Source organism: Malania oleifera, chromosome 11, assembly GCF_029873635.1.
Source record: "Malania oleifera isolate guangnan ecotype guangnan chromosome 11, ASM2987363v1, whole genome shotgun sequence".
NCBI lineage: Eukaryota > Viridiplantae > Streptophyta > Magnoliopsida > Santalales > Ximeniaceae > Malania > Malania oleifera.
Genome location: NC_080427.1, coordinates 86476729 through 86548817, shown reverse-complemented (window position 1 = coordinate 86548817; position 72089 = coordinate 86476729). Strand labels below are relative to the sequence as shown.

Sequence of the window (72089 nt, the reverse complement as noted above, 5' to 3'; positions counted from 1 at the left end):
ATGGCAACCCACCAAAAATACAGTCCTAGCACTTACCCAAGCGCTAACGCAGTACACCGGCCACTATGCTACACTAGGACGCTGGTTCCAGTTACTCGAAGGACCTGTAAAAATGTACGTACAGTAGGGGTGAGACACCTCTCAATAAGGAAGAACACATGTTATATCGGTGTGTGGCATTTGAGTGTTATCATGATACAATATACACGCAGTTAAATGTAATCTAGTACTAGTTCACACAGTGCATACGCGCACACATACACATGATCAGAAATCTCGGTGTCGTCACACCCTTTGGCTCGAAGCCGGTCCGTGAAAATCCGGCGTTGACCCGTAGCCAACCCGCAAAGTACAGCGCCACCGGCACATGGCTAGTCCCCAACTTCCATGGCATTATACTGGGGCTAACTGGTGGATCCACACCCTTCGGCCTGATCTGCCGGTATAGGCTTACGCCCTCGGATATAGAGTTGGACACTCTTGCCTATGTGGCAGTCGATAAACACGCCCTCAGATATAGAGCCGGACACTCTCAGTACCTGGACAATTCGGAACCCCGTTCCTAATAGCCATTTAACATATTATACACACACATGCATGCTCATATAACCAAACAAACCACACCCATATGATAATCTAAATCATGGCTTTCCAAACAAATACAGTTTAAACAAAGTCAAGGCACGACCATCCCAATAATCAGTATAAATCACAATATACGCTTGATTTTCAACAAAACCAGGGATGCAGCCCGACGCCCCCTTTTTCCAAAAATTGTACTAATGAAAAACCTATAGTTTTCCCCATTAGATCCCCCCCAAATGAGTAGCCTGAACATACACAGGACCGTGAACCACAGTTCCACCGAGTCTGATTTCAAAAATAACCAATATAACACAGTTTCCCCTTACCTTTTCCCCAAATAGCAAATCCTAAACTCCAAGGCCCCTAAACAGCGAACCGAGTTCCAAAACCTACATATCATAGTACAGAATATACTCACAAGACAGTCACCTACAAAACTACCGGATCAAAAATAAAAATTGAGCCTTACCTCGATTTTTTGCCAAAACCCAAAAATCTCCGAAACGAGATTCCGATTTGTAGAAGTTGTAGAGAATCCTTCCACGATCCTCGTGGTAACTTCAGATTCCCGATTCCATCAACGATTGGCAAAGAAATCTAGAGAGAGAGAGAGTAGGGAGAGGTTTAGCGAGAGAGAGAGAGAGAGATATTTGAAGTTTCTTAATGAAGAAGTAATGAAATTTCCTATTTATAGCCCTTTGACCCGGCCCAATTCGTTGATGAAAAGGTGCCTTCGTCAACAAATCTTTTGCTAACTTCGTCGACGAATCGGTGGCCTCATCGACGAATCTGGCTTCTTCGGTTTTTCCAAGGCTCCTCGGTTTCTTCTCGTCGACGAGTCTTTGAATTTCGTTGACGAGAATTACATAGGCTTCGTCGACGAATTATGCCAAATTCCCATTTTGCCCCTTTCTTATTTATTTAAACCCAATTATCACGGTTCGGGTTCTTACAACTATACGCTGGGTTGTATTTTGTGGTCGAGGCTAGATTTTTGGAATAACAAGAAATATGAGTGATGATTTTCTGGGAAATTCAGTGTTTTACTAGGAATTTATATATATGTAATTGTAGGATTTTGAGGTTGGTACGCCGAGGGCGTGAGGGTTGAATTGGAGGCAAGCCACCCAGTCAGATAGGTAAGGGAAATATACTATGCTAGCTGATTTAAAAATATTTACCAGTAAAATATAATATATGATTATGAGTGTTTTCAGAGTTAGAAAAGTTATATAGTTTTATAGATTTCAGTATATGTGTATTATTTAATTAATTGTGTGGCATGAGAATTTATTAGTACAACACAAAATTTATGCAGTTTTCATGTTATCAGGATTTATGTAATTCTACCCAGTTAAAATGTTCAGTTTTCTTAATACCATGATTATACAGTTTATATAGAAAACACGATACGTAGTACTAGCCAAAATTATGAAATATGCAAATTTATGATTTTTTACAGCTTATACAAAAATATGGAATTTAGTTTCAGTAAACCATGATATACATATTCAGAACCATAACATACAGATATTTCAGTTTATTCATATCAGTTTATTACAGCGTTATGGTTATTTCAGTTAAACATAATCATGGTTAATCAATAATATGAATATATCAATTACATATTTATAGTATCAGACCTTGATGGACCAGATCAGTTTTCAGAGTATGGTAACGTAGCTAATTCAGTTTAGAGTGCAACCACATATCTCAGATAGTATGTGAATTTTCAACAGTCGATCATGTCTTGTTGTGGACAGGCTCCCCGTCAGTTAGGGTTGAGGTGGCCGATCTGACTATCGGAGTTCAGTTGACTTATCCTGGTCAGCCAACCAGTGTTAAGTCCCGCCTACAGGCCGCACAACCCTATCATGAGGGGTTAATTCATGACTTTCAGTTATCCATCGAGGGAAGTTTTCTTGGATATTATTATATATCTTGATTTACAGAAACCGCAGTCATACCTATAGATATTAAAAGTATTTTGAATAGAATGTTCAGGAAAACAATTTATGTTAAGCAACATAGGTGTGAGTTATATGGTGCTTTATTTATATGTGTTTTCTCAGACTTAGTTGTTTACAGCATACAATACTTTTAAATTAGATATTACAGTTATGCAAACTCATCTGCCACACACTGGTAATAGCATATTTCGTCTTACTGTGAGTTGTCTTATCCCAGTAATTTATCACTTTTTAGGTGAACTAGATAGATGAGCACATCAAGCTCAGAGGTAGAGGGGACTACAATACTACCCTGTCTCTAGGGTGAGTATTTTTTGGAAAGATGCATTTTTGAATGTTCTTAGGAGATCAAATGGATGATTTTTGGAAATATTCATGTTGTACGTATATTTTGGGAATACTGAAACTCTGGTATTGTAAATATGGATGTATGCCTTTTTGTTTACCGCTGCATAGGAAATTTTATGGATGTTTAGGCTTTCCAGTCCCCATTTGGATCGGGATGACGTTATAGATTTTATTCAAGGTATCAGAGTAGTATAATTTTACGATATATATATCTATATACATATAATGGCATGAAAATTTAGGTCGTTACAATTTGGTATCAGAGCCTAGGTTGTTAGGTTTTGCAGACTCTAGTAAACAACAAAATACAATACCAGAGTATAGGAATGAATTGTGAGGAGAATAAGAGATGGGTAGTGTGAGATATGAATCGTTATTGTTAGAGGATAAGATTGGGGATTTAGGATTTTATCTTGCGACCTTGAGGCAGGAGTTTCGTGCTATTTTCTGTGTTTTTCTTAGAGTGACGATTTCAGGAAAACCATGAATACTATTGCTGGTTCTTGTTTTTGAGTGGTAGGATTGAATCTTAAATTGGGACTGGGGATTTTATGATGAATGGTTATAAAATAATATATTATGGATTTTAGTGTAATGAGTATATTAGTTGGGAAATAATGATAGAGTCCTACAACTGTTTGGTTCCTTTTGAAGTATGGACCTTGGGGGTAGCAGTGCCCACGCCAGTGGTGATGATGGTGTAGGCCCCTCTGGTGCGGGTGGTGGTGATTCAGACGCGGTTCTGCGTAGTGTGGCTCGGCAGGTTATGACTAAGATTGGACGAAGCTCTAGGGAGTAGGGAGGATTAGCGGTAGACTAGGGCTGCACTCTAGAGAAGTTCGCTAAAATGAATCCTCTAGCGTTTTCAGGTGGAGCTAATCTTGCAGTTGAGGTATGACATCCATAGATAGGTAGTAGTCCTAAAGGTGCAGAATTTCTCTGAATTAGTGGATAGGGCCACAGTGGAAGAGGAGAGCAATCAGAGAGATGTGGAGACACTGAGTTAATGGAAGATGCCTACGCCTTCGGGATTCCTGGCAGGGTCCAGCCGAGGCCCTTGGAGGGGAGACAAATATGGCAGAGTCCAGAGGCAGGAGACTAAGAGCCAGGAGATTCGGGGTAAGCAGGCATTTCCAGTTTGTCTTACATGTGGAAAGAGACACGGGGGAGAATGCTGAGCAGGGAGGAATGTCTGCTATTGATGTGGTGGATCGGGTCATGTAGCACGAGACTGTTATATGCAGTATGTGACGACCTGCTTAATTTCCCCCATATATATATATATATATGTATATTACAAAATCACAAATCTTAACTCAGCAGATCATAATCCACCTGAACCGTGTGTACCAGGGATATATCAGAACACATAACGGAAACCTAAGCAGCAGGTAACATACAATCACAATATTATAAATACGAAAACATCCATCACATTACCATAAATACCAGAGTCACTATAACCATTGTATTTCAGTATATACATCCCAAAAACAAGATCTAGGGACATTTCCCACAAAATCCAAGTGTCCCTCCTAACACTTACCCTTCAAAGAGGGCAAACAAACAACACTAGATCAGCAAGGCTTTTCTCGCTCTCCTATCTGGGGCTCTTGAAAATTTTATAAAATTTTTGGGTGATACCTCTCAGTAAGGGAAATAAACTAATACCAGTGTGTGGTAATATGAGTATTCTGTGTTATACATATATCAAACAAAACATATTCAGTAACTGTTATGTCAAATATGGGAAAACATATATGTCATCAAACATGGCAGAACATACTGCATTATCGTAAACATATTTCATCTCATATAATAATAATACAAAAACATTCCGGGTAGGTTAGCTGGCTGTTGTCATGTATTACCCCCACATGATTGAGTTGTGTGGCCCGAAGGCTGGACCTGACAATGGTTGACCGACCACTGCCAAGTCAAAAGTATTGTCTGTAAGTCTGATGGGTCTGCTAAACTTAGGGCGCTCACACACTTCTTAAAAACCACATCTACCATCCAATCTCACACCACTCTGTACAGCGGCGTTAATACAGATATCATGATCATGATGACCATGGACACATAGCAACGGTACCGTGCAAGTGCTAACCTAGACCAAGCCAACCAGGTTCTGATATCATATAACATATACTGAAACTATGATACATGAATATTTCATATCATTAATTATCAAATCATTCATATCATTTTGCATATGTACGAATATCATGAAAATCATCGGCCCGTACGCCGGAAAATCATATCATAGCACAGTATATACGCTGGCAAATCACATCCATAACTTGGCCCGTACGCTGGAAAATCATATACAAAGCTCAGCCCGTACACTGGCAAATCACATCCATAACACGACCCTTACGCTGGCAAAATATATCCATAGCTTAGCCTGTATGCTGGTAAATCATACATATAGCACGGCCCGTACTTCGGCAAAACATATAAAAATCTTGGCCCATACGCCAATTTTCCATTATAAAAATCCGTATCATTAACACATTCCCAGAAAACAGTATTTCATAATAATTTCTACTCATGCCACACTAACAAGTTTTCCGCATATTTAACATACCATCATTTTTAACAGTATTTTCCCAAATATAAATCATATATAAATATATTTATTTTCCTGAAATCAAATGCTATAACAATATACATATTTTTCATAAAATACTAGTTTAGTTTATCCCCTTACCTGATTCTTGAAAAGCTCCTAAGAAAATCTGTCCTGCACCCGCAAGGTTCCCAACTCAACACCTTGGAAACAACATTCCCCAGAACTAAAGTTCAGTATTTATACGCATATAACACTTTCTACAACTGCCAAATAACCAAATACTGAGTAGAAAACCTTACCCTGGATTTGGGATGGTTTCCAACTCAGCCCCACCAACGATCCGCTCTGGCAGACTTGCGGAGAACTTTCCTAGGAGCGTCGTGATGGCTTCAGATCGTGGAATTGGCAGAAATCCGGCCCAAAATCTTAGTGAGAAGGAGGAGAAACCGTATGAGGAGAGAGAGAGAGAGAGATTCAGGGCAGGAAAATGACTAAAAATTCTCGTTTAACCCTATTTATACTGCGAGATTCATCGACGACACACGTCACCTCGTCGACGAGTCTTATAGAAAGTTCGTCGACAAACTACAACCTTCGTCGATTAATTTCGGGTTTCCACAAATTCTCTCTTAGTATCTTCACATCGACGAATCCTATGCTCATCGACAAGCTTCTTCTATACCCTCGTCGACGAGTCCCTGTGTTCGTCGACGAGGAGCTGGAAAATTTCTCGGAATTATGACATCCAAAATGCAATGTCGTCGACGAAGTCGACTGCCTCCTTCTGTTCCTGTTTCCATTTCCCTTTCGTTTATTATTTAAGTACTATTATCCTTCGGGTCGTTACATAGTATAGTACTGCTCCTACTCCCAGACCATTTGGAGGAAATATCCAGAGACCCAAGGGTGGCGGCCAGTAGAGGAACACAACTTCGGCGAGGGTCTATGTGTTGACATCGGGAGATGCTAAGGCTGTAGGTGACATCGTGACAGGTATGATTATTGTTTTATCATATAAAGTTATTGTTTTTTTTTTTTTTACTCAAGTGCTACCCATTAGTTTGTGTCATTGGGATATGTTAAGACGACTGGAGTTGAGACACAATTGTTAGATACTGATTTGTCAGTAGCGACGCCAACTGGATCAATAGTGAGATGGGTATTCAGGAGAAAATATTACCAGCCAATTTTGTAGTATTAGACATGTAAGGATTCGATATAATATTGAGTATGGACTAACTGGTAGTTAACTACACCAATATAGACTGTTATCAGAAAGAAGTAGTGTTCAGACCTTCAAGAGGACAGAGGTATAGATTTGTGGGGTCGTGGGTACGCACCCCACCACAGGTTTTATCCGCCATTCAGGCGAGGAGGTTGTTGTTAGAGGGTTGCCATGGATATTTGACTTGTGTGAAGGAAGTATCGAAAGGGGAAATTGAGGATATTCTAGTAGTGAGGGGTTTTTCTGATATAGTCCCCGAGGGTTTGTCGGGACTACCTCCTAAACATGAGGTAGAATTTGTTATTGATCTAATTCTGAGGACAACGCTGAATTCTAAAGCACCGTATAGAATGACCCCGCCAAAACTAAAAGAGTTGAAGGAACAGTTGCAGGAATTATTGGATAAGGGGTTTACCGAGCCCAGATTGTCACCCTGGGGAGCGTCGATATTGGTTGCAAAAAAGAAAGATGAGTTGATGAGAATGTGCATCGGCTACATATTTTCATATTTCCATAAGTTGGCCAAAATAGTGGGGACAATGTAAACCTACAATTAAAATGCTCATAAGAATGTAAGATACTAAGTGGGCAACAATTGGACTCCTATGTTCTATCGAAATTCTTTATTCCCTGCGAAGTAGGGTCATCACCATAACCTGAAACCAACCATGGGAACAAGATGTCATGGGCATTGCATTGTCAAGTCTTCTAAAGGATCCTGTGCATCAAATAACACCTAACAGAATCATCTTTATCAACTTACCTAAAGGAAAAATCATAATGATACTCGGATCTTTATCAATCTGCGATCTAGAAGGAAAACCATGTATGCTAGGAGCTGGAGTTTTATTTTTTTTGCTTTATCCGTGCGAATCCTACTTGGCAATGGGAAACCCATTTAACTGTTTAGACATCAACTTGGTCAGGATTTGATTTGTATATAGTTTAATGTGGAATCTTATATTATTGTTTGCAATTGATTGTGGCTTTTGAAGCCATCTACAGAATCTAATCCTTTTACCATTAGCAATTCTCTAGTACAAATAAATGTCACCTTTTTTGTAACGACCTCAAAATTATATCATGTTTTATATATATATATAATCATACTTATGTAGTGGAAACATAAGTCATACTATCATATTTACTGTACAATACCATCATTCAGTTCGTACAGACTATAGCCATAAAGCATTTCTTTCCAGTATCATCTGCCCAAAAGCACAAAACTCTGTCACAAACTCACCCCACAACCAGGGTAATCTAGAAATCTCTATCCGCGAGCATGATCTGCTCGCCTAACTGGCTCACCTAAAAAATGTAAGAATAATAGGGTGAGTCGACACTCAGTAAGTGAAAATATGCTATTACTAGTATGTGGCAACTAAGTTACATACAAACTTTAAATAACATCTGAGCTGAAATAAAATGATAAATCTATAAAGCGTATCTTACATTTTTTGCAGTTTAAAACATAACTATATCATCTAAGTTTTTTTCTACTTTTCATACTGCTAATATCATACTATATTCATTAAATACTGTAAAACTGTATACATATACATAACTGTGCTTGTATCCCTAGAACTCTGTATGTCATGATTTGACCCCTCATGATAGGGTTGTGCGGCCCGTAGGTGGGACTTAACCTGGTCGGCCCTCCAGGAGAGTCAGTATACTCTACACTACCTTAGATCGGCCAAACTGCATACTCTCCTAGGCGCGGGATTGGCTGCTACCTCGTCGAGCTGGCCCCCTTAATCCAGCGAACTGGGGAGCTGCATACTCTCCGAGTACAATTGACTGTACCCACACACTATCTGAGATATGTGGTTGCACTCTATCTGTATTAGCAACGGTACCGTACTCTATATTTTGTATCTGTATCTGTATTTGTCTATAATCTTTTCATAGGGATCTGATACTATATATATACATATATACTCTTTTACTATTTTCATCATGTTTCCAAAATAACCATAACACTATAACTTTGTAGTGTAAATACTGTAATATCTGTAGCATCTTGATGCTAAAATTGTATCATTTATCTATATACTCTGTCTGTATAAACTATTTGTATACTCTAAGTGTTATGGCATTTAGGAAAACATAGTTTTCTATATACTCTGTATATACTAATCTGAATAAACATCTGTATACTGATATATATATATATATATCTGTCTGTATAATCATAAAACTGTATATGTATACTTATTCTGTCCGTATAAAATCTAAAAATATCTAACTATATATGCATAACTTGATATACTAAAAACTGTATAAAAACTCCATATTAGATAATATCTACTTAGGCCACACATACTTTAAAAACTCATATTCTGTATAATAATTGGTATACATGCATATATATATATATAAAATATCTGCTGTAAATAATAATTTGGTAAAAGCATATAATTTATGTTGAAAACTTATTAGAACTGCCTAGCATAGCATATTTCTCTTACCTAGTTTATGAAAAGCCCTTACTGAACTCTAGCCCTACACCCGCAGAGTTCTCCACTCAACACCCTGAAAATGACATCTCCCAGAACAAAACATCAGTATTTTCTTTCATACAACATTTCCTATAATTGCAGGGAAAGCAGATTCTGAATAAAACACCTTACCCTGAATTTGGGATGAATTTCAAACCAACTTCTCCCACGATCAGCTCCAGCAGACTTGTAGAGAACTTCGCCAGGAGCGTCGTGGTGGCTTCAGATCTTCAATCTGGCGAGAAACGGAGTTGGGATCGAAGAGAGAAGGGGAGGGGTGCGTTTTAGAAAGAGAGAGAGAGAGAGAGATTTTGTGCCAGTTTTCTGCTGAAAAATCTAGGCTTTCACTATTTATAGCCTTGGATTCGTCGATGAGACACGTAATCTCGTCAACGAGTCCTTATGGAATTTCGTCGACGAACTTCCTCCCTCGTCGACAAATTTCAGACTGCCCCAAAACCTCTCTCGGTATTTTCTCATCGACAAAACCTGTACTCGTTGACGAGCTCCTCTCATATCCTCGTCGACGAATCCCCTGTGTTCATCAACAAGATGCTGAAAAATTCCTCGGGTTATTACATTCTTCCCTCCTTATAAAATTTCGTCCTCGAAATTTATTATCTGGGTTAAACACCATCTATACACTCCATCATCCCATAAAGGAAATCTACTCATTTTATTACTTACCCTCACTTATGGCGGAGGAATACTATGGTTACATACTATGTTCTAGGAGATTACACAAATAAAACTAAAACTACCTTCTAATTAATTCAATACATGTACCTGTAAAAGAAATTTTACCTAACTACTTATACTTTACCTGTTTACTGCTAATCCTCTTGGAACAACTGCGGGTATCTCTGCCTGATCTGTTCCTCGAGTTCCCAAGAAGCTTCCTCTATAGCGTGACTTTTCCAAAAAACTTTCACTAACTGAATTTCTTTTGTGCGCAGTACTTATGTCTTCTATCCAATATATGTACTGGTACTTCTTCGTAAACCAATGAATCTTTAAGCTCTATCTCTGCATAGTTGATAATGTGGGACGGGTCTGAGACGTATTTCCTTAACATAGCTACATGAAACATGCCATGAATTCTAGCTAGAGCTGGCGGCAAAGCTAGCCTATAGGCAACTAACCCTATTCTTTCCAATATCTCAAAAGGGCCAATATACCTAGGGCCCAACTTACCCTTCTTCTCAAATCTCATAACCCCTCTCAGAGGAGCCACTTTCAAGAAAACCCAATCTCCCACATCAAACTCTAGTTCTCAGCGGCGAGTGTCTGTGTAGCTTTTGTGTCGACTTTGCACAGTACTAATTCTTTCTTTAATTATTCGGACCTTGTCACAAGCCCGCTGTACTATTTTTGGACCCAAAACTCGCCTTTCGCCTACCTCGTCCCAGAAGAGAGGAGAACGACAACTCCTACCATACATTGCCTCGTATGAAGCAATGCTGATACTAGCCTGGTAGCTGTTATTATAAGCAAATTCAACTAGTGGTAGAAACTAAGTCCAGCTACCTCCGAAATCTAGCACGCATGCATGAAGTATATCTTCTAATGTCTGGATCGTCCTTTCAGTTTGTCTATCTATCTGGGGATGGAAAGCAGTACTAAATGCTAACTGTGTACCCATAGTCTCCTGAAAACTTTTCCATAATCGTGAAGTAAACCGAGGATATCAGTCAGATACTATGGATACCGACACACCATGAACACAAGCTATCTCGTGAATATATATTTCTGCCAATCTATCCATGGAATAATCAACTTTAATCGGAATGAAATGAGTGGTCTTCGTTAAACGATCAACAACCACCCAAATCGCATTCAACTTCTGTCACGCTGATGGTAATCCCATAACGAAATCCATCGAAACGTAATCCCATTTCCACTTTAGAATAAACAATGGCTGCAACTGCCTTGCCATTTTCTGGTGCTCAGTTTTAACCTGTTGGCACGTCAAGCACTGCTGTACAAATTCGGCTATTTCTCTCTTCATTCCACTCCACCAGAAGTACTCTCGCAAATCCCTGTACATTTTAGTGCTACCTGGATATATGGTGTATAGGGATCTGTGAGCCTCCTCCAGTATAGTTCTTCTGATCTCGGTATCCGCAGGAACATAGAGCCTATTATGGAATTGCAGGGCTCCGTCATCTGATATGCTGAAGTCCTCACCCTGACCATTTTACACCCTAGCCATTACCTCTGCCAACTCTGCATCATCACCCTAAGCTGCTTTAATCCTTTCATTTAGCGTAGGCTGAACCACTAAAGTGGTAATAACTTCCTGAGGACTCTCCTTTATCAATTCTATACTGAGCCTCTCCAAATCCATCAAAACTGAGTGCTGAATCTCCATAACTGCTAGTATGGGTCCCCTTGATTTCCTGCTCAGAGCATCTGCCACTACATTTGCCTTCTGTTGACCTTATTGGTCACACCCGATTTTGATTATGACAAATACTCATTATATTTAATGAGTGTTTGAGGTTTTGTGTAGGAACTAAAGGTGTTAAGATAAAGATGTGCACAAAGTTAAGAAAAGCCCGAAGACCAAAGCTTTATTTCATAATGTAATATATTTAATTGGTCTGTAATAGTAAGTAGGCACTTGGTTTGTAATAAGCACACACATCACATACATGATTTATTTTGCAAGCTCAAACCGAACCATGAATGAAAAAGGACTTTAGAAAGACCCTAGGGCGTACCCTTTGGTCGACCTTCGGTCGACCGACACCGAACTTTTTCGGTGTCTTCAAATTGGACCCCAAGTGACCTTAGGACACACACATATACACATATGTTTGTTAGGCACTTGAATAGGACTTGTTTGGGTCAATACGGGACCGAAATGCACACTTGGTGCACTTTCGGTCGACCGAAAAAATCAGTTCACTTTGGCCTGGTCGACCGAACCGGCCCTGGGTCAACAATTTGACCAAGGCCCGGTCGATCGAACTTCACAGTTCATTTCTTGCTGGTCAAACTGAACCACCTCAGAGTGAACCTTTTGACCTCCCGGTCGACCGACGACTTTTGTAATCCAACTACCTGGTTGACCGGAGGGTCCTCGAGAGAATTCCTAGCGGTCTGATCGACCGAACCATGCAGTTCAAAAAGGCCCGGTCGACCGAACCTCAGAAATTTGGAAAATCGCCTTACCCTGGTCAACCGACCATTCAGTTCAAAAGTCCCCTGGTCGACCGTACCACTTGAGTCCTGGTCGACCGAACCATTTTTGGTCGACCGGACCTCTCGGGTTGCCCTGATTTTTTAGCGCAGTTAATATTTTTTTAAACAGGGTTAAAATGCCTTAAACGTCGTTAAACTTTTCTAATAATACCCAATAGGTCCCCAACGGTCATATTTCCTTCCATGGCTATATATAGGTGATCATTTGCAAAGATTAAGACAGATTAGCCACCTTGATTAGGGAAAATTCTTTGAAAAATCAAAACCCTATAATACTCATATCCAATCCCCATTCACTCATGCTTACCTTCTTCGATCTCTTAAATCCTCTGTAAGTCGATTGAGTGTTTATAGTTAATAGGTTTGCTCTCCCATTCATATTTGATTGATTTATTTTCATTGAGAGCTAAACCTAAGTATTCTTAGGAGACTTAGTAAATAAGTCTATCCTAAGAAGACTTTGATAGATCTTCTAAGATTTGCACCTTCATTGCAACATCTTAAGAAGATTGTATTTGCTTTTGGTTGCAAAACATTTTCAAAATACTTTCAAATATCTAGTGTGCTTTATCTTGATAAATCTTTAAAGAGATATTTGTTTGTGTGAGAAAAGAAATCTTTGTTGCAATATTCATTGATTTATATCTATAGTTGAATACAAAGATTAAACTCTTTTTGCAAACCAAACTTATACATTGCTAGAGCTTCATATACATATATGTATTGAGAAAACTTGTTGATTGAAATATATGAAGTTTGGATAATATCTTTGTTTGAGCACTTAGATTGAATATCCTGTGATACAAAGATCATTTAGGTTTGCACTCTCACGCACTCATTACAACGATAGTAAATCTATTTGAGAGTTGACATCTTAGACCACATTGAGCTTACATATTGAATAATATTGTGGTGTATGTTATTACACGCATCCGGGTACATATCTGCTTTACACGAAAGCACAATCACTGTACCATTTGATTGTAATACACTTTGGTTGTATTTCCAGGCACGGGCTTGTAGAGGGAGACTAGCCCTGGAATAGTCCCGGATTGGCTTAGATCCGGTTAGGAAAGCTAGGTGCGTCGTCCTGTTAAGGCGTATAGGTTGAGGTCAGCCCCACTAATTGACCTGGTTAAGGTTGAGGTCAGCCTTGTGTTAATTTGACCTGATTGTAAACAGTGCCGCTCCACCCTTAAGTAAGCTATTAGTAGAATCCTCAAGCTTGCGAGCTTGAGGCGGGGACGTAGGCATAGTTGGCCGAACCCCGATAACATATCGTGTGTTTGCTTATATTTCTGCATTTTATATTTACTGCACGTGTATGTTATGGATGAATGATCCGTATGACTTAATTTCCACAGTATATTTATCTATGCGTTTGGAAATTGTATAGATTGATCCTAGGTTGTGTTCATTCCGTTGTTGCATAGATCAACCTAGGTGAAAAATTTTTAAAATTCCAATTCACCCCCCCTCTTGTGAACACACCAATTCTAACAATTGGTGTCAGAGCCTCGTTGCACTTGACTTAAACGTTTTTGTAAAAAGGTAGCAATGGCTCACATTGGTGTATCCCCATTCGTTGAGGGACAGTCACTTTCCAGTCCTCCAGTATTTTGTGGTGTCAACTACACCATGTGGAGAGTTAGAATGACCATATTCTTGAAATCTATGGACTGGAGGGTCTGGTTTGTGACTGCCAAAGGAATATGTGCACAAATAAATGAAAATGATTTTGATATGATTAATTCAAATGCCATGAACATGTTATATCTTGCGTTAGATTTTGTTATCTTTGTTGAGTTTGTGGCATATCAGAATGCATAGGAAATCTGGGATGAATTAGAAAAACAATATGGAAAATCCCAAGAAACGGAGATGGTAACTCCTCTAAATGATCAAGAGGAGGTAATTCTTGAGCTAGACATCAACGACGAGGTATATGATTCTCACTCTAGCCCAATTGATGATGAATGCTGGATTGGGTCATATACTGAATCATCTGCTGATAATGCTGTAAATGGTTCATGCGATGTTTATTATGAAAAATCTTGTGATGAATCATATGTTTGTTTTTGTAACATATCAAATGCTGGACCATCTCTTGGATATCATAATAGTTTTGATAGTGATGTTTGTGATGATTCATATATTGAATGTTGCAGTATATTATGGAATGAATCATCCCTTGTACTTCATGATAGCCCTACTGAGCATGCATGCAATGATTCATATGAAAACTAGTGTGATAATTTTTTTGGTGAATAATGTGCTGATTTGAATATTAAAAGCATGCTATCACATGAAGAACTAGAAAAGACTTTATTGAAAATGCACAAGTTTCTAGTTAGAATCTCTAAGCATGAAATACGTCTAAGGAATGAGAACAAAGTAATAGCAAAACAATTAAAGGGGCTGAAAAATTTTCATGCTATTCTTGAAAAGAAAAAGGTTGAGAAGATATTGAATATTGCATGCTTGGATGATGAAACAGATGATTATTCAAAAATTGCTCTTGAGATTCAAAATGATATAAATAATCATAATAAACCCTTCGGATATAAAGAGAAAACTTATTTCAAAAAGGGTTCGGGTTGCTTACATAGAACCGATAGTCTAGTCTCACTAAAGAAAGATGGAATAAATAAGCACAATCCTTCATGTATATTCTATACCGGCTTATTTTGCAAATCTGTGTGGCATACATGGTTTAATTGCTTACTAAGAAGTGTGAGAAGACTAGAAAAGGAAATGAGATGGATAATCAGCGAAGCGAACCTCGTAGAACTTAAGGAAAGAAAATTCAAATCAAAAATACATTCTTGATATATTTCCTTAGTTCCTAGGCTTAAGTTTAAGAGGTTGTGATAACAATAGGATTGAAAAGTGGTCGTTGCTTATAATGATAATCTTGGTATATGCATTCACCTATCCTCTTCATAGGTAGTCCTCACCAAAACTAAGATCATACTTGGTGAGTTTTCACTCGTTCATTGGTTCATATCCTTGCTCCTTTATGCCATCATCTCTGCAGGATACTCTCCAATCACCATAGAGCACGAGTTAAGAAAGGCCTCACATTCCTTAGTGCCTGGTACCTAAAATAGGTCGATAAGTCAATTCTCGGTACACACCTCACTTGAGCGATATCTCTTCACCAAGAACCCCTAAGAATCATGGTTATACTGTTACACATCAAATCTGGACCTTAGGGAGAACCTTGGATCAAAAATCAAGAAAAACCAGGAAAATCCACTATGCTCGGTCTACCGAGCACTGTAGTTATAAAATGCCCCGGTCGACCAGGACAGTTTGACTTTGACCCCTCACGGTCGACCGAACCCTCATGAACAAATTATCTCGGTCGACCAGCAGTCTCGGTTTCCCCCTGGTCGACCGAAACATGGCACAATACACCCTTACAGTCGACTAGACATCCTAGTTCATTTTCGCCTCGGTCGACCGAACTGTGTCGGTACCTAGGGAATTTCAAGTGTCGGTCGACCGTATCTACTTCTGGTCGATCGAGCTGTGATATATATGTTGGATTTCCTTGTTTTCAGCTCATTTGCGCGAGATTCTTGAGAGACTTTCCATTCCTTCCTTGCATTTCCATCAATCCAAGCCTCACACCGTTATTATCATGGCTCACATTGAAGCCCATGACCTTGCTCACGCAGAGGACGAGTACTTTCTCTCAAATAGGTGCAAGATGCGGTACATACGGGAGTTCCGCCCCAAGGAGGCAATACTAGGTAAGATACTTGACTTAGTATTTATGGGCCAGTATTTTCAGAATATATTGGATATGTTCGAGTATCAGGGGTGGAGATCCTTTATCTCCTACCAACCTAGGGGACATTACCCGACGTTCGTTAGGATGTTCTATGCCAACCTTGGCAATGATGAGAACGGGTACTTCTCCCATGTTTTGAGGATAGATGTGCGTTTTGAGGCACAATATATATCTGACGTCCTCGACATTGGCCGTGGCAACTTTGAGTGCCCCGATGTGGGTAACTCTTGGATCCTTGAGCAGGACTTTACCATAGCCACATTTGCCAACCTGACCATGTCTGACCCTGGCACTGCTAGCCAGAACCATCCTCCCCAGTACAGACAGTTCAGCTTAGAGGCTAGGGTCGTGCACCATCTGATCACATACAATGTCCTGCCCAAGGCGGGATCTAGAGTGCACGTCTCCTTTTTAGATTGCTTTATTATATGGTGCCTCTTTGCTCGGAAGAAGTTGGATCTGCCGAGTTTGATTATCCATTGGATGATGGCCAAGACGATTGGCCACCGAGTGATCATGCCATATGGGGGAATCCTGAACAAGCTGTTCAGGAATATTGGAGTCACGAGGACGAATATGGCTTCACTAAAGAGGAGACAACCGGCGGACACTTTCTCTGGCGTAACTCTTAGACTGATGGGGTACGAGCTCATAGGGAACATTTGGGCGCCCTCTAGAGCAGCAGGAGCATAGGTAGAGGCCCCACAGGAGCCACCACAGCCTCCACAGTCATCGAATGTGGATCTTATGGCTGCTATCTCCGGCTTGTCAAACATGTTCATACAGTTTCGAGGATCAGTCCAGTCAGACTTGCAGGACTTGGCATCGTCATCCGCTGCACTTCGACAGGAGTTCCAGCAGCACTCCATCTCCACTGATAGTCGCTTTACAGATTTGGAGCGGACCATGACAGCTGGCTTCAGTGAGCTGAGTGACCGCATTCAGGAGATGTAGGATGAGAGAGATCGGATGACGATGGATTTTGATTTTGATGCCGCCGATGGTGGTGATGGAGGAGAGGATGGAGGGGAGATCTAGACTCCAGAGTTGTCCACAGATCAGATAGCATGGCCTTGATTCTTTTTGTGTTATTTTATATCATCTGATCTGTATTAAATAAAACAGCTCTTTCGCTTTATTTTGTACTCTCATGATATTATCGATATACTACCCCAGTTATTTATGATATATATATATATATATATATATATATATATACACATCTATAGTTTCTTGACTTGCATGTTCTAGTGGTTAATTGTGTATGGTATTGAGATGCATGAGTAGTATAGAATGCCTACTGCATGGCGGATGCAGTTGTTGAGAATTGCCTGCTAGTAGATGATAGGTTCTCGTGTGCCTTACTTCTGTGATACTGTCTATTTGAGAACGTTTTTGTGCAGGTAAAATTTGGGAAATGTCCTATTTCAAGGATGAAATATTATAAGGAGGGGAGAATGTAGAGACCAGAAGAAATTATAATGATTAAAAAATAAAAAGGAAGAAAAAGGAAATTGTAAAGGGGGCACAGCAGGTCGCGTTCATCGACGAAGTGGCTTATTGGGATCATCGACGAGAACTCGTGTCTCATCGACAAGAAGATACCGAGAGGCTATTTTTTAGGTCTGAATTTCGTCGACGAGGAATAGGCATTTGTTGACGAACTCCCTTCTTGGTCTTGTTGACGAAGTGACATGGCTTGTTGACGAGTGCAGGTGTATAAATAGTCTAAACTCAAATTTTTCTATAGAAATCATGCGAAAATCTCCCTCTCTGTCTCTCTTTCTCTCTCTCTTCCCTGTTCCTCCCTTCCCCCTTCTCTTTAAGATTCTGGGCCGGATTCTTGCCGGTTCGATGATCCAAGACCACCACGACACTCCTGGGAAAGTTCTCTTCAAGTCTGCTGGAGTGGATCGTTGGTGGGACTAACTTGAGTTCCATCCCAAATTCAGGGTAAGACTTTTTATTTAGTATTTGGCTTTCCGACAGTTGTAGGAAATGTAGTACTCGCATAAATACTAAAGTTTTTTTCAGGGAGATATTATTTTTAGGGTGTTGAACAAGGAACCCTGTGGGTGTAGGACTAGACACTGTAGGGGCTTTTAAGTAGTCAAGTAAGGGAGTAAACTAAAGTAGTAGTTTTTCATGAAAATTATTATTATTTAATAGCAGGTTTATGTTCAGAAGGCATGTATTATATACAAGCATATTTGTGGAAATATATATTAAGGAAAATACTGTTGTTACACAGGAATATGTATTGTATGAAATGTCAGGAAATGTGATTTCAGAACAGAATTCATGCTTTTATTCAGTTTGTGTGGCATGAACATTATTTTGCGCATATTGTATTATGTTAAGTCAATTTTACAGGAAAAGCATATTTGCAGTTATTTTAGGAATAACATGATAATATAGTAAACCATGATTTCAAAATTATGATAAACAATATATTTAATCAGATCAGTATGCATGTTATGTTTGGTGCAAGGCCATTATTGATAGCCGGCGCAAGGCTGCAGTTTTTTATGTTATTCAGCGCAACTCGCAAGGCCGCAATTATGAATCTATTCGGCGCAAGGTCGTAATTATTTATGTTATTACAGAATTCAGAAAAATGCTATCAATCTATTTACGTTAAACAGTATATTATCATGTACTATATGTTATCAGAACTCAGATGATAGTTCATATAAGTTTCAGGAGCATGGTACCGTAACTGCACAGTTCATTTCAGTTCAAACTTGTGCTAACTGTCCTTGCTAGTAGAGGGGGTGGGAGATGGATAGTCGATGTAACTTTTAGTATAGAGTTGTAGACATCCACCTGGGAGTCCGGACTAGGGTGTGGCGGGCACATCGTACTTACAGGCATTTTTTGACTTGGCAGTGGTCGGCTAGGCATTGTCGGGTCCCACCTTCGGGCTGCACAACCCGTCATGGGAGGTAATACATGACATCAGCTAGCTATTCATCCTAGGTAAATTTCAGAATTACTAATTATATCAGATGATCTTATGAACAGTGAAGTACAACATGATTTAGTAAACCTGAAATTGTATGTTAACTTAGTTATGTTATTATCAGTGTTTTTAAGTATATGACATGTATGGTATATTTATTATAGCACGTAAATATTCATGTTGCCACACAACTGTATTTAGTTTATTTCCCTTACTGAGAGGTGTCTCACCCCAGCTTAAACCATTTCAGGGAACCTAAAAAGACCGGCGGACCGAGGCCGCCGTTGAGACAGTTTTTACTACCCCATTAGGAGGGTAAGTTTTGAGCTAGGATCAGCCGATTTTTGGTAATAGATCCTAGTTTCATCTTTTGGTGACTTTAAGAATTGTATATTTAGACAGTAAATGGTGGAATGTAGGTACTCTGGTATATTGTATTTTATGATTGAGTGTATGATATATATATATATATATATATGTTTACTGCTGCTTAGGTTTCCGTTGTGTATGATAGGTGTATCCCCGTTACTCTCGGGTTTCGGGTTGACTTTATTATGTTATTGGTTGATGGTATCAGGGTGTTTAACATGAGTAATTATGTAGTAAGTTAAGTAGGTCGTTACAGTAACTTTCCCTAAAATTCCCCTAGATTCTGAATACCCTAAATAGCCTATAAAAGTACAAATTATTAGACTTACCCCGACCTAGGATTGGCACCCTGGAGCTCCAACTCGAAAACCCGCTTCAGCTAGATTGTAGAAAATCTCCCCACGAATCTCCTAACAGTTTCCGTTTGTTAATTGGGTTTAAAATTTAAGAAAAATGGAGGTAATAGTGAGAATTGACCTAACCCCAGGAGATATGCCTACGCAGCTCCTACGAAAAATTCGCTCCAGAAATGTCAGTGGCGAAGATAGGAACCCATCGGTATTTTCGATTTTCCGATCGGCCGAATATTGGAAAAGAAATTGAGGAGAGTGAGAAAGGAGACGAGGAGTGACGAGAGTGAGAGAGAAATCTGAGAGACAGAGAGACAGTGCTGAGAGAAGCACAGAGAAAAACCTGGGGGGGGGGTTCTAGAAGGAAAGGATTTCAATCCTTGATAGATTGCATTTGCAATCTCATCTATATCTATATTATATTAATGTATACATATATATATATATATATATATATATATATATTCCAATAATTTTTTTTCATACTAATACTATTCATTATATTTGTTTATTTAATTAACTAATTAAATCTAATTAATTAAAATTTTTAATTTTTTTAAATAATTAAATATTTATTTATTACATTTTCATGCACACAATTTTTTGGGTCATTACATTCTCTACTTCTCACAAAAATTTCGTCCTCGAAATTTATTGAATACAACCCTAAGTAAAATCAATCGTTAACTTAACAAGTTTTGAGTTATTCTTTTGAACCACTCTATTAGAACTGGTAACTAACATAAATCGATAAATTATACATCCTATCCTAATACACTTTATTTCAACACCAACACTCAACAACTTCAATTCCCACCTCCAACCTTCCAAATATCTAACATCAACATTTCCTATTTAGCATAAAATTGATGCTCTTATAATGTTTGTGAAATTAACTACAAATGATGTTCATGCTCTTTTTGAGTTTTTGAATACCCCAAAAATCATCCATAAAAATTATAATGAATTAATTTAAGTATGGTTGAATAACTTGATTCATTATATCCATAAAAATACAAGGTGCATAGGTAACCCCAATTGGTAACACCAGGAACTTATAACGACCTTTTTGTGTACTCAGTTATGTCTTTGGGATGTGTAATTCCCAATTCTTAATGTAACATGATTCAACTTCCAATGATTAATGCATAGCCTCAAGGTCCCATTATGTTTCTTAATGAATAACACAAGTGCAACCTATGATGATATACTAGGTCAAACAAATTCCTTGTCGAGAAAATCTTCTAATTGCACCCTAGGTTGCTTTAGTTCAGTTAATGTCCTTCTTTATGAAGTCGTTGACATAAGCTCTGTTCCTAGCACCAACTCAATATTAAATTCAATCTCCTCTTGTAGGTAGCCCCGATAAATCATCTAAGAAGAATATCTAAAAATTCATCACCTATGAGTAAAGAAGTTTGGGGATTCATTAACTCGTATATTTCTTTCATTGCTGTTACAACCCCAGACATGTGCCCAAATTCACAAGCTCTCAAGATGTCAAATATGAGAGCTTGTTAGTTGGAAGGAAACCATCACTCCATTTGAATCTCCAAGTACTACTTCCTTTTTGGAAACAATCAACTAAGTATTTGATCAGTAAATAACCACCAATGGTTAGCCTCATTCTTAAACAGAGAACTTGCAATGATGACTCATACTCATCAAGGACCTTATCTGCTGGAACATCTCAAACCAGGATGTATAATCATTTGCCTGTCAGATCAGATGTATAAAAGGCACTTCAAAACTCTCATCATAACTTTGTAATTCATTTAAGTAAAAATTATATGAGCTTCTAAACATTCTCTAAAATTCTAATCGTCCAATTCCTTTTCAATGTCATACTAATGCACATGCTTACACTTTTAAATCAGAGTAAAGTTTTATTTTCCTACCAAATTGGTTTCTAATTTTTTTTTCTTCCTTCAAATAGTTTTTAAGACTCCACTTCTAGCCCATGTTGGCAAACATTGAATATCAAAATATAGTTAGAAGATATCCTTAATGAAAAACAAGGATTGCAATTATGGTAAGTCCAAGTTCTGGTGTAACGACCTGCTTTTTTTCCCATAATTTTTTTTTTCCATAATAATAGTATCCATATAAAAGTCCTGTCAAATCATAATTAACCTGATAAATCATAATCCACTTGGACCTAGGGGTACTAGGGGTAAACCTGAAATACAATATCAATACCAAAGTAGCAGGAAACATAAAATCATATACATTTTAATTTGTCCAACCAACACAATACTAGAGTCTTTCTACAACTGTCATATACATACATATATCCCAAAACATCCAAAAGTAGCCTAGGGTCACTACCCAAAAATTCGTCTAAATGTAGCAAAATGACTTACCCTTCAGGTAGGGTAGGACTATCGAACTCTAGTGCTGCGGAGCTTTATCCGCTCTCCTATCTAGGGCTCCTGAAATGTTTATATAATTTGGGTGAGACACCTCTCAGTAAGGGAAATAAACTAATATCAGTGTGTGACAACATGAGTATCTTCGTGTTATACATATAACATTACATAAACATACTTGATAAAATTATCTGCATCATATATGGGAAAACATAAATTATCATATCATGGTAGAACATACTGAATTTCTATACACATAAATCATCTCATATAACAATACATAGAAAACATCTTGGAAGGCTAGCTGGCTGGTGTCATGTCCTACCCCCACATGACTGGGTTGTGCGGCCCGAAGGCGGGAAAGGGTGATATTTATTTTGCTAAAGAGTTGCTAATGGTATAAGGATTAGATTTTGGAGATAGCTTCAAAAACTACAATCAACTGCATATCACCATAGAAGATTTCACATTAAGTTGTATATGAATCAAATCCTAACCAAGCTGATGCCCAAGCGGTTAAATTAGTGTCCCATTGCCAAGTAGGATTCGCATAGGATAGAGCAAAAAGATAAGCTCCAGGTCTTAGCATGTATGGTTCTCCTTCTAGATAGCAGTTTGCTAAAGGTTCAAGTATCATTATCATTTTTCTTCTAGGTAAGTTGCTAAAGATGATTTGGTTAGGTGTTATTTGGTTCACAAGATCTTTCGGAATACTTGGCAATGTGATGCCCATGACATCTTATTCTCATATTTGTTTTTAGGTTATGGCGATAACACAACTTCCCAGGGAATAAAGAATTTCTCCAAAACATAGGAGTCGAATTGTTGCCCACTTAGTATCTTACATTCTTATAGCCATCTTAATTTTAGGATTAAACTGTCCCCACTATTTTGGGCCGACTTATGGAAATATGAAAATACGTAGTCGATGCACATTCTCATCGACCCTGTTAGTTTTGGTGTATTTCCAAGAGGGGAGGGGGGGGGGGAGGTTGAATTGGAATTTTAAACTTCTTCCTAGGTTTAACCAGACATATGCAGTATTACACAACCTAGGGTCTATCTACCCAAATGCGCAGATAAGTATAATATGCGAAATTTAAATCATGCGCATCGTTCACACTATAACATACACGTACGGTAAATATAAAATGCAAAAATATAAACAGACACACGATTTGTTATTGGGATTCAACCAATATTGTCTGTGTCCCCGCCTCTAGCTTGCAAGCCTAAGGATTCCACTAATGCTCATTTAACAGGTGGAGCGACACCGGTTACAACTAGGTCAATTCATGAGATTAACCTCAACCAACATGCCTTACCAGGATTGCGCACCTAGCTTTCCTAATCGGGTCTAAGCCAGTCTGAAACTATTCCACAGGGCTAGTTTCCCTCTTCAGGCTCATGCTTGAAATACAACCAATGATATAAATTTATGTACATGGAAATGTGCTTATCAACTAAGCAGGTATGTACTACAATACACATAGTATAATCAATCAACCACACATCAACAAAATAGGAAATGTAAGTTCAATGATGTAATTTTGTGTAAGCAACACTCAACAAGGTATTATCACTAATATGCTCAAGAGTGTTCTAATCAACCTATTTCTTTGAAGCAGTATATATCAAATCTCAATAATAAATCAGGGTTTCAAAGATGCTGCTAATATTCAAAAACAACTCAAAATATTTTCTTCAAGGAAGCAAGCTCAAAAGTTGTTTAAAAAACAAAATAATAGCTTGTCAAAAATATTTTGCACAACAAAATCAAGCTATAGGAATCTTTGCAATGACAATGCAAAGATCCTTAAGCTAGTGAGTTTTTCCCAATACTAGATTTATCAATTAAAAATCTGTAGGAAAACTCTTGCTTGACTCCCCAAAAACAATAACAATCAATCAAGAAAAACAATGGGAGTATAAGCAACCTCTAATAAGCACTAACCCACTCAATAAGCTCTCACAATGTTAAGATGTATTAAGGGAATAAGTATTTGAGAGTACTTTGGGCAATATGAGTTTTTGAAAAATAGAGGATTTTACACTAATGATTTTTGCTAATTGTTACTAATCCACACAAATGAACTCATATTTATAGGCTAGGGTAAAATTATAACCATTTAGGACCCATAGGGAATTATTAGAAACGATTTAAAACATATTAGAGCTTTTAAACCATTTTTAACTACTGTAATAATTTAAATAACCCGAGAAGTTTCGAGTGGTCGCCCGAATAGACTCAGCTTTTGAAGAACATTTTAAATGGTTTAGTCACTCGAGTCTCGGTTTGGTAGACCGAACAAAATTCAGTGGCATTTGTTCGTAGGTTCGAATGCCTGGCTAGTGGGTCAGTAACCCAAACACAGAGGTTTGGTCGCCCGGGCCATTTTTGAACTGATTTCCTTGGTAGCCCGAGTTGGTGAGGGGTCCCTTTCAGAGGAATCGGGCGCCCGGGGAAGATATGTTAAAAATTATTCGGTTGCCCGAGAGCTAGGTCAACTATTGACTTTTCAATAGTTCAGGCGCTCGAGGAGTTTTGAACTCCTGGGGTTCGGTCGCTCGAGCTCTCTCAAACTTCCTTATAACATTCAATTTTCATTTTTTAACACTCATGAATTCTATATGATATATGTGCATGAGTGTTGGGACCTAGAGTCATTCTAGGGTCTATAAGAACATCGAAAAAATCCGGCGTCGGTCGATTGCCCTAAGGTCATTCAATCCCTATGGTCAATTTGCGGTCATTTTTGAGCTACAATTACCTATATACATGACATGCAAATATTATTACAGATCAATATAAATTATTATAGACCAATATAAAAATGAATGCAAATACAATTGAAAATAGGTCTTCATTCATTTTGCTTCTCCAAACGCCATCATACGGTATGAGCATTGAGTTCCTTATGGCATCAACTATTTCTTTACCATCCATGCGTGCAAAGAATTAACCCTTCTCATAAGCTCAGTGCATAGGTAAGATACATATGCTTTGTCAGTATAAAAAACAGGGATCAGACTCAAAAATTCAATAGACCCGTCTTTCTTTTCCATAAACAATACCGGCGCTTCTCAGGGTTACACGATGGGCCTAATAAACCCTTATCTAATAATTCTTATAACTATTCCTTTAACTCTTTTAATTCTGCTAGTGCCATTATGTACGATGCTTTAGATATCGGAATTGTCCCCAGAACTAGATCAATAGTAACCTCTACCTCACGATCAGGAGATGGTTCCGGCCGATCCTCGGGGAATACATTAGAAAATCCCTCACTACCGAGATATCCTCTAATATTAACTCCCCTTCTGATGACCCCCTCAGGGTTCCTGATTACCTCCTTGGTACTGATGCTGTGGAGGTGGATAGTTCAATGTTGCGCGGCAGCCCGTGCCATATATCCAACCCCACCGCACCGATAGTAGACAGCTGGTCCTCCTCTGCACTCGCCCTAATGCCTTTGATGGCATCTGGAACAGATAGGACACTGCGAATTCCCCTGACCGGCTTGAGCTCCCGTATCCTATCGCTGGCCCGAGAAATTACCAAGTTGCCTCCATGAGCCCTGACTAGTGCTGGTCTGAAACCCCTAATGCAAAAGTCTTTTCTTCTGGTTTGCGGCTCTCTCCTCTTCCTAAATACTGGCCTCAACTGCCATGACCCCGTTCACTAGCTCAGAGAAACTCTGAATCAACAACACCACCACCTATGCACGTATTTTCTACCTAAGGCCTCTTTCAAGCATTCGAGCTTTCCTCGGCTCATCTGGGACCATATGAAGAGCGAAATGGGATAGCTCCACAAACCTGGCTGCATATTACTGTACAGTCATGGGTCCCTGGTTAGATGTAGGAACTCCTGAGCCTTTGCCTCTCGGGTGGTAGTAGGGAAGTATCTGTCAAAGAAGACCTCCTTAAAACGGCTCCAGGTAATAGATGTATGCCCTGGACGTTGTTCCTCCACCAATTTGGCTGATCGCCACCATCTCTTTGCTTCCCCCACTAATTTATAGGTGGCATACCGCACCTTCTGCTCCTCTATGCACTCCAGCACACCTAATATTTTCTACCTCTTGAACCCAATCTTCAGTTGCGACCGGGTTTGCTCCTCCTACAAAAATTGACAGATTTGTCCAGGTAAACTACGAAAAAGTGCAACCCCGACCAACCGGTGGCTGATCTTGCTCTCTAGAGTCCCTTCAGTTCTCCTTCCTAGTTGGCCACGCTATACTTCGCTGCTCTGCCAAAGCATTGACATCATCCTCACTAGAAGTATCCACATGATTATCCCCTCCAGCTACGATGTCATTTCCCCTAGAATCCATCTCGAAGATAGGATAGAAATCGACTTGGAAACTCCTCATTTATCATAATTGAAGTAAGTATGAAATAAAGAAATTACTAATACATATAAATTCTCAGTTTAAAGATTCTTGCCCCTAGTTCTGTCACAAAACCGACAAGATATCAGTCTCCAACATAACACTAACACCACACGCATACTTGACTGCCCTAACGTCCCAACCTAAATTTCCGAGCTCTAGTCTTTCAACCTAGAAACAAAACCATCGATGGATTTACCATGGTTTTCTTGAAATCGTCATTCCAGGAAAAACATAGAAAACTGTCAAAGGAACTCCGCTTCTAAGCTTCTAGACCAAAACCTAACCTAATCTACCCACTCTTATCCTTATCCTATCTTAACCTATACTATGGTAATTATCAACCATCAAAGTCTGCAGAACCTAGCAAACATAGGCTCTAATACCACCTATAATGCCTCGACTGGCCACGTGGGGCCCGAGGTGCTACTTTAGTGATGTCTATGTACCTGATACCATATCATGATATAATTGCAGCGAAATTAAATAATATATTCTCTAAACACATTACCAGAGCTCTAATTACTATTATACATAAATGTCTCCAAATATCCAAATTACAACTCAAAATACTCAACCAAAAAGGAAACTCAGCCTAACATTACATGTATCAACTATACGACAAGATCGATCGCTCTAACAAGCTAAACACGATCCCTTGGGTTTCCTGAAATGATAGTTTGTAAATTAGGGGTGAGGCATAGCTCAGTAAGGGAAAGACTAACTTAATGTTAGTGTGTGGCCAACATGCATTTAGTGTATAGAAAATAATTAGTTCACTAAGTAGATAAACACATTTATGAAATCATTCTTATTTTACACTCACACACACACAATTAGCCAAGGATAAGGAAGATTACCCATCCATACAAGTAGCTTCCCTCTGCTCTAATACCATTACTCCTACTAGGGCACTCACCTTTCTCAATAAGCCCTCGAAGTTATCTTATTAATTATTTGTATTTACATAAATTAACAGATATGGATATAAGACACTCCCTATGACAAACACACCATTTACTTCCCCCATGGCACGGGTTGTGCGGCCCGAAGGCTGGACTAAGCCTGGGTGATCAGCCCAAAACAAAGTCAAAACATCATCCTTTGCAAGTACGTCTGCAGGCATCCACAGCCAAGTTGTAGGTCCAACGCCCTTACTTCAACCTCATGTAGGCAGTCGGTTGAGACCCCCTACATTTCTATCCAGAAAAGTGTGGGTGCACATGTGTTAGAATTTGTGTATTCCCAAAAGGGGGGTGAATTGGAATTTTAAACTTTTCTCCTAGGTTGAACTAGATGTTAGCAAAATATTACAACCTAGGGTCTTTCTATGTAGTTCCAAATACGCCGATAAATATAATATACAGAAATTTAAATCAAACGCATCATTCACATAATAACATACATGTGCGGTAAATATAAAGTACGGAAATATAAACAAACACACGATATGTTATCGGGGTTCGGCCAACTATACCTACGTCCCCGCCTTAGCTCACAAGCCCGAGGATTCCACTAATAGCTCACTTAAGGGTGGAGAGGCACCGATTACAACCAGGTCAATTAGCGAGGTTGACCTCAACCTACACGCCTTAACAGGATGGCGCACCTAACTTTCCTAACCGGGTCTAAGCCAATCCGAGACTATTCCAGGGCTAGTCTCCCTCTTCAGGCCCATGTCTGGAAATACAACAGATGTGTATCACAATCAAACGGTACAGTGATTATGCTTTTATGTAAAGCAGATATGTACCCAGTTACGTTCAATCACATACACCACCAATATGATTTAATATGTAAGCTCAATGTGGTATTAAGATGTCTACTCTTATATAGATTTACTATCGGTGTAATCAGTGCGTGAGAGTGCAAACCAGTATAATCTTTGTGTCACAAAGTATTCAATCAACGTGCTTAAACAAAGATATTAATCAACCAACATATATGTATGTGTATATATATATATATATATATATATTTCAATCACCAGATTTTCTCAATCGTATGATGCTCAAGTAATGCATATGTTTGGTTTGCAAAATATATGTAATCCTTGTATTCAGCAAATAATATATGAGTGAATGAATATTGCAACAAAGATCACTATCACATAAACAAATATCTTTTCAAAGTTATATCAAAATAATTCCCACAAGATATTTGGAAATGTTTTGAAGAGATTTGCAATCTACAAACAAATACAAACTTCACAAGACATTGCAATGGATATGCAATACTCATAATTTTAATACAAGTCTTCTTAGGAGAGACTTATTAACAAAGTCCCCTAAGAATACTTAGGTTTAGCTCTCAAGAAAAATCATATCAAATAATCACCAAACAAGGAGAGCAAAGCTTTCAACACAAATACTCAATCAACTTACAAAGAGTTTAATCAGTATGAGAAGGTAAGTATGAGTTTAGGAGGCTCAAAAATGAGTATTATAGGTTTTTGGATTTTCAAAGAATTTTCCCTAATCAAATATGCTAATCTTTTGCTAATAATCCAAAATGAAAGAGTATATAAAGATACCCCATGAAATATAACCGTTGGGGACCTATTGGGAATTATTAGGAAAGTTTTAAATCATTTTCAAATAATTAACCCTGTTTAAAAAATTAACCACGGTAAAAAATGCAGGGCAACCCGAGAGGTCCGGTGGACCAGAAACCTTTTCGATCGATCGAAGTTCATATGATTCGGTCGGCCAGGCCAAATTTGAACTGCCTAGGTCGGTCGATCGGATCTTTAAATCGGAAGCCTTTTTGCATGGTTTGGTCGATCAAGACTGAAATGAACTAACTTTTTGGTCGACCGGACGAGGCGATTTTTCGTATGTCCGAGGTTCGGTCGACCAGGCCGATTTGAACTAGGCCTGTCGATCGACCAGACCGTTGGGACAACTCCCGAAGACCCTCGGTCGACCAGGTTGGTGCAATACAAAAACATCTTGGTCGACTAGGAAGTCAAATTGTTGACTTCATGAGGGTTTGGTCAACCGGGGCCAAATGAACTATACAGTTCGGTCGACCGAGCTGTAATCAACATGTTGACCCAAACCTGGTTCGATCGACCAAGGCCAAAATGAACTTCCTAGGTTGGTCGACCGAAAGTGCACAGTTTGTGCATTTCAGTTTTTTTCATCCAATAATCACCCTATTGCAAATAATCAAACATGTTATGCATGAGTGAGTGTCCTAGGGTCCTTTTTAGGTTCTTTTTGAAGACACCGAAAAAATCCGGTGTCGGTCTTTCTAAGGTCATTTTCATTTTGAACTTACACATTACATCATGCAGGTGATGCATGCAATTATTACAATCAAAGCCCTATTTACTATTACAGACCCTTTAAATGATAATGAAATAGAGTACAACATGTATTGGGTCTTCCAACTTTAAGCTTTCACGTGCCATCAATATATCTGCTAATATAGACCTGCACATGATCTAGATATCCATTAAATACATGAGTATTTTTCATTATCAAAACTGGGATATGACCCATGGGGTCAACAACATGGTCTAATAATCAATCACTAGCAACGGTATCATGCTCACATAACAATTGGTCCCTAGGGTTCCTAAAGCATATCATGCAATTTAAGTACTAGTGATAAAAACCGTAGTTTAAATCATTTCGTATAACACCTGCCATTTTATAAAAACTCGACTCCCAGCCATCAAATACAACTTGGCTCACAGCCGTTTAAACAAAACCTTGTCCCTCGACCGTCATATCAAATCTCTGCATTATTCACAAGCAGTTCTAGTATTTCGCCAACAATTTCAGTATTTCACAAACAATTTAGTATTTCAAAATTCCAAAACCAGATATACAATAATCCATTCCAATTAAATCATTTGCCACACGATTTCCACATTTTAACATAACCAAATAAACAATCAAACTTTTCACCGTTCATTTTATTCAAAAATACTATACCGTATATCTTAGGTTTGTAAATCCCTGTTAAATGATTGGTTTTTAAAATAACCTTTGAGTTTTTAAATAAATAAATATATACATATATAGTAGTTTAATTGATTCAAATGTAATTAAATTCCTGATTTAACTTAATCTCCTTATCTGATTCCTGAAAAACTTGATAAAACCCTGACTTACGCCTCGCGGTATTCAAAACTCTTGAAACCCTGAAATTCAAACTTTACTATATTATTCATCACAATCCTCATAGTAACTTTTCCTAAAATTTTCCTAGATTTTGAATACCCTAAATAGCCTATAAAAGCCTAAATTATTAAACTTACCTCGATTTAGGATTGGCACCCTGAAGCTCCAACTCGAAAACCCGCTCTGGTTAGATTGTAAAAAATCTCCCCATAAATCTCCTAGTAGTTTCCGTTCATCAATTGGGCTTAAGATTTAAGAAAAATTGAGGTAAGAGTGAGAATTGACCTTACCCCAAGATATATGCCTACGCCGCTCCTACGAAAAATCTGCTCCAGTAGAAATGTTGGTGGCGAAGATAGAAACCCAACGGCATTTTTTATTTTCCGATTGGACGAATATTGGAGAAGAAATTGAGGAGATTGGGAGAGGAGAAGAGGAGTGACAAGAGTAAGAGAGAAAGTTGAGAGACAGAGAGACAGTGCCGAGAGAGGCGCAGAGAAAAACCCAGGGGAGTTTCGAGAAGGAAAGGATTTCAATCCTTGATAGATTGCATTTGCAATCTCATCTATATTTATATTAAATTAATATATATATATATATATATATATATATATATATATATAAAGCAAGAATCAAACTTATATAGAATATGCCTTATTTCTTGCTTGTGTGCTTAAATGCCTATCATGACCTGTGCTTGTATTATATTGAAATTTTATGTCATGAAATTATATTGTTTATAAATTTTTTAAGGGTGTTGTATAACTAGTTCATGGATCTTACATAAAATGCATATGAACTAGTTAGACCGCTTTTATGCTCAAACCTATATTTGCTATCATATGTCGTGTGTGTTTGAATTTAAATCTTTCATGGGTCTTATGATAGGTTTAGCGATGGTTTGTGGATAATTCTGGTCTAATCTTATTTGTCATGTGCTTTTTAATCTCTTATTGACCAGTTATACTGTTGTGTGTGCTTCATTGCTATACTTTTTAACAGTTATAAATTTTTATGCCCAATATGTTATATCAAATATGGGAGAGCTTTTCAAAAAGGGAGAGTTCTCTTTGCTAAGTCTATTTTTTAAATGATAAAATTATTTTATACTTAACTTAGCCCTTTTTGCTAATGCCAAAAGGGGGAGAATTTTTATGAGCAAAATTTTTATGACCAAAGGAGGGAAATTTGTTAGGGGCAAATCATAGGGACAATTGTCTGAGCATGTGCTTTAATGCAAAAATTTAAATGCATGATCTTTGTTGTGTTTTCTTTCATGAATATGCTTGAGTTGTTATGGTTACTTTAACATTATGCATATTCTTAAGGGGAGCCTTTTCGGGCTATACCCATTTTACTTTGATGCATTTGTCATCATCAAAAGGGGGAAGATTATTGGCTTTTTGAGTCCGATCCATGATTTTGATAATGACAAAGCGCAAGTTACTTATGTGTGTTTCTAGTGGTTGAACATGTTATAATTTAACACACACATAAGAGGTCTGAGATGGAAGCCAGACAGAGCTCAAAGAACACATTATTTGGCATATTCCATGAAGACGAAAGAGCAAAAGAAGAAGAAGAAGAAGAAGAAGAAGAAGACATGTTTTCAGTTGTATATGCATTCAATTTTTCTATTTTGGTTTGTAATAACTACATACATCCTGCATGATATGTTTTAGTGCTCAGACAGAACCGTAATCAGACCTTAGGGCTGACCGATGCAATATTTTTAGGCTAAATTAAAAATCTTATACCAAGATTGACCCTAGGTCCCTACACATAAATTAGCCACAAAATCAGGACCAAAATTGAAAATTGTAAGGTCTTTAGGCGACCGAACGTGTGCGTTGAAAACGCCTCGGTCGACCAAACATGTGATAAGTCAAAATGTTGACCTGACTTCGGGTGACCGAACCGAAATGAAATGAATGTTCTCGGTCGATCGAACTTTTATTTCTGACTTTTTCACCTGCCTCGGGCCCCCAAACTCCACGTTTATTTTGATCTCGGGCGACTGAACTTTGAAGTTTCGGCAGATTGAACTATTGACCGAGTGACTGAACTTCGAGCAGTTTGGAAATCGCCTTGGTTCAGCCACCTGACCATAACCTTGGGCACCCAAACTTTAAAAACACCTTTTTTCACTGTCCGGGCGACCGAAACTCTTGGGTTGCCCAGATTTAACTGTGGTAATTAGGGTAAAATTTTAATTAAACTTTTTTAATAATACCTTCTATGTCCCAACGGTCATAATTTTTAGAAACTCTATAAATACCCCTTTCATTTGTTTAATTAGAAACTTTGATTAACTCCATAATTCTCTCAAATTATTTTGTTAATCAAAGTTCCTCTAAACCGTTTTTAATGCAAAATTTCTTTCATTGGGGCAAATCTTTTACACTTTCCAACTATCTTCATTATTCTTTGAAAACCATCTTTACAAAAGAATATATTTTCATTTGGGCATTCATTTTGATTTGCACATATAGTTTTAAATGTTTGTATTTTGTTTTATGTGTGCAAAGCTTTTGAAAGTAAAACCCTAAACTCTCCTATTTCTTATTGCAAATATTTTTAGAGAAACATTTGATTTAGGATTTAAATCTTTGAGATCCTCATCATACATATCATATTCAATGATTATAAAAATTATTTTGAAAACACCCTTACTCCTTGAGCATTATTTCATATCTTTAGAGAGTGCATATTTTATGAGCTTTATTGTGTACATATCTACTTGTCTTTAGAGGCATGTTTATATGTACAAAAATGTTTTTCATGTATCGGTTGGGTTCATCCCATTAATTGAACTGGGGAGTCTCAGCCCCGTAAGTGAGATCGGTTCGGTTCAGTCTGAAAATTGAATAGGAGAGTCTCAACCCCGTAAGTGAGATCGATTCGGTTAAACCTGAAAATTGAACTGGGGTTTTCCTCGCCCCGTAAGGAGAGGATGTAAACGGCTTCTGCTCCGCCCGTTTAAGTGAGCAGGTTTAGTGGAATCCTTGGAGGGTATGCTCAAGGCGGGGACGTAGGCTAGTTTGGCCGAACCTCGATAACAAATATGTGTGTCACTTTCTCTCTATCTTATTTACTCTCTCTCTATCTTATTTAAATTCCTGCACTTTATTTTTATCATGTGTATGAATGTTTATTTGATGTCATATTTATTTGCTTACACATATTTGATTTAAATAAGATATATTGCATATGTGTATGTCTTCATTTATCGTTTTATTATTTATATATATGCGTGTATATTGGATGGGATATGATTTGTGGTGAATCAGCGAAATGCTTAATTTAGCCAAAATGTTTTAAAACCCAATTTACCCCCCTTTTGGGATCACACCAATTCCAACAATTTATAAATACATCATTCTTAGTGTATTCTCATTGGTAAGAAGATCATTGCATTATGTCCTTTGACACTAAGATAGTGAAACTTTGCTAATTGCTCCTGTAGATGTAGGCATTGTTGAAACATGTAATTCCTTGTGTTTTTGTATTGTTTTTTATTTGCTTTCATATATACTATGTGGGTGTGTTCCATATTTGTTCTTTATTGATTGCTATGTTTGATTTTCACTATAAAAATTCGAGTTTATTCACAACAGGTTGTTCAATATCTAAAGTCTAGTAACTAAACATGGAAGAGTCAATAGCCTTAATTGATTAAGTTCAAAAATATCATCGTTGGTTAATCAACTATCATTTGTGGAATGGGTATGTAATGGTTGCTAATCCCTTCCCCTTACATAATTGTAACCCTAAGTCTGGGTTAGAAAACCAACACTATTGGTTCTTGATCTTGGAGTAGCTTAGAAAATAATAAACTAGTATAAATTTTTAAGTGATCTAACTACATTTAAGAAAATAACATATTAGTGTCGACTCCATTGAATATTGAAAACCTATAATCTCACACATTTTCTTATTTACTTGCATGATTGCCCTTCAATGTGAGTGTTCAATTAAAAATGTACCATGCATATCGCCTCTACTCATTTGATGAATCCTTAATCTTGAGTTTAAAAGTATGGATTTCAGAGTTTAGATTTGAATTTATCTAAATTTGAAGAATACCTAGCATAATAAGTAAAGATGAAGGATAAAATAACCGGCCCTTAGGCTAGGAGTTATAAAAAATGTTGGTCCCACAACTTGACATGCAAGAGTAGAATCAACTGCAGGAAAAAAATATTTGCTTATCGTATATCCTTTTTTTTTTTTTATTTGTTGTTGGAGAGATATCACCAAAGATTAATTTGAAGACAAAGTTTTGGATAGTTGCAATTAGCCAAAAGGTCTTTAAGAATTTAATTGTATTTTTAAATTCCTCTCATATCTCAAATTTATTATTAATATTCGAATTTGAAACTTTCAATATGAAAATTACCTAATATAACTTATTACAATATTCACATATTTGTTGGAATTAGGGGTATTCATGATTTGGTTACCTAAACCAAACCTCTAGAAACTGAACTAAATCAAAAGTTTCAATTTGAAATTTTTGTGAATCGAAACAGATTTAAGTCTTTCGATTAATCGATGATCTGAATTCTTCAGTAAACCAACAGTCCAGTTAACCAACGATTCGATTCAGTTATCTGATTAGAATCAATTTTCAAACCATTATAATCTTTTAAAGAAAAATGTAATAATTTACTCGAGTTTTGATTTAGTATATGCAATTACACTTTAGTTATATAAATCAATCATCTCAAAAATATTTGTGTGTACTATTTTATAACTTTGAGATATTATATATATATATATATTATATAATATATAATATAAATAATACATATGGTAAATAAATATATATATTGGTTCGGTTCAAGTAACCATTAGTTCACTAACATAAAAATCAAAACCAAACTAATAACCAAAAATTATAAAAATAAATAAATAAATAAATAAATCAAAACTAAACGAAACAATCGATTAACCAAATTTCAATTCGGTTCAGATATCATTTTCAAATTGGATTTATTTTCAAATAATTTTTAACAGCTCTAGTTGAAGTATAAAAATGTTAATAACATGATTTATTAAAATTTGTAAAAAATTACCAAAACTATGATAAATGCTTTGAATCAAATTCATAAAATTTAATTATTTTTTGAGTTTAAGTTTATCATTTTCCTAGTAAGTAAACTATTTTCTCGTCCTATATACTTATTTCCTTATTTTTCTCTAGACAATTATATCTTAATTAAAATTAAAAATTAAACTATTAAAATTTATAAATTTGCATGTGACTAGTAACTAAATTTTATCAATAAATAAATTCGAAACGAATTCAAAAGCAGCAACAACAGCAACAGCAACAGCAACGGTCTCGTAACTTCCTTTCAAAAGTTCTTACAACAATATAATATGCCAAGTTTTAATTGGGAACAAAATTAAATAACCCAACCGCCGACCCCCCTTTCTCCCATCAAATCACCGCACATTTCCGATAAGATGCTCATCGACGTCTCTCCGCCGTCCGATCCGATGCCATGATAATTCCCAGTCACACACCAGGGGAGCAAAGCCACATTAAAGTATCGAACACCACCAACCTCCCCCCACTAGAAAAGCGTGCACCGGTGGGGCCCACTAACGGCGTCAACTGACGACCGCCTTTGGACTCATCGCCGCCGTCCAACGAAAAACGAAAATAAATGAATAAATAAATAGCGAGGGTACTCTCGGTGGCGTCGCCTGCTTAGCGTCGTCGAAACGGCGTCGTAATCCAGCCGAAACCTATTATGGGGAATGGACATCTTGCCACGTGCCAAGTGTCGAGCATGCGCGGCCTGGCTCAGTTTCCAGTCGATCACGTGTAGAAGTCCTGCTGGGACGCTTTACACGCCGTGCTTGTTGGCAGCCGTGAATGTACAAATATACCCTCACCTAAATAAATATTTGAACAGAGAAATGATAATAAAAACATTAGCGTATATATATTTAAAAAAAAAAAAAAAAAAAGGTTAATCAGTTTACCGGGAAAAGAGTTATCAGTTCAACCAGCTGTGAGGAGTATATATATATAATACAAAAGCCCTCTCCCCGTTTGGTTTCTTCTCTCTCATGGAAAGAGTCTGTTCCTGTTGTGGTGGCCGCCGTTGGATGAATCAGATCTCTGGAAATGATCCACTTCTCCGGTAACTCTGTGATGTTGAATGGTTCTTCTTTCTAAGTTTTATTATCGTGCGTTTATATGCGTGCCGAGGAACAGGGCAGAGTAAAGCGGCATTATCTCTTGGGAAATCAGAGAGATTCTGTTGGGATTTTCTTTTTTCTTTGTTTTTCCTTTTTTAAAACTATTCTCTTGCGGTACTCCTCAGACCCAGTTTCGACAATTACTGAAATTCAACCAATTTTATGGCTCATTTAATTCTTTGATTCTTCTTCCAAAGAAAAAAAAAAAAACACACTTGCTGCTGTGTCAGCTTGCTGCGATTTGGCTCACAGGATAGCTGTGGGGTGAAAGCATTTCAGAGATCTATATGTTTAAAATGTTTCTCGAATAATTGTGAGCTTTTAGCAAGCTTGATTTTCACTGATCTTTTGTTTCAGCTCAAATGGATCCTGCAGGTTTGCCCTTTTTTCCATTGTTAGTCTAATTTTATTTCTTTTCCCCCTCTTCTGGCAGGACAATTCCACAACAGGCCTTACCCTGAAGTTTTTTTTAAGTGCAATTTAACCCTAAACTCAGCTATGAAGAGGTATTTCAGATGTTGAGCATGTTGAAGAGGGTTGTTGCTCCAGAAAAGTACAAAAATCGGGGAGAAATCAGTGAGTTTGGGTTTTTGCAAGTTCAGAATGGAGATGAGAAGAGGGAGTTCCATTTCAAATGAAAGCAGTTTAAAAATTCAGGGTTCTTGGGTTCCAGGGACACCTTATAAGCCCATTCTACCAAAACCGCAGCAGATCCATGCAGAGAGACAAGGGAACCAGCTAGGATGGTTGAAATCAGAGAGATTTTCATCTGGGCTTTCTCAAGAATCTGGGGCTAATGTGAGAGTTGTGTGTTACGATTCAACAAATTGTGGGAAATCGGAGAAAAGCATTCACAATTGGGAGGGAGCTTTAGCTGGCGAAATCCATGTCTCTACCGGCAATATATCATTCGAAGATCACTTGGAGTTCACAGGCGCCTGCACTATGACTCCGATGGGTGCCTCGGCAGCTAACCAGCTAGAGCCTAGCTCAACAAGTTCACTGTTCGAAGGCCAAGATATGCTCAAATCAAACATTTGGATTAACAATTGCATGCCCAACATACCTCAATGTGAGTGTTACTTAGTTGCTTTTCAAAGCTTACTTGCATTGTTGTGGAAGCCCAAGTCCATCCATTATTACAGTATGAACTTCTATTACAAAAACGAGGACCACTATAAATAATGCAAGAAAACAAAAAACTGAAATGGCACTCACCGTGTTAGGGAACATGGATTTCGGACCTTGATTTTGGGTGTTGATTTGGACAAAACACAGTACAAAATTGTATTGAGCTCCCTTAGAATCCACACATCCAAATCTAAGGTGCAAAATTCATGCTTCTAAACGTAATAGAAGGGATGAGAGATATGCTTAGGATGGAAACCGGCGAAAAATGACAATGAAACAGTAATGTGCAGCATCTATGGCAAACCTTGCATCCTTGTCGCTAGCATTGCCATTGTCTATGTACAACCCCTGACAAACCTGAGTGCAATGTCAGCCATTCATCGTCTCCACATGCTTATCTAGCCATTCCAAAAATTTTGCCTGTGTTTCTGCATATGACCATATGCCAAGAAGCAAAATCAAAAGGACAAACAAAGTAAATTAAACAAATATTATCAGAGGGGAACAAATTTCCTAGTTTCTTAATTTAGTGTCTAATATATTATATGTTTTAAGTTTTGTTATGTGATATCATTATTTCCCTACCTTACTGGTGTGAGATGAAACAATTTTTTCTCCACAGATGGACTTTCCATTCCTTCCGGGCACTCTTATGATCTAAATTCACCCCCAAGTGAAAGTGCAGATGCAGTTTTTGGCGGGAAAGTGTACCCCATTGCACCAATAACACCAGATAAGTCCAGAAACATGGAAAACAAACAGGTTTTTGAGGTACCAAATATATGTATAGATGAACAAACAAACGAAAGGAATATGCTTGACACTGAAGTTGCTACCACAAGGTTTGAGATCCATGAGCTCCATTCTAGCAAAGAACACCCACAGTTGATTACAGATTCATCTTTTGCTGCTGTCTCCACAAAGTTGAAGGAGAATCACAATCCTGACAAGGAAAGCAACTGTATTGACCTGAACAAGACACCGCAGCAAAAACAAAGGAGAAGAAAGCACAGGCCCAAAGTGGTTGCAGAAAAACCTAAAAGGACTAGAAGCCCTAGGACTCCAAAGCAAGTGACCCCAAAACCAGCTGGATACATGGAAAACACCACAGGGAAGAGGAAGTATGTAAGAAGAAATGTGCAGAACAAACACTCAACAACTCCCCCAGCAAAAGAAAATGAAGGGATTGACATTCCAAAAACATTTGATTGTACTGGAAAGTCTTGCAGAAGGGCCTTAAATTTTGACTTGGATGACCAAGCACCAGATGAGAACTTGTGCAGATCTACTTTTAATCCAAATGCAGATTTGCAAGCACAAAACTTCTGTAGAGGATCAACACCAACAAAGTTAACAGTGAGAGTCAGTGGAGGGACAGAGGAAATGGTTGAAACCACACACATAGGCACTGCATGTGACCTCAACCGTTCTGTGAATAGCAGGCTGAAAGATTACCTATTGTTGCCTGGAAACCAAGTGGCAAGCATCCCACTGCCAACAAAGACTTCCCCACAAGAAACATTGAAGGTGGATGCACAAAATGAGAATAGTGCAGCAGGAATAGCTCAAGAAACTGTTCTTGACCAACAGGGAAATGTTGTATGTGAAATTTTAGAGGGTGACAACCAGTCAGCCCCAAGAACTCCAAATGCTTCCAACTGCACTACCAGCTCAGGCTTGACCGAGGGAAAACAAACAAGAGGGTTGAAGAGAGAATATTCAGAGACTATTGACCCGCCACAACTTAGTTCGGGAAACCCCATGGGGGCTCAGCACAATTGTTTAGGGTTATACCAACCAAGTTCTCAAACAAATGACATTATAAGATTTTCTAGTATGCATTTTCCTGAAATCTGCAAGAAGAGGAGAACTGAGAAGGTACCAAATTCAACCACATCTAGCTCACTGTCATCAGTAACTGAAGCTAAACGGTTTATGAGACGAGCAATTGCATGCCATCAAAATGACTGCAGGACAAACCCTTCTGCTTCTGAGGACAAGCATTCTATGTCTGCTCCTCGGTTAAATACTGGTGGAGTCCAAGCATTTGGATGTGCCCAGGACAAACTGCCAACTTTTCAGTTTACAGTAGCTCAGGGCCAACCAGACAGGTTGACAAAGAAGAGAAGCAGGGGCCATACTCGGGTTCGTAACTTGGCTTCACTAAACAGAATTGTGGATTTTCAACAACCATCAGGTTTCGCTGCCAAATGGGCACCAACAAATGGTTGTTCTGGCATTGAAGCCCTAGTTGCAGAGACTCGTGCAATATTAGCAAAAAAGAAGCGGTCTAAAAAGAGAAGCTCTCCAGTCAATTCAGTATCTTCAGGAAAAAATGAGCAACTGCAAGAGATAAATGTTGTATATGGTGACAATGAATTATTTGCTAAGTTGAATGGTACTTTTTTAAAGCTAAAAGCATTTAGCCTTCTATTTTTGAAGAAAAAAAAATTGGCTATATCACAATTTCTTAATTCCAATTTGGGTTCTGATGCAGGTTCATTGGTAGTAGAGAAAAGCATGCCTCCCTTTGATGCAATAGTGGAGCAATTTAAACATCTCAGTATCAATAGGGAAAGCAACAAATTTGCTTATAAAGAGCAGAAAGCACTTGTCCCTTATTACATGGGAAATCAAGAGTCAAATGCACTTGTTATTTATAGGAGAGACGGCACTGTTGTTCCCTTTGAGGGCACATTTGATCCTGTCAAGAAACGGCGGCCACGGCCTAAAGTGGACCTTGATGAAGAGACAAATAGAGTATGGAAACTTCTTATGGCAAATATAAAAAGTGAAGGTATTGATGGAACAGATGAGCAGAAGGCAAAATGGTGGGAAGAAGAACGCAGAGTTTTTCGTGGAAGAGCAGACTCATTTATTGCACGCATGCATCTTGTTCAGGGTAAAATTTTGCCTCCATTTGATTGCAGGTTTTTTTTTTGTAGACAAGTGATAACTCTTACAGGTTAGTTAATATAATATTATTAAACATGTAAAGCTTGATATATATTGTTCACTCACAATGTAACAATTTGAGCTTTTGGGTCAAGTGATAATCTAACAAAGTATAAAAGCCATGTGCCAAGACCTGGGTTTTATTCTTGTTGCCCTTGTTTATTGTATGGTGGTTAAAAATTATATTATTCCTCATCATTTGTCTATCTCCTAGTGCCACCACTGCATGTGCCAAGGCTTGATGAACAATTTTGGCTGACAACCTACAATTTAAGCTTCTAGGTCTATTGGTAATCTAACAAAACAGCATCATTCTCACCCATATTAGGCAAATGCGATGGCGGTGCGAGAACTGATGAGTTTGTTTTGAATGTCTGTTCACCAAAACTAATCTCAGTTTTACCAAATTTATTAAATGTAGCTTGAACTAAAAGTTTTATCTTAGAAATACAAGTATCCAGGAGAGTGCCAATTGAATTGTCTAAAAAGAGCAAAGGGAAGGGCAAAAGAGGTTTAAGTTCACTTTGAGATAAAATCAGTTGCCAAAAAAAATTTGAGTATTTATAATATGAAGCATCTTTAACTTGTTTATTGAAAAAAAAAATTAAATCAAATCTATTAGCTTAGCCAAAATAACATATAGCAAACAGTAGCAAAAGAAGCAAAAGCATGCAAAGCATTCTAAAAAATGCAAGAAAAGATGGTGCCAAACCAAAAACACAAAATTCTAAATCTTGAGCATTTTAGCCCTGAGCCACATTAGGAAAACAGTGAAAAGTTTCATATACTAGCAATTCCAAAAGAAATTGAGAAATCACATTCCCCTTCTAGAAATGGCATATTCTTATTTTGTATATCAAGCATAACACCTAGAACAACAGCAGTTCCATATAGACAGCTCGTACAAGTATGATGAATTTGAAATGTTATTTCAGGAGATAGACGGTTCTCTCAGTGGAAGGGATCTGTTGTGGACTCGGTGATTGGAGTTTTTCTCACACAGAATGTCTCAGACCATCTTTCGAGGTAAAATAGAGTTCAAAATAGATTTATGAGAAGACACATATGGAAAACCCCCTTATTGTGTTTCTTGATTCTTACAGTTCAGCTTTCATGTCTCTTGCTGCACACTTTCCCCTCAAGTCGAAAAGCAACCATGGATCATGCTATGATGGAACAGGCATAGTTGTTGAAGATCCAGACATATGCATGGTAGGTCTAGAGGACACCATTGACTGGAATCAAAAGATGTCAAATCAACCAGCCTCTGATCACAGTTCTGTTACGCTCTACAATTCTGAGCCTAACGAAGAAAAAGAAGTTGTCAACAGCAGCGAGTCCTTTGGAAGCAGTTGTAGTGGTGTTGGCTCAGCAGATGATGTGAAGGACAAATCATTAGATTCTTATGATGGTACTCATGAGACCAACCATGAATCAATAATGCACTCATCAAGCATCCAGATCACAGAAACGAGAATATCATGTCTCCAAGAGAGAGATACGAGGACAATAGATGATGTGATTCTGTCTCAAAATTCTGTTGTTTCATCTCAAAACTCTTTGGATTCTTCACTTGCTTTAACTGCTGAAAGAATAGGAGCATGCTCTGATGGCAACTCAGAAGTTGAGGAATTGGCAACGGGGTATAAACTAAGCAAATTTGATGGCTCAAATTCTTTTTTGGAGCTCCTACAGATGGCAGAAGCCACTGCATCTCAAGAAGTTTACAGTCAGCCAGATAGCAACATGGCATCAGGTAAAGACTCAGGAGGCGCAAATAACCAATCAGAATGTTTGGAATATGACAAACAAAGACAAAACGTGGACATATTAGATGGTTGTGAAAACTTCATTGGAGTATCCCCCATCATTTCTGGCTCACAAATATTAGAAGTTGGGTGTTTTGAAAACAGTTCTTTTGATATTTCAAAGAAATATGAAAAGTATGTGAGTGAACTAAGTGGATTAACAGCAGAGTCTGTAAGCCAAGCTACAGCTCAGAAGGATTCGACTGTAAGTGTTCAAGAAGCAAAAACATATTCCCTCAAGAATACCGACTCATACAACAAAGTTCAAGTAGATAGGATTGAAATCAATGAATCTCAAACCAAGCTGGCTGGAGATGCTCAAAATAATATTGAATCGTCAGAGCACAACAACAAATTGCAGCAAAATCTAATTTCACCAAAATTTTCAATAGAAGCATTAGATGGTACTGAAAGCACCAGTGCGTTACATAACCAAAAGAATACTGAAAATATGGCGGTTGAATCAAATTCCAAAGAGCATAACTCTTCTGCTGGCAAAGCATTTAATCTAATGAATTTCAGTCCTACGAAGGCAAAGAAGGGAAGATCTGGAAAGCAGCCTGCAATTGCATTTGACTGGGATAGTTTAAGAAAAGAAGCACAAGCAAATGGCATAAAAAGAGAGAGGACAAAGAACACAATGGACTCATTGGACTGGGAAGCAGTAAGAACTGCTGATGTTAAAGACATAGCTAACACCATCAAAGAACGGGGAATGAATAACATGCTTGCAGAGAGAATCAAGGTGCAAGAATGGCATTTCATAATAAATATTCTCAATTTTGTCATTTCAGTAGTAAATGGCCAACCTATATTATTGGTATAAAAGGTAGAAATCCTGTGATAACAGCTAATGGTAGTTGGGCAATTTGTGCAGGATTTCCTTAACCGATTGGTTAGAGAACATGGAAGCCTTGATCTGGAGTGGTTACGGGATGTTCCGCCTGACAAAGCAAAGTAAGCCTTCAAAAACAAGTCAATTCAATTAGATCATGGACTCTTTAAATTTATGCTTTTCCATATTAGTCAATATTATAATATGATAATAAATTTCACATATGAACATATTTGAGTTATTATTTTAAAAATAAAAAAATAAAAAAAGTGTGAAAACAAAAGGTAAAGAGGATAATCACATTTAGTGTAAGTCATAGAGGGGGGAGTGAGAGAGAGAGAGGTATAGTTAATGGAAGAACCAGTCTTGCAGTTAAAATAACAGAATGATTCTATATAGATAAACCAACAGTAAATGTCATCGTAGTATATTTTGGATATGTTCATCATAGACCGTATGTGCATAGACGTGCAAGTACACATTATTTCATTTTTAGCATAAAAATACATCCTTACGTTTACTTTTTGCCTGCAGGGAGTATCTGCTAAGCATAAGAGGATTGGGCTTGAAGAGTGTAGAATGTGTGCGGCTTTTGACGCTTCACCATCTTGCTTTTCCGGTAGGTTTAAATTCCAAATGTCCTGAATAGTGATGGAACATATCTTTAACTCACCATTTTATATCTGCCTCTTCTTAAAGGTTGACACAAATGTTGGACGTATAGCTGTGAGACTGGGATGGGTGCCCCTTCAGCCACTGCCTGAGTCACTTCAGTTGCACCTTCTAGAACTGTAAGTATCAGTTGGACCTCCCACTTACCACTCATGCCTGCATCCATGCATGCATGTAAGCATGTACAAATACACATGCAGCTGTTGTATATGCAGTTATTATAAAAATACTAACACCACTGCCCCTATATAGGTACCCAGTGTTGGAATCCATTCAAAAATATCTCTGGCCCCGACTGTGCAAGCTTGACCAAAGAACCCTGTAAAAACAAATTCCTGCTTAGATTTGTAAACTAAATGATTGTGCATGAAGTACACTTTACAAATAAGCAAGGATAATGAAGCCAAGTGATTTTAAATCCAATTCTTTACTGATTTAATATTTGATAACAGGTATGAGCTGCACTACCAGATGATTACATTTGGGAAGGTAATATTACTTTTTTTGAAATGTTAGGCTTTCTTACTATGTACTGATTATGATCACAGGCTAAGATGAGTAACAATTTTATGACTTTATGTAGGTTTTCTGCACAAAGAGCAAACCAAACTGCAATGCATGTCCAATGAGAGGAGAGTGCCGACATTTTGCAAGTGCATTTGCAAGGTTTGCATATCCTCTATCTACAACCACATAGACCAGCTATTTGAGTATATATCATTACATGCATCTAATCAGGTCTGGGTCTCTTTTCAAATAGCCAGCCAAAATAGTTTGGTGAAATATACAGAATAGGACATATAATCGACTGAACTAACATTATAAATAAATAGTCAGCCAAAAATATATTGCCTGCTTTTGGAATGGGGGAGGAAATTCATAGGTCATGCTTTTACCAGGGTCACCTGGATTTTGGCCAAGTTGTGAATTCAATCAGGTTTAAAAACTTGTGAATAGTGGATTCAATAGATCATATTACCAATGAACCATGTTCAATGTAGTGCGAGGCTTGCCCTGCCAGGGCCAGAGGAGAAAAGTATAGTTAGTGCAACTAAAAAAAGATCAGAAGATAAAGGTCCTGGAGGAATCATCAACGCATTGCTGCTGTCTCCACCTCAAGCAAACCAGCAAACAGAAACAAAGTCAGAAATCAGTAATTGTGAACCTATTATTGAAGTACCAGCAACTCCAGAACCAGTATGCACCCAAAAGTCGGAAAGCGACATGGAGGATACCTTCTATGAGGATCATGATGAAATTCCTACGATCAAGCTCAACATTGAGGAGTTCACTCAGAATTTGCAAAATTATATGCAAAACAATATGGAACTCCAAGAGGGAGAAGTGTCAAAGGCCTTGGTTGCTTTAACTCCAGAAGTCGCTTCAATCCCCATGCCCAAGCTAAAGAATGTGAGTCGGCTGCGTACTGAGCACCAAGTGTAAGTGGACACTTCCGCCATCTCCAAATCAAATTGTTGCACAAGCTTGGTATCATTAGGCTAATTATGTAGAGTTCAAATCAACCAACTAAACGGAAATTTCACTGCACTGACCCTTAAAAGTGGAACTCATGCAAAAATATGGAAATCCAGTATAGAATACATAAAAGCTAAACTCATCCAAATTTATGGTCCATGGATTGTCCTAAGAATTGACTTCTTATACACAAATTTGCAGCTATGAACTTCCAGATTCACACCCTCTTCTGAAAGGGGTTAGTTATTTCTCCAACTACTTATTGATTTTTTCTTTATACATCAAATTTTATTTTCCAGCTAACTTGCTTAAATTACAGTTGGATGAACGAGAACCAGATGACCCATGCTCATACCTTCTTGCCATATGGACACCTGGTAAGTCGACAAATAAGCCTTAAATCACCACTATTTTGGATGGATTAGAAAAAGACAGCTGCAGTTGTGTTGATGCATAATTTGAACTTAAAAAGACATGGCAAAGTTGGTCTTTTCCTGTTTTTGTGTGTATGCTAATTGATTCCATCATGTGTGTCCATAATAAAATCAGGCGAAACTGCAAATTCTATTCAACCACCAGAAAGAAGTTGTGACTCCCATGAATTTGGCAAACTGTGTAATGAAGAAACTTGTTTCTCATGCAACAGTATACGAGAGTCAAATTCCCAAACTGTCCGAGGGACACTTCTGGTGAGAATACATATATCACAGGGATTATAGTAGCCATATAACTTCTATATATATATATATATATATATATATATATATATATATATATATATATATAATGGGTGTATCAAATATTGAATAATTAACACAAAATGCCACGAACAGATACCATGTCGAACAGCAATGAGAGGGAGTTTTCCACTCAATGGTACATATTTTCAAGTTAATGAGGTGAAAATTTAAAGCTATTCTCAGTTTGCTTTAACTTTCCACTTTGCAAAAGCATAAATTGAAATTAGTTTGTAACGATATTCATGTGCAGGTGTTTGCTGACCATGATTCAAGTCTTAACCCAATTGGCGTTCCTAGGTCTTGGTTATGGAATCTTCCGAGACGAACTGTGTACTTCGGAACATCCATACCAACTATATTTAAAGGTATGGATCGTAAAACAGATTTGACTCTGATACATGATATGGCATGCTAAAGGATAATCAAAATATTCTCTTTTCATTTCCTGTTAGGTTTATCAACAGAAGGTATTCAACACTGCTTCTGGAGAGGTATGTGAAATCATTTTTTAACTTAGCTGTGTTTGGGTTAGAATGGCCATTGGTATCTTATTTTTCAAAATTTTTATGCACATTAGCATGTGAAAAATGGCCCTAGCATACTTCAACAAGCTCATACAAACCCCCCCCCCCCCTGCCCCCCCAAAAAAAAGCAGGAAAAGAAAAATAAAAAATAAACTCCTCGTATAAACTGACAGGAGGTAACAAAAGAACCATTTCCTCCTAGCAACCATGGCTTATATCATGTTCTTTTACCATTTTGCCTAAAAGCTTCATTTGTTTGGTAGGCCAACATGTATCAAGCCTACACACACAGAAAAATATAATAAATGATACACGAAAATATGCTATATTTTAATTTACAAAGGTTGTTTGAGTTTCTCTTTTCTTGCTCAGCATGACAAGATACGTGGAGGGCATGAATTCCTAGTCATTGAACCAATTAATCAATTCCTGATTTTTAGTGAATCCACTGTCCACAGAAATCCTAACAAAATCACACCTTAATTCTCTGTTCTCAACAAAAGCATAAATTTGAATTCATAAAACATGACACTAATAAATTTTTCCAAATCCTCTACAAGGAGAAGCACCTCTAAATGTTGGCATATTGAAAGAATTAGCAAGGCTATAAATTTAACAGGAAGAAATTTAAGTTTCTGTGTGAGTATAGCAGTAAGAAATCAGATATCTGAACAGAAATCAACTATCACAGTTCTCCTTTCTGTTTTTGGGGTTGGGTACCTATCAAAACAACAGATGTATTTGTTGGTAGCAAGGCTATAAATTTAACAGGAAGAAATTTAAGTTTGTGTGTGAGTATAGCAGTAAGAAATCAGATATCTGAACAGAAATCAACTATCATAGTTCTCCTTTCTGTTTTTGGGGTTGGGTACCTATCAAAACAACAGATGTATTTGTTGGTAGTGGATGCTAGTTCAGATACTATTCACTTCCAGAAGTGCAAAGAACTTGTTTATTGTGCCTTTTCTTTCTTCAATATACTATAATCTCAAGTGCCTTGAACAATAAGAAAATGGAATAGTTCCTTTAATGACTAGTTTTATTTAAATTCAGTACAACTTTTTGCAGTTCTGTAAGATGCATACAAACTTGAATACGGGCATGCATGTTCTTTGACCAAGACATTTACAGTCACACATCATATGATTCATGTATCATCGACATATTTCTGTTTAATAAGATGATTCTTATAATAAGGTTTATATTTTTCGGCCAATGTTAGTGACTCTTGAATCTTTTGCTTTTGTCGCTAAGATAACTAGTTAACTTATGCATTGATGCCTATCAAAAGGCTTCAAACAATAATAAAAGAATACAATATTTGCATGTAATCATAAATGTTTGCTAATTTTTGAATGCTTATGCATGTATGTATGTAGATGCTTGTGTGTGGAGCCGTTATAAACACATGCATGGAAATAGTTACAAATATTATGTAACAAAGCTAGGAGATGCATTGCCATATAACTAAGTGGAATAACAAGACAGAAAGACCAAGCTGATGACCAGTTACAATAAGTGATGATACATATAGAAGCCTAGCCTCTTAACACGTTGGTAAGATTTGCTCCATTGCAACATAGGCATGACAAGTTGATGCATTGAAAAAGGACCTCATTGCATGCAGGGTTGAGACTGCAAGCATTCGACCCTACCTGGGCCTGCATGCAGTTGCTCTTTGGTGCGCACACATACATCTGCACACACACACAAGCATAGGAAAGAGAAACTTGTTTTTGGAGTATGTATGATGATGGAGATTGGATGTGGTAACTCGAAAGTTGTGACATGTAATGTCAATATTGAAACTGAATAATGATAATAAAAATAATAATATGTTGTAACAAATTCCAAGGAAGATTTTAAACTAGAACAGTATGCCTTCAGAAGCATCTTTTCTCCACGAAATAAAATTGAATTGCATTAATTATTTTGGGAAAAGGTCAAAATTATGATTAACCACTACCATGTTTATAATCACAATTCACAACCCCAACCCCAATCCCCACGCCACAAAAGATAAAATAAAATAACAAAGAGCTAACCACATTAATGATAAATGTGAGCAATGAAAAGCAATTGAAAGGCTAACAAAGAAAACAAAAATATTGACAATATTTTCTTTATGTAAAATCGTCTTGGAAATTATAAAATTCTAATTTAATTTTGAGAGAAAGAATGCCTGCATTGTAGTGTGATAATCAACATATGCCCCAGAGTCGAGACTTATCTGCTTTTGCTTTTCCTAGATTTGGCACCCCTCAAGCATTACCTCTGTGAAATATGAGTGCATCTCATTCACCAGCTACACTTGTTGGCAAGAGCTTGCAACTAAAATGCTTTTTAAATGCCCTGAAATTAGTTTTGGATGATTTCTAGCCCATACTATCGGCCATTGCAAGAAAAGTTCAAAATTTCTTTCAGCTCAAAATTTGCTGGAAATGATTTGCAGGTTATGTGTGTGTGAGGGGATTTGACCAGAGGACAAGAGCACCCCGACCTCTAATGGCTAGACTGCACTTTCCAGCCAGCAAGCTGAACAGAAGAAAAGGGCAGATAAATGAGGATTAGGTGGTGATGCACTCACAGTACAGCAAATCAAGAAAGTCCAAGGAACAAGGTCAAAAGGCAGCAGCAGATCACAACACTTTTCAAGTTATAACATTCCATGAGCCTGATTCAGTTCATGCCGTAAAAGCTAAAAGGGATACAGCTGCAAGATATTATGTGGGCTTGTAGCTTCAAACTCTTAGCAAGATGATAATAATCTACTAATGTCTGCTCAAAATTGAGCCATTCTTATGAAATCCGCTGTCCTAGTTAACTTGTCATGAGTAATGCTTAGTCATTGCTGTCCTTTTATATGCATTGCACACAATGAGGAGTGAAAGGGAGGACTAGAGAGGAGCTCACTTGATCCAAGTAGTACTATAGTCGTCTGAGCATTCACCTGAGAAACAACTAAGTTGATATGCACTTCCAGATTGTCACTTAGCATTTCATCAGTATACTGACATTTCCACATTCTTTTACAGGGTCACATGGATGCTATACCACAAAAAGCGAGCTTATTATTGTTTGATCCAAACCCCAGCTCTCTACCTCTAGAAAGCTAATAAAACTAGCTAGTTTTACTCTATCAAAAACCCTTTACCTTTAGAATGACTTCAAATTGCACAGAGAGTGCAGTGGTACTCTAATAAAGGAGAAGTACTTTATGACTGAAACCAACATTAGTGTTGGTAAACATCATCCTACATTGTCAAGCCTAGCTGGCTAAGCCAAGGGTGGGAGAGGGCAGCAGCTCAAGTTAAGAAACAAACCAGGCATATCCAAATGAGAAACAAGCTACTCTGCAGAATGTATTTTGCCTCATGATCAATTCTATGGCATCTGTAGAAAGCCATTATAAGCAGAATAGAAAGTCATCATTAGCAGAATGTCTAAATCGAATGATAGCTCATCAAATCACGGATTTTATCCCGAGTGAATGTACCAACTCAGGAATATATGTGGGATCCTGGAAGGGGGAGAAAAGCTTCCCTCTCTCCTGGCCATGCCATCACGGCTGGTTGCAACAAAAATTTATCAAATCAGAGATTATAATCACGCTACCAAAAGATGTACGCTAGCATCTTCAAAGCAAAAATAACAATATAAATAAATGATAAGCGAGAAAATCCAGAACTCTTGAAATCTGAATAAACTTAAGTTTCGATTATCCATAGTACAAAAATAACCAGCCTTAAGTTTTTGAAGCATTGTCAAATCCTTTCTTATGTCCTGGTCTACCTTCTCCCTTCTACAACCTCCAACATTAATTAATCACCCTCTCATTAAAGCTATATTAAACAAGTGCTTTGCCCGACTTAAATAAACATGTTTCAACTTCTCCCAACCTTTTTATCCACATATGATATTACCTGCGTTTCCATCATCCTACAACATAATATGTGAAATACACTTCCCCACTTCACTCTGTTTTTAACCCTACCTACATCATGTTTAATTTCTTCCTCTGCTTATAAAATAGAACCAAAGCAACAAACTACTACTAAGAATTTTTTCCACCATTAAGCTTGCACTTTCTTCACCATTCCTCCTAGATATTTTGAAACTTCAAACTCCATATTTAGGAGTTTAAAATTTGGATCTTAAATTTGAGTTTGTAAATTTTGTTCAAATCCATATAGATCCGAAGACTTTCTCTTCATCAAAAAAATAAAGAAAAATAAAATAAAAGAAAGAAAAAACTACGTATTAAATCCCACTCTTTTCCATAAATGTTTTTGATTTCTTAATAAACATATAGGCATTTGAGGTTTATCTCCCATATAAGATAAAATTGATTTCCCTTGATATCTTATTATGAGTCTATTAATCAATTTTCATTGTATGACTTATAAATTTAGGGCAAAAAATACTAACATCTCCTAAGGTTTGGTAAAAAGACAAGAACACACCCCTGAAGTTTCAAAACTCCTAACGATCTCTCCTAAGATCTCAAAAATTCCACATACCTTCACATTCAATTTTTGAAACTTATATCCCTCAAAAAATTGTCTTTTTTGACAAATACAAAGAGAAGTTTGTGCCTTTTTAGCAAACCTTAAAGATGATCTATGAAATTTTTGAAAACTCAATAAAGGTTTATGAAATTTTTTAAATCGTCTTTTTATCAAACCTCAAAAAAGGCTAGTGTCTTTTATCCACAAATTTAATTTCACAATAATTATTATAATTTTAAATGTCTCTTTGTTTATAAAAGGAGGTACTAGAGAGAGGAATCAAAAATTAAGATTAAATTTTGCAAATGTCTCCATACTTATACATATAATCCTAAAAATGCTTCAATCTCAACTCTTCATGCCATTACAAGAGGTTCCAATTACATAAATTCAGGTATATTCAAGTCAAGCTGTCAAAAGAGATCAAATTGCCAATCTCCTTTACTTACAAAGACAACGTAGACAAGCAAACTACTATCTATTGTAGTTATTTGAAATGCTGATCGTGAAAGCCAAGTAGTTGCTTTCCTTGGTACCCATTCATATGGCTCCCAAATTTCCATTAAATGAATTCACATGTATATAGGCTTCCAAGTTAACAGGGGTAAAAAACTACTACTCTCCAAGCAAGGGTTTTATACTTTTATCAAGAGGGGGAAAGAAGGCAAAGTTTGTTTTTGAACACAAGAATGAAGAATCAATGAAATAAACATCTTGGATAATCCGCCAATCGCCAATAACAATTGACATTGGATCTCCTAAGTTTAAACTAAAAAATAAGTAACAAGCAGCATGCAAAAAACCATCATACAACAACAATAATGAAGATTTTAAGTCTTATTAGGTGAGGTAATCTTCACAAGAGTTTAAGGGCAATATCTTCAAACAATTCGAGGAGCATCAAATTCTTAATATCTCATCTAAGCTCCCCCTCCTAGTACTATTGACTAGCTCACTCCTCCTGTTAGGTGCAAGTACACAAGGCATCCTATACTAATTAATACTGAACACATATAATAAAACTAATTAATTAAACACACAATCCTTGTCCTATTCTTCTCTACTAATTTCCAAAAGGGGTCAACCCATAGTTTGGCTTCATGTTCTACGTCAAATGTCACCCAGTTAGAAAAAAATGGCCTCGAATTTTGAAATGATGGAGGATCAGAAGTAAGAAGCAAACATGGACTCTTCGAAAGGTATCACTTGAGTGCAACAAGAAACCATGTTCCTTTGACTGCCATAGACTTGAATTGAGAATTGGCATCGAGGATGACAAACTCTACAGTAGGAATGTTTAAGAGATTTTGGATGTCTTCAAACACATTCATTGCCTTTCTTGTAGTGTCTTCAAGTTAAGAAACCCTTTGTGGGCTTCAAGATGATCTTCTAACCATTATAGTGGAAGACATATATGTTAGTCTCATCCAAATCATGTAACCCAAGAGAACCAAGGAATACATGACTAATCTTCATAGGTATGATATCACACCAAACACTAGCAAGATATTCACCCATTTGGATAGGAACCAAACTTCTTTCACAAATATGTAAAGCAGATTTATCAACCTGAGATATCTCATTAGGCTCTGGGTGAAGTTTTGGATGAAGTTGCATGAGTGACTCCATTTCTAGAAATCACATTAATAGGAAATATTCCATCAATGATGAATTTGTAAACTTTTTCCCCATATTTAATAAAGGTGTGGAATGGCTTAATATTATGCTCAAAGTACAGAAAAAGTCATTCATTTTCCCATATTGCTGGATTTATTTATATATACCACTACAACTATATATCAGTAAAATCCCTTGATACAATTGCCCATAATTCTCAATCTAATCATGCACAACCATAGACTTGACTCCCAATTTTCAGAACTATCTTCAATTCACCTTTAGATCTTGAGTGTCATGCTAAAATGAAACAAATTCACCTTGGAAATTCACAAGGTGCAGCAATAGAACCTGATTTTTTATGCTTGCAGCGATAATTTCTGATAATTTTCCATACCAAATTATCGCGCTTGCTTGCAATATATTGTGTCGACAATCAAAATATCTTGTTGCATATAAAAAATATCATGGAGAAAACCCAAAATATCATGGTTGGAAGTTGGAACCAGTTTGTCCCAATTCTGGAAGCAGGAGCCTAGAGAATCTCATCACAGTCGCCAGTGCGTAGGGTGCATGCACCACTGGTGAGGGTCCTCCAACGATGATTTTCTAGGAAGTTATAGATCAAAGGGTTGTGACTTGTGAGTCAAATGGTAGTCATGGTGTGTCAAAACAATTCCGACAAGGGTGGATTTTAAAGGGGTCGGTGGCTGGAAAAATTCAGGTGATGCATAGAGCTTCACTGGTGGCCAGAATGAGATGAAGTTTTAAAAGGGAGGGTTTTGAGTGGTTCTATTTTTTATGGCGATGGTGTCGCAAAATTCTTCCAATAAATTAGGGTTTCAAAAAAAGGGAACACAACTGTAATTTTCAAAATTCTTCAGAACAGATTTTATTTTTTTGCTGAAATTTCTGGGCAGAGAAGAACCAGAGAGAGAAAATGAAGAGAAATAGAGAAAGAAGGAAGAATAAGGGGAAAGGAGGAAGAAGAAGCAGTAGAGAGGGAGATTACAGAACAGTGGGGAGAAGGAAAAAAGAAGAAGAGAGATAAGGAAAGATGGGGGAATTGAAATGGAAGAACAAAGATTGATATTGGGCTTTGATACCAAATGATGCAGGGGCAGCATCAACGATCTGTAGCCATGGGTAACTGAGTGACTAGAAGAAATTGAAGAGAGGAAAGGGAAGGCAGGAAAGAGGAGATACAAGGGGGAACTGACGTCCACTTCTCAAATTCAAATTCAACAATAACTGCTTACAATATGGCTTTCACACACTATATATAAGAAAGTCTCTGCACATAAGATTACACATATATCCCTAAAACAACATGACTTACAAACAAATACCTACATTACCCAAATATTACACTCAACCCCAAAATACACATAATCCTACATTATTTAATACTAAACAGACATAATAAAACTAATTAGTTAAACACACAACCTTGTCCTATTCTTCTCTACTAATTTCCAGCAAAGGTCAACTCATGGTTTGGCTTCTTGCCCTACATCAGCTTACCTATTTGGTAAAAAATGGTGTAAGGTACATAAAATGTTTAAAATGACCAAAATGGATGTTGTTTTTAAGAGACATCATTAACGCATAGATAATTTTGCAATATTTAAAAATAACCAAGGACATCACAAAATAGAAAAAGCTATTAGAAAAAGCTAGTTTTTTACTTGACAAGGCCTAAAATCCATTACTTCTAAAAGTGCCTAAAAAAACGAAGAAATAGTTTTCTAAAACGCTTAAAAAACTGTTTATCTGTTATGTTTAACTCTTACTTTTTAAAAGGAGATCATGCAAAAAAAAAGGTGAGGGCAAACTCATCCTGCTTCTTGCGACATCCAACTCATGTAATATAAAGCTGATGTGATGCTCCCAAATGAAATGGAAAAATAGCTGAACTTTATGTAATACATTTCGTTGAACTTGTTTTTTGTGTCAGGGCTACTACGTGATCAACAAGTTCCTAATCCTGTGATTCAGCATTGTCAACATGGCAGAAGAAATGCCTAGCAATATACATCTACCATCATTTCAACCTAGCCCAAAAAATTTTCTCATCTTTTATAATCAAGCTACTCAATCATCTCATGGGTTATGTCAATCATTCCCTGGCCCAAGTCAATCCAAAAGAATAGGAAAAATATTTCTTCGAATCATGCTGATATTCAGCAGGTTCAGCAAGATCAGCTTCTTCATGCCATCATCGCCTCTACCTCTGAGACTGTGAGACCCTCAGCAGCCTCCTCCAAAACAGCGTCTGAAGCTTGGAACAAGCTTACTCATCTTACTGCAAACCAATCTTCCTCCCAAGCCATGTCACTTAAAGAGAATCTTCTGTTGTCAAACCTGACACCCAATCCATTGGTGAATATCTTCACCTTATGAAAAGCATTTTGGATGAACTTGTTCTCATCAACATCCTGATTGTCGAAGATGATATAAAACCATATTCTCAATGGCCTGGACCCAGATTTAAAAGAAATAGCAGCTGCAATAAGAGCTTGAGAATGCCTTATTTCTTTTGAGAGGCTTCATTACAAGCTGATCGAACATGAGCAATACCTGAAGCAAATCAGATTTCTGGTAAAGGTAGAAAGCAATGCAATTTTCATTTCGATAATTTTCAATCAGGAATCCAACTGGAGTCACAACTTGCAGCACTAGGAAACTCTCCAATCAAAATTCGTATTCTATGTCTCAATATAGTCAATTAAATCAAAAACCACATATAAACTCTCAGTTATGTAATAAACCAAGACACTCAGCTAAGCACATGTTTTTCTTTCAACCTACTTCAAACTGCACTGCGTGGATGCGGCAGCTTTGCATCATGTGACATCCAATTTATCTAATTTGCTGCTTCACTCAGGCTACAATGGTCCAGATGAAATCAAGAACAGTGATGGGTCAGGTTCACTGATCGAACACACTAGTTCTACACAACTTTCTTCTCCATCCAGCTCCTTTTCTTTATGAATGTTTGTGTTCCTAAAATTCAGAGAAATATTAACCTCTGTTTGCGAGTTATGAAAGACAAATAATACTTCTCTTGATTTCTTTAATGACTGATTTCTTGTAATCGACCTTTAAACAAGAGCCACCCACAAGGCCAGAATAACAAAGATGTTTATGAGACGCTCTTTGCTTTTATGGCTCAGAGGCAGCTGCAGGCAACAATTGGATTATGCTTATCCTCATCTGATCAAATTCTTCAATGATATTCAAACTTGTTCCTCACCTTCACTGTCAGATTTTACCCTCCATGCAGTTTTACCCCCAGTATTCTAGTTGTGGTCCACACAACTTCATTTATACTGATGTTTGTCATCCATCCCCTGTTCAATCCCTTGATAGCTTTCATTGCCATGTAATATTCGTTGAACATTTTGCCAAGTTTGTTTGGATTTAACTTGAACAAAAAATTGGGTATTTATGCCATATTTCCAACATTTAAAAAATCAGTTAAAAATTATTTCTGTGTTATAATTGTCTATTTATTCTAATTGGGGTGGGGAGAATGAAAGCTAAAAAAAATTCTGTGCATGATATCTCCCTATTGCAAGCACCCAACTCACTTACAAACCCCTCCATCATCATAGACGTGGTCAAAACAACATTACTATACAAGCTTCTTTACCTGAATCTTTTTTGGACTTATGTTATCTTCAGTGAGACTATATTCCCAGCTCCTTGCCACCATGTCATTGACTCAACTGCCGCTGCTCCTATATTCATCACAGATTAATCTCAATTAAAACACTAGTACAGTGTCATTTTTTGAGCTAATCAACTCCAGTCAAGTTGCTGGCAGACCTTCAGAAAAGTGGGACAATTATATAGGTCAAAATATCTCAATGCTAAGTCTAAAATACCTTTAAAATTCCAAAATATCATGGCTATATTCAGTTTCTTGCGATTCTGGAAAATTCAGAAGACACTGGCAGTTTCTCACACATGCATTTCTAGCACATGGATGGGAGTAGATCTGGTGAGTCCATCAGCAGTGGCTGTGTGTCTAAACAACTCCAACAAGGAAACTAAAAGGGTCAGTGGCTAGGAAATCTTCAGGTGGCACGTGAGGGGTTATCCGATGGTTGGACTGTGATGAAATTTCACAGTTAGGCCTTTCCAGTTGTGTCCATCTCCAATAATGTGGGTGGTGCTGTGAAATAATTACTGAAAAGTGGAGTTTGAAAGTCAAGTGTACGACTTTAATTTTCAGAGGAAGCTAAAGATGAGAACTTCAGTTTCTAGGGCTTCTCATGTGATTTCAGAACTTCAAATGCTTTGCATGACTTGTAGTTATGCATAATACTTACAGCAATGGAAATTGAATCAAAATTACTGCAAGTTGTTCTATTATGTAGCTTTTGAAATTTTTTTTTTTTTTATGATTCTTGATAATAGATGAAGATTGTGGATGAACCCAAATATGTTCCAATACCAAATTGACATAGAACAGAAACAGAAAATCGGAAACACACACATACACACATATAACTCTAACTTAACAAAAGATTGTAAAATTTCTAGATTTACTAATTTAAAACAAAATCCCTAATTTCTAAATCTTCAAACGGAATATGATTGCCTAGAATTATCCTCAAGTGATCCTCCATCAACTCCCTCCAATCAAGGTCTTAATTTTGATTTCAACTCAAATTTCGAAGCTCCAAAAGTACAGAAATTTTGACAGAAATTTCGATTTCGATGTCAATTTTGATTTGAAAAAATAATGGAAATTAGTCGTAAATCATGGAATTATTTTATGAAACTTTAGAAATAGTTAATAGACGTAATAACGTAAGTTTTTTGGACTAATATATTACAAATTAAATACATCTATGTTGTGTATGAGGTGGAAAAGTTGTAATATAATTTGTGTATAAGATAATGTGCATTAAAATTATTCAGTTAATGTAAATGAAATTTCTAAATCATTTAAATATTATTTATTATACAAATAATGATAATTTATACATGAATGCTTAGATAAAAAATGTTGTTGCAAGTTTATTTTTTCATATAACTTCCAAATCACTTGTAATAATCTTTTTATTTCAATTAAAAAAAATAACATAAATTAAGAGAGAAATTTCACTTTAGTTCTAATTCTCTCATTTGAATTCTAAGGAAATTTTGTTCTATGGTTAAAATTTCGACAAGTTTTGCTAAAATTTCAAATGATTCGTTGAAATTTTGATGGAAATTATGTAAAACAGAAATCAACTGCCATTTCGATTTCAAGGGTGAAAAAAATAGGAAATTTCAACAAAAATTTCAACAATTTTGTGGAAATTTAAGACCATGCCTCCAATAGGATTTTCTGAAGAACACACGCAACAAGAGAGAGAGAGAGAGAGAGAGAGGAGTTTGTATGTGAAGGATGATGGGAATGGATGAGGAAAAAATGGATTAAAGGAGAGAGAGAGAGACTTGGAAACACGTGTAAGCTTCCTATCCTACTCAAATTCAAAATGTTTCTGTAATACAACATTATAATTTGGTAAAGACTATAAATAAGAATTAAAAACAAGCCCCTAAGACAAAAGTATTTACAACAAACTCCACATACACGTAAGCCTTATTACATTCAGGTTTAAGACTGCCTTTGAACCTATTCTGTGGGAACAGCCTCCAAATAAGGTCAAATCAAATTATCCAATTGGCAAATTCTTGTCCTAGATCACACCAGGTACTCCATCATGTTGAAGCCCTTATTTTAGTACAACAAAAGGGAAACATGGAATTAATTACTAACAATCATATACTGGAATTAATTACTAACAATCATATACGTCTAAGGTTCCAAAACTTAAAAAAGGAAGGCTGGAATTTACCTTAATTAATGCTACAGCAGATGTTCAAAGCTATCAAATTCAAATCCTTCCTACAGTTAGTCCTTAAGAAAATCTTTTAAGTGGAAGTTTATCTTGAAAATGAAAATAGTGTAGCTCAAAAATAGGGAGATATTTACAACTGTAAATCCCTCAAACACGTGATCATTGTGATGTTTAAGAAGGTTCTAGAATGTTGGATCAAACAGGAAAAGGCTAATGTCAAGGGGGCACAGCACATAATTGAGAGCTCCAGAATGACACTTGTAAAGAGTAATGAACTGTTGCGGTAGCTGTATATTATTCACAATGGCATAGCCTTTATATATACACTTTCAGGAGGAATCAAAGAATAAAATTGGTTACAAATTAATTACAATTAAAACCAGAAAAGAATATATTTGTTATAACTTATTTGGACTGTAGCTGGGCTTTGTTATAACTGCTAATACGCCCCCTCAAGTCCAAAGGGGTATCAACCACTTTGAGACTTGTTGTAAAATGATCAAACTTGTCCGAAACTAATGGTTTGGTGAGAATGTCTGCTAGCTGGTCATTGGAGCTGCAAAAGGAAATTCTGAGGGTGTTGGCAGTAACACGATCCCGAACAAAATGGTAGTCAATGTCCATGTGCTTGGTTTTTGAATGAAACACTGGGTTGGCGTAGCACCAAGATTGTCACACCAGAGCTTGGGAGCTTGAGGTAAAAACAGACCAAGTTCCTTGAGAAGAGATTGAAGCCAAATTAATTCAGCTGCCGAGGATTTGTATTCAGCTTCAGTGGATGATCTGGCGACTGATTTTTGTTTCTTAAGAGCTCCATGAAATGAGATGGTTACCAAGGAAGATGCAAAAACCACTGGTTGATCGTCGATCATCCGGACAACCACCCCAATCTGCATCAGAATAAGCCTGAAGAACAGAACCTAAGTGAGAAGTAAAAAATAGACCATGGTTGATTGTTCCCTTGAGATATCGTTGGACTCTTTTAAGTGCACTCCAATGAGTGAGTTTGGGCAAGTGCATGAACTGACAAAGCTTGTTCACAGCAAAGGAGATCTGATCGGGTGAAATTGAGGTATTGAAGACCTCCAGCTAAGCTTATGTAGAAAATTGGATCATCAAAATCAGGTGAATCAAATTTTGAGAGCTTGAGCGAAGCAGCCATGGGTGAGGACATGGGTTTGCATTGAAGCATGTTGCTGCGAATGAGTAGGTTGTTGATGTATTTTCGTTGGGAGATGAACAAACCAGCCGCCGTATGATCAATTTCAAGACCCAAAAAGAAAGATAATTGTCCAAGATCTAGAACAGGACAAGCATTACTCATGGCAGCAATCAATGTATCAATAGCAGAAGAGTTAGATGCAGTAATGACAATGTCATCAACATAGACAGGCAGAAAAATTCTAGCAGCAGTAGTGTTAAAAATGAAAAATGAAGGATCAGCTTTGGAAACTAGAAACCATACTCAAATAACCAAGAACTGAGTTGATCAAACCAAGCCCGTGGAGCCTGTTTCAACCCATAAATTGCCTTGTGGAGCTTACAAACAAAGGTAGGATGAGCAGGATCCACAAAGCCCTGAGGCTGCTGCATAAAGACATCATCGGTGAGGTGTCCAGGTAAGAAGGCATTCTCAATATCAAGCTGGCGCAATGCCCAGCGTTGAGACACAACAATAGACAGGATGAGGCGGATTGTTGAAGGTTTGACGACAGGACTGAATGTCTCACAATAATCAAGGCTAGGCTGCTGATGAAAGCCTTTGGCTACTATCTGGCCTTCCATCACTGAAAAGAACCATCAGCATTGGTCTTGGTTCGATAGACCCGGCGGCACCCAAGGAAGTTCAAAGAGGGCACTGGAGGTACAAGCGACCATGTGTGGTTGTGGGTGAGAGTATCAAATTCTTGGGCCATTGCTGCACACCACTCGGGAAACTTTGAAGCCACCGTGTAGCTCGAAGGTTCATCGGGAACAGGAACCGCGGTGAGGAGACACTAGCGAACTGGGGAGGACATAGTGCCATCAAAGAAAACTCTAGGGTGAGAAGAATTGGTCTTGGCCCGAGTGATAATAGGGGATCGAGGAGGGACAAGAATGGGTTGAACATTAGAGGGAATGGAGGGTGAAGTGGGTGAGGGGGGAACAAGATGTGAAGATTTGGAGGAAGACGAAGGGACGGAGGAGGGCGGATGTGGGCTTGAGCCAAGACCTGGGCTGAGTATATAGGGAGACGGAGAGAAAGTTGGGCTTACCGGTGGTGCATGTGGGGCTGGGCCAAGGAGGGAAGGGGGTAGAATGGGTAAAGAGATTGGAGGAGATGAGGTGGGCTGGGCAGAGATGGTGGGCCGAGAATGAGCAAGAGGAAAGGAGGATTCATCAAAGGTGACATCACGGGATATGTGAAATCTATTATTGGAGAGATCAAGACATTTGTACCCCTTGTGAGAGGCACTATAGCAAAGAAATAAGCAAGGAGTGGACCGAAAAATTAAATTTATTGGGAAGATATGGACGAAGATTGGGCCAGCAAAGACAACCAAACACCTTCAAAAAATTGTAATCAGGTTCATGATTAAACACCATTGAATAAGGAGAGTGATGATTTAAAGTTGGAGTGGGAAGATGGTTAATTAAGTAAATAGCAGTCTCAAAGGCATTTGCCCAATAAGTAAAAGGAAGAGAAGCTTGGGCCATGAGAGCAATCCCGGTGTCAACAATATGATGGTGTTTTCGCTCAACGAGTCCATTTTGTTGATGAGTGGGAGGACATGAGAGACGATGCAGAATACCAAGTTGTTGACACATAGAGGATACATATTTAAATTCACCACCGCCATCAAATTGGAAGGTAATTAATTTGGTGTTAAACATTCTCTCAACGAAGGGTAAGAATTTGGAAAATATGTGAATGACAACAGATTTTTGTTTAATAGGAAATAGCCACGTAAATCGGGTATAGTGATATACAAAGGAAACATAGTATTTACAACCCAAACGAGATACAAATGGAGATGAGCCCCAAAGATCTAAACAAACTAATTCCAAGGGCCTTTGGTACATGGCCTGACTTGAAGGAAAGGGAAGCTGGCGAGACTTTGCAAAAGGGAAAACTGGGCATTTGAGGAAGCCTTCGGAGCAGCAATGCTTCAAACAATTGGTGTGCAGAATATGGCGGACGAGAGCAAGGGAAGGATGACCCAATCAGCGATGCCACTGTGGGAGAGAAGCGTGCTGACTGACATGAGTGGAAGGGGAGGACGAAGGGATGGAAGGAAATACATATAGTCCATCGTGGGTTGGCCCGGTGAGGATGGTTTGCTTCGTCTGCAAATCCTTCACAGAAAAATGAGAGGAGTAAAATTCAAAAAAGCAATTATTATCAGTGCAGAAACGAAGAACAGAGATGAGGTTTTTGGTGATGGACGAAACATGAAGAAAATTTTTGAGAATAAAGGGAGTGGAAGAAGTAGGAAGAGAAGAATCACCGAAGTTATGAATCGGAAGTCCAGAGCCATTGCCAACCTTGATGGTATCATCACCACTGTACTGCTCTGAAGAGAGGTTCAGGTTCGGCAGATCATGGGTGATATGGTGAGTGGCGGCAGAGTTAGGGTACCACACATTTTCTGAAGATGAACTTGAGGCAGTGAAATTTGCCGAAAAATTGAGGGGTGAATCATGTTAATATGCATGATTGAATTTATTTCAGCACTGGAGTGCCACATGCCCAAACTTGTTGCAGATTTGGCAAGTTGGTCGAGAGATTGAGGACTACTGGGATGAGTTTTGAGATGCATTGTCATCTTCACGATTGTGAGAAAAGTATCGCCCACAGCTACGACCTTGTCTCCCAGTGCAGTGAAAGGGGCGACCTTGTGAACCAGTAGTAGAGCTGAAATTGGCAGAGAGTTCCAACGAATGAGAGGTAAATGTGGAGACATAAGAGAGGCGATATTCATGAATTATAAGTAGTTGATATAGTTCATGGGTGATCAAGGGGTCTGCTCTGGTAGTAATGGAGGTGACAAAGGATTCATAGGAGGGAACCAAGGCCGTTTAAGATGTAGGAAACCAGCTCCTTATCAGACAAAGGATTACCAGTTGCAGCAATGGAGTCAGCAAGAAGCCTAACTTTTCCAAAATAATCTGAGATGGATTGGTCACCATGGGAGAGATTGATCAATTGATTTATGATCTGAAATTCTTTGGCTTGTGAGTGAGAGGAGAACATGGTGGAGAGAGAACACCATAGATCGTGAGAAGTTGAGGAAGAGAGCACGTGGCCAAGGATTGATTCAGAGAGTGAGGAGAACAGAACACTGAGGACTAGCTAATCAGTGTGTCTCCAGGCCAAGAAGGCAAGGTTAGATTTGGGCGGCTGCTCTACAGTGCCGGGGAGAATTCCGATGGAGAAGGAGATGAGGCATCAACATAGGAGAAGAGATCTTGGTCCCTTAGGTAGGCTGTGATTTGAGCCTTCCAGAGAAGATAGTTCTCTGTGGTGAGTTTAGTTGTAATAATGTGAGAAAGGGAAGAAGCTGAGGAAGGTACTGAGGTAGAGGAAGAAGAGGACAACTCCATGGATCTGAGGACAGATTAGTCTCGTCAGGCTCTGACACCATGTAAAGAGTAATGAACCGTTGCTGTAGCTATATATTATTCACAATGGCATAGCCTTTATATATACACTTTCAGGAGGAATCAAAGAATAAAACCGGTTACAAATTAATTACAATTAAAACCAGAAAAGAATATATTTGTTATAACTTATTTGGACTGTAGCTGGGCTTTGTTATAATTGCTAATAACACTAGTCCTACGCATCCACTAAGATAAGGTTATTCAAAGTACTTAGAACATCAAACGGATATGATTAGTAGAGGGCAAAGTGTTTTTCTCAGTAAACAGAAAACTGTTCTGCAGCAGCAGAAAGAAATGATGGTTAAACAAAGGAGCTGTATACTCACTATTCTGAGATCTTTAGTCTGATCCAACATCACCATGTAAACTTGCTAAGAGACATATCCAGTTTCAGTGTATACTTATTTTTGGATATTGTATGCTGGTCATATGCCATATGGCCCTTGATCTATATTAATTACATAAACTCACACTCTACTTCTTTGTTAGTTATCTCTACTTAATTCTTCCAACCTGTTAATTCTAGTTGTTATCTACTTAATTTGATGGTATGATACATTTGTTGATGCATGCGTCACCCCTCTCTGCTTATGTCATAAAAAGGGAAGTTAGTATACTCAGTGAAAATAAATAAATAAATATTCTAGCTTGATTCATGATTAGCCATGGCTTGACAATAGGAAAACGAGTGGTTTTACTAAATATGATTGATTGCTTTTATATTTGTATCAGTTTTTCCAATGAGAGAACTTTTTTTATGGTAGTAGCTTGATTTCATTGGAGACTAGTTGGCCCATTGTTCTTGGATGTTATTCTTAAATAAGTGTAAGTTAAGTTTATTGAGTTGAAACTGGTTTGATCATCTTAAGGGAGAATTCAGATATTTTTTTATGGAATATTTGCTTGGAAGATTCTTTGTAAGTTGAATTTAGAAGGGATATAAAGGGAATGGAAGGGAAAGGTGGGGCTGGGATCGTTCCCTTCCCTCCCCTTACTTGGATGTTTTACTAAAGTATAATAGAAGGAAATGGGAAAGCTTTAAATTTACTCTTACGTTTTGCTTGTAACCCTCTGTTTTGGTGAATCTATATATTGGGATTTGAGAAGGAATGGAAAGGAACGAGGAATCGTCCGATCCCTTCTCCTCCTAAACAATACAGCTCCCAAACAAAGGTATATAAACTCCATCTTTCCACTCCCTTACCCGACCAAACACACACAAGCAAAAACCTAGCATAAAACCAGTCACAGACATGGTGGACTTGCCAAAAAGAATTCAAAACACCCCTTCCCCTCGCAGTCCAATTTAAATCTCACCCAGATCAAGAACCGCCACCAACCAAATAATCAAAATATCAAAAATCACCAATAAATCACCGAGTGTAAGGCAAAAACCATAGCATAACAAATATTAGATGCAACAATTAAGAAAAGACGATTAATTTCCTTGTAAAACATAAATAAAAAGGCGCGTTTTAGATTAAGAGACACACCATTCTCGTTGAATACAGTGACGTGAACAGAAGCTGGCCACGGACACTTCCGAACATGGGCTGAGGGACAAAGAACGAAGCCAGCCAGACACCACTCTTGAACCCACGAAGAGAGAGAGAGAGAGAGAGAGAGCGAGAGCGAGAGAGAGTGAGAGCGAGAGAGAGAGGGAGACGGCAGCAATCGCCGCCTTATCAGTTTTTTGCCGCCTTTTAAATTTTCATCTTCCCTCCTGACATTTTTTTCGCTTTAATTTTTTTTAAAAAAAAAATATACGCCCTTTTATTGCCCAATTCCGTGGCTTAATTAGCCCGTGACACGCGCCGATAGCAATGGTTGACTTGGCAGTGTCACGCACACCTTAATTTTAGAAACTTAAGAGGCTGATTTGGTATTATCATCAAAAATTATATAAATAAAAATTAAAAAATTAACAGTCTATTTGATTAATATTTATAACATTAAATAAATTAAATTTGTATTCAATAAATGTGTGACAAAATAATAATAATAAATGAAATTAAAATGATAAAAGTACAAAATAATACAAATTAACAATGATTATAATAAAAATAAATTTATCATAAATATTTTACTTAATTATTTTGATAATTAATTATTACATTTTAAATTGTTTGCCAAAACAATCTTATTATATATGACGAAAAACAGTGAGAATATTTTATGCATGATTTTATTTTATTTTTATTTTTTGAAATAGATATTTTATTTTAATAAAGAAAATTATGCATAAAATTAATGAGTTTATCCAAAAAATTTAATTATGGATATTGAAATTTTCTGAAAACAAGTTCTCAAAACAATTAAAAATTATAAAATTTGATTTTTAATTTGTTCACAAATAGTTGAAAACCGACAACAAAAATAGAAAATTAGCAATATGTCGCATTTTCATAATCTATTTATTCACTTTACAAAAATAAAAATAGAAAACGAAAATAATACCAAATAGGCCTTAAGTGTTGTTTGAGAGTATAGATTTTGAGTTATGCATTTATATTTGTGTGGTTTTGAGATAAATTTGATATAATTTTTTATTATATTTTATTAAAATGTACGCAAATTTAAATTTAAAGTTTCAACTTAATGTTCTCAGAGTCTCAAACACAAGGATACCATATATGTATTATATCACCTCCACTAGAATTGTGATACATAAGTTTGTTTATGATCACATTACTATATGATACGGTTTTAGTGGTGGAAACATAATACCCATATACTTCTCGATAGGTATTAGAGATGGTTAATCACAATAGGTATATCCTTACTCTCTAAAGGTACCTACTCTAATAGGTATTATTTAAAGAATATCTCTTTTTATAAAAGATACCTATTTATAATAGGTGTCTTCCAAGAGATATCTCCCCTTTTAATAAAAGGATGTTTATGTTTCTATACTAGGAGATAGGGACACACAAAAGAAACATCCTTTATTCTTCTTTCTTCATAATCTTGATCTATATTTTATATTATTCATTATTTAGGCATCAATCTTGACTATTCACCACGTCTATTTGTCAACGTGCCAATAGGAGGAAAGCGAACTTGAATTTTATCTCGGAGATTGCATTTTTTGATATCACCCACATAAGGAAACAACATCATTCATCTTTAGGATAGTGGTTATCCTGTGACTCACAAGCCAAACCCACTATTTTATTTTAATTGTTGTTTATTTTGATACATGATTTTGTTGATGTTAGGATCTGGCGCCTACCACTAGACCAAAAGCTATAATTGTTAGTTCTAGCAGTTATAACATGCTACAAGTGAGTCTAAGGAGCTTTGCAATGCACTCGTAAGTGCACCAACAGGCTAGGCTATCAAGCATCTGTTGATGCGAATGCACAGTGGAAAAACCTCACAAACTCGAATTAAACCGGAACAAGTAACGCAAGCACTCAATGATGAATATACGGAACAAAAATCACATCCAATGAGAATAAGGAAAGCAAACAAAATCAAAGACACAAGAATTTATGTGGTTCGACAATTGGCCTACGTCCATTGGAGCAAGCGGCTATTTTTCACTATCACATGTGAAGGTTACATCAAACTTATCATCAAGGGATACAAAATATAGTTTAAAAATTAACCTTATGTGTACAGAAGACTTATACTATAACTAAAACACTTTTGTAGCAATCCCTAGAGGAAAATCCTTCGAAATCTCCCAATCTACTAATCTCCTTATTCAAATTCCGTGACTTGCGTTGAATGAAACCGTCTATAGTTTGATGTTGAGAGTTGTTCCTGCTGTAAACTAAACTATCAATGGTTTCCCTAAAACCGTCAATGATTTGATACTGAGAGCAAACTGTCTCTCATATTGTCGACCAATCCGTCAACAATTTGATCCCACAACTAGCCTCGTTGTTCTTTGCATCACTATACTTTCCTCGGTGCATATGTTTCACTCAAATATGAGTCACATCTCCAACAATATCCACTTTGGCAAATATTCACCACTTTGAAGAAATTTAAAAGCATAACCCTGCTGCTCCATCTGGCACTGAAGATTAGGACCACCTCCCATCTAGCACATGGGGACATAAACCAAGTCACTATAAAAAAGGTTTAGAGAGAATTTCGAGTTAATCAAAGTTTATAAACAAATCTTATGAAGGGGTATTTATAGATTTTCAGGAAAATATAACCATTAGGGACACGCTCGATATTTTTACAAAAAATTAATTAATTTTAACCACATTTTTAATATTTAAAAATGCTAGAACCCGAGAAGTTTGGTTGACCTAGGCACGGGCTGGTTGACTGATCATGCAAGCTTGGTTGACCGAGCACAAGGCTAGTTGGCTAAGCTCTCACAAGGAATTTGTATTAAAAATGGGTTCGGTTGACTAGGGAAGCCAGATGGTCAACCATCGTAGGGCAACTTTGAACCTTTCGTGGGTTTGGTCGACCAAGGCATACGGTTGGTCGACTATCCAAATGGTTCGGTCAACCAAGACATTTTTTAATGGATTTGGTCGGTCGACCTAGGGCAATGGAAAGTCAAAACTTCATGTGACGGTCGACATAGGAAACTCAGTTCAAACTTGATCGGTCGACTGAGCTGGTCAAAAGTTTGACTCCGGTCACGGTGCTTCGGTCGACTAAGTTGATTAAAGCACGAAATGGTCGATCGACCAAGGGCATTAAAACACTCATGTTTGGCCCTAATTTTGACCCTAATTTTTTACCTTAATTTATTTTGAAAACATTTGTGTGATTTAGGCAATTTTGAAAAAGGTTTTATGTGAATGGTTAGGTTCCTAAGGTCAATCTAAGGTCGTCTAAGCAATCAATCCATGTTATGCAGATGCATGCATTATTACAGATCAAAGATAAAAATTAAATGCAATACAAATAGAATAAATGTCTTCTTCTTCTTTTACTCTTCAAGTCTTCATGGAATAGCCAAGATGATGTGAGATTTAGTCCTTTATGGCTTCCATCTTTCTCTTTTGTGTGTGCATTTTGAATTATGAACATATTCAAAATACTAGGCGCACACATGAGACACTTATGTTTGTCAACATCAAAACAGAGATCGGACTCAAAAAACCAACAATCTCCCATTTTTAGATGATGACAAACAGATAAGAGAAAAATGAGTACAATCAGAAAAGGCTCCCCCTAACAATATGCATAGAAAATATAAACAGTAAAGCTCAAGCATATTCACGAAAGAAGACATTATAAACGATCATGCATTTAATTTTAGCATTAACGCACAGGCTCAAATATTTGCCCCTATGTTATTTGCCCTAAAAAAAACTTCCCTTTTTGGTCATTAACATTTTGCACATAAAATTCTTCTCCTTTTGACATCAGCAAAAGAGCTAAACTAAGTAGAGAACAATTTTATCATTTAAAATAGGTTTAGCAAAGAGAACTCCCTTTTTAAAAAGTGATTTTTCTTTGAAAATCTCTCCCCTTTTTAGTATAGATTATGGGCATAGAATTTATACAAAAAATATATATAAATGGCCATATGAAATTAAAATGACATGTAAACGTGATCATACCAGAAATATCCTCAAATCATTGCAATTTTAACCACTTCATAAGACTCGTGAAAGATTTGAGTTTAAAACACACAACATATGAAAGCTATGATAGGTTTGAGCATAGAAGTGTCTAATTAGTTCGCATGTATTTTCATGTAAGATCCATGAACCAGTTATACAACACCCTTAAAAATTTGAGAATTCATGACATACAATTTTTAACACAGAATAGCACATGTCATGAATGTATTTAAGCACATAAGCAAGAAAAAGGATATGTCTCATTTTAAATTCATTTCTTGTCATAAATATATATATATATATATATATATATACCCCCTCATGATTTTTGATAAATACTGGGGGCAATGCTTGTTGAAAAGGAAACTTTAACATGAAAGTTCAAGTAAGCAATGTTTTACTAGTTTAATAGATAAGCACAAAACATTTCAATAAATACCCAGAAAAACCAACCATATAGATCCTAAAAATATTATAATAATTTTAAAAATAAGGATCATATGGCAGAACAAAGAGTTGTGGCTAAGTAGTATATTTCAATTGAAAATTTTCAATAAAATTATAACATTTAAGCACAAGCCACATGTTGACTCTATGAGTCTAATCCTATTTTGATAATGATAAATCACTTGGTATTTGATCTATGCATTAAGATTGTAAGCAGGAATATTATTTAGCATGCATAGAAGGTGAGGAAGTCATGGAAGCCACAAGGATTAAAGCATATACAACCTGACATAATCTATGGAACTAAAAGAGTAGAAGAATGAAGATGCAAGCGTCAAGTTCAAGATCGTCATGGAAATGAGTATTTAGAATTGATTGTATTTGTATATTCTATATGATATAGCTAGAAGCTCAAAATATACCCTACACATGCATCTCATGAAAACCTTCTAGGGTTAAACATGGACTTAGAGACCTTATTTTGAACCTTGGAAAATTTTTTATAAGAGATCAAAGTAAGAGAGCAAAATTGATTTTGAAAACTAAAATGAAATTTTTGAAGTTGGTCTACCCAGACGATTGAGGTGTACCCTTAGAAGTCTGAAGATGCAACCTCAGACAACTGAAGTTTTACTTAAGATGTCTGAAGAATTTTCTCAGAAGATTGAAAATTCAGTTCAGTTATCTGAAGAATTATTTGTTGAAACGTAGAACAGACAGAACACCTTCAGAAGATTGAACCTTTAGTTCAATCATCTGAGTTGGGACTTCAGAAGACTGAACCTACAGTTCAGTCATCTGACCCTGTATCTAGATTATATTTTTTAGTGCTTTAAGGAACTTCAAAAGACTAAACCCGAAAGCTCAATTGACTGAACCTGCGGAAACTTTAAAATTATGAACTTTAGCGAGAAAACACGTGACTTATTTACCTAATCTAATTGATCCAATGGTCAAGACTTAACCTAAGGCCGAGATTACTTATAAAAACAACCTCTAAACTCTAGTGCCTCACTTTTTGCATAAGATTTAGAGACTTGAACATACTGCTGAACTATTGCTTGCACTCCAACTGATTCACATCTGTTTTTGGGCGTTTGCTACGTTGATCATAATGATATTCATGCACGTATTCTGAAATCAATGGTGGTATTGAGGTTTGAGTATTTTAAGCATTTAAATCCGATTTTTTTTGTTTCCCACATTCATTATTTTAATATATTTCTTGGGAGCTTAAATCAATATTTCGGTATTGTATATTTGATTGAATAAAAATTTGAGAAAGTTCTTTTTGAAATAACTACATCTTTGAGATATTTTAAAACTTTTTTTTTTTTTTTTTGTTCAAAGATTTGTTATTTGGGTATTTGATTGGAAATTCTAAGAGCTTCTTGACACATATTTTTGAGGAATATTTTTAAAGTATTGTTTAAATCTTTGCAAAACATTCAAAGTCATATTTATTCAAAGATTCGATATTAACAAATTATTTGATAGTAGGAATATAAATCTGAGCATTATTTAATATTATTTCAAAGGATCTTGTTCTCGAATCTTGCTTAACGTTATTTGAAAATAAACCCTAAGATCTCCAAAGTTCTTATTTTTAAGAGATCAATTTTTGGGAGATATTGATTAAAGATTTGATATTAACAAATTGTTTGATAGTAGGAATATAAATCCGAGCATTATTTAATATTATTTCAAAGGATCTTGTTGTCGAATCTTGCTTAACGTTATTTGAAAATAAACCCTAAGATCTCCAAAGTTCTTATTTTTAAGAGATCAATTTTTGGGAGACATTGATTAAAGGATAATTGTGAAGCATATCATTCATATAACGATTTCATCATTACATTCATACTGAACTTCAAGTTTTTATCATATGGATATGTGTTAGGATTTTCTATTGTATTCACTAGCTTGGTTAGAAGCAATATTGAGTGTATTTGTAGAAATTGTAACTTCTATATTCTAATCACGATTCGGGTTGTGAATCGGATTTGAGGAGAAAGCTACATATTTTGTAAATAGCGGAGTAAGAGGCAGTTGTATCTCTTGTAAGCAGCGGATTGTAAGGGAAGCTTTGTCCCGGTTAAAAGAGCAGAGATTTAGTGGAATCCTTCAGTTGGTTGCTCAAGGCGAGGACGTAGGCCAGGTTGGCTGAACCTCGTAAAATCGTGTTTGTCTTCTCTCTTCCCTTAAATTTTTAATTTCTGCTTGCATTTCATTATCAGTTTTTGCATGTTTGTATGTTGATTAATATTACATGCACTTGATAATTAATTGGGTATAATTGAGTTTATTGATAAAATTATT

At 37.1% G+C, this 72089-nt stretch overlaps 1 protein-coding gene and 2 long non-coding RNA genes across 3 annotated transcripts; 1 reads left to right on the top strand and 2 right to left on the bottom strand.

Moving 5' to 3' along the window:
* Positions 1-36124: 36124 nt before the first annotated feature.
* LOC131168064 (uncharacterized) lies at positions 36125-44630 on the bottom strand. Its single transcript, XR_009140213.1, has 3 exons — positions 44251-44630; positions 36788-38565; positions 36125-36697 (listed from the first exon to the last, which is right to left on the bottom strand). It is a non-coding gene; the product is annotated as an uncharacterized LOC131168064 (long non-coding RNA).
* On the top strand, positions 36856-49954 carry LOC131168063 (transcriptional activator DEMETER-like). The gene is made up of 20 exons (XM_058127238.1): positions 36856-36948; positions 37440-38078; positions 38760-40535; positions 40635-41039; positions 42028-42118; positions 42196-43645; positions 43778-43857; positions 44270-44354; positions 44435-44526; positions 44660-44728; positions 44860-44896; positions 44991-45073; positions 45409-45846; positions 46085-46121; positions 46203-46260; positions 46433-46572; positions 46717-46782; positions 46874-46988; positions 47076-47114; positions 49600-49954. The coding sequence occupies exons 2-20, from the start codon at positions 37610-37612 to the stop codon at positions 49716-49718; spliced, it is 5649 nt and encodes a 1882-aa protein (XP_057983221.1). The 5' UTR covers positions 36856-36948; positions 37440-37609; the 3' UTR covers positions 49719-49954.
* A 12083-nt stretch (positions 49955-62037) lies between these two features.
* LOC131168065 (uncharacterized) lies at positions 62038-63624 on the bottom strand. Its single transcript, XR_009140214.1, has 2 exons — positions 62622-63624; positions 62038-62469 (listed from the first exon to the last, which is right to left on the bottom strand). It is a non-coding gene; the product is annotated as an uncharacterized LOC131168065 (long non-coding RNA).
* Positions 63625-72089: the final 8465 nt, after the last annotated feature.

Coding starts and splice junctions, on each gene's coding strand:
- LOC131168063 (XM_058127238.1), top strand. CDS start 37,610: ATGGAGATGAGAAGAGGGAGTTCCATTTCAAATGAAAGCAGTTTAAAA. Junction 44,355..44,434: donor TTCACCATCTTGCTTTTCCG/GTAGGTTTAAAT, acceptor CTCTTCTTAAAG/GTTGACACAAATGTTGGACG. Junction 44,527..44,659: donor CAGTTGCACCTTCTAGAACT/GTAAGTATCAGT, acceptor GCCCCTATATAG/GTACCCAGTGTTGGAATCCA.